This window comes from Primulina tabacum, chromosome 5 (assembly GCF_025594145.1).
Source record: "Primulina tabacum isolate GXHZ01 chromosome 5, ASM2559414v2, whole genome shotgun sequence".
In the NCBI taxonomy this organism is placed as follows: Eukaryota; Viridiplantae; Streptophyta; class Magnoliopsida; order Lamiales; family Gesneriaceae; genus Primulina; species Primulina tabacum.
Window position 1 is genome coordinate 33,127,270 of NC_134554.1, and position 72,089 is coordinate 33,199,358.

Consider the following 72,089-nt stretch of genomic DNA (forward strand, 5'->3'; position numbering starts at 1 on the left):
TTGGTTATAGATGATGTGTAGTGCTTTTGTAGCGGCGTTACGATTAAATTCATGATAAATTGTATATTGATCCAAATGAGGTGAGGCCTTTTCCATTAGAAAGATAAGACATAGAGGTGTAACTTTCTTATTTTGAGTTTTGTTCAAATCATTGTGGAAGGTAAGCCAAAAGTGCCCCGAAGTGTTTCGTGTGTTTCGACGTTCCTCCAGTGACACATGTTGGGAGAATGGGCATAACGTTTTACTCAGACGTCCAATTGATCTGAAATTTTGAGGGATTCAAGATAAGACATAGAGCGACAACTTTGTAGTTTACCACTTTTCCAAATTATGAAGGGAAGAGGCGTTTTAGAAGTGATCTTTGGAGTGGCAGTGCGCAGAGTGCGCGCCCGAGCGGGAATAAATGTCGCCCGGGCGGGCCTTGTTCGAAAATATTGTATTTTGGCCGTGAGTTCCGCGCTCGAGCGGAAAAATATGTTCGCCCGGGCGGCCAGCGATTTTTTTAAAAACGTGTTTTCGGATTTTAAGTGTTTTAATGCAAGAGTTGGTCTCATTTTTCCTCATTTCTACTCCACCTTTTCGTTTCTTCTTCTCTTGGGAGACTAGGGTTCCAATTTTTCTCCTTTCTTTTCTTTAATCCAAGCTTCTTGTTAGTTATTTGTGTTGAGAGCAAGATTATTTTGGGATCAAGGAAGCTAAGGTAAGCTTTTGGTTTAGTTTATTCTTGGTTTTTGAGTTGGGAGAAATCATGGGTTTGGTGATGTGTTGATTTTATGGATTAATTGATATGGGTTTATGATTATTGAGTTGTTGATGGTTCAATACATGGTTTATTGTTGTAGGTTTGTACCAAGATTATAGATTCAAGGTGTTCTTGTGGTTTGTAAGTGGAATTTCATTCTTGTGCTCACATGATTATATATGTATTGTGTTTCAAAGGTTTTATTGTGTTATTCCCTTCATTTGATTCACTATTATGTATTGATACCTTTGTTGTATATTGTGGAGGCAATTGATGTCCCAACTTTGAGAAGGGAATACAAAAGAGAAAGAATATCAAAGTGTTTGATGAAATGTCCCAAAGAAAGAGTTTAAATGTTTTATGGATTGATAGATACATAGTCAGAGATTGCATGCAATTAGTTGATCAACGACCATAGTCTTATATCCCTCAGAGTTGTCGATTTATATCGATGGGATAAGAGCACCACAGACAGAGCTACTATTGATATCAATCCACCATAGTAAAGAGAAATACCATCTCATTGTTATGCTATTGCTACGATATACATGTTTCAGAGTTGATGGTATTTTATGTTTTCAAAGCCATGTTTTACAGAATATACTATGTATCATTGCTACGTAAGAGTTCCACTTGCTGAGTTTTATACTCATTTCAGTTATTTCATGTGATGCAGATAAGAGCGACGGACCAGGACGTTGATTGTGGCCCGGAGTCATATGCATACGAAGTTGGAAGGAAGATGTTATTTTGCAAGTATTTTTGGATCATGATCATAGGAATGATATTTTGTATTTTGTTATATCATTTGAATGATCATTTATTTACTTTTAAACATTTTATGGTGATGTATTTTGAAACCTTCCTTCATTTTATAAGAAAATTTTAAATTCCGCTGCTATTTTTATTGTAAACGGGTCGAGGTGTCACACGGACGCTACTCATCTTCTTTATCATTTTTGGGATTCAATTATCAATTAAACTAAACAGGGTCTAAAAATTTTTCTTTTAATACACTAGTGCGGAGCGTAATGGAATGTAACTAATATACATCTCAGCATATAAGTACAATAATGTACAACAATTATTCAAACTATTCTAAGGTTCAACTACTAAATTTCAAGTATTAAACCAAGTCTACAATAAGTCCGGAATCACCACTCTAAACTCGTCTTCTCTCATCATCTTCTTGACCCCGATCATGTCCCACCTGTTGTCATGCACACATACAAAACAAGACAACAGCCGGATACTCCGGTGAGAATAAATCCCAGTATAAAACATGGTAGACATGCATGTACACAATATAAATCATAAAACATACTATCATGCATAAAATCAATAGCAATAGGTTTCATAGTCTATGAAACTAAATCAAAATAAGCATGCAGTAACAATAGGTTCCATAATCTCTGAAACCAAAATAACATAAGCACACAACTCAATTCAAGTCATATCTTGACTCAACTCAACTCTAACTCTAGGGATCCCGGTGTGTATAAGAAGTCACTGTCTGTCACCTACCCTCCCAATCGGGGTGACTGTACGTCTTATTCCTAGATTTCGGCCCTGTCAGTATCGAATATCTACAATCGGAGTGACTCTGATCCGAAGCGTCGATACCAGCGAACCATCTAGTAATTTGGCGAATCTACCAAATGACTTTCCTATCTCAAATGATTGAATATAAATCTATAAACAAAGCATAATCATATAAAAAGATAAACAACAATTCTAGTATGTGATTTTGTTGGGAAACTCAAATTGAATCTCATTTGAGTTGTGTCTTCCCCAAACAAAACATGAATTATACCTTTGTCTTCCCGGTCTGACGAAGACGTAGTCTTGTATTCCAATCTGTCCATACCCAGTCTAGCAATGACAATCGCATAAATACAATATCAGTATATAATTCGATTCAAAGCCTGTTCTGATCAATAATCAAATCAGTATATAATCTGATCCATATCTGAACAAGGTATAATCTAATTCATATCAACGATATCACGATACAATCAAAATCATTACTGAATCTGATCAATCTAAATCAACTGATGTTTCGACGGCATAACGATACAGTCTCGATAACCCCGTCAATCTCAACATCACAGATATAATATAAGAATTCATATCAGTATCAGTACAATTCATAATCTCAATATCTTTACACTTAAGATCAGTAACAACACAACTCTGATATCAAATCCCAATCAATATCTTTCGAAAATCATAACAATTGTATAAACAGTCTATTCTCTAATCTGACTTCAGTTATACAATGCCTACTGTAGCAGAAACACCATATCTGATTCATATTCAATTCTGACAATATCATAAATTCAACTCATGTCTAAACGTAACAAAACTTACGTCCAGTTGTAGCCTGCGTTGATAGGAACACAATACTGTAGTCGGATTCGAGTTCTGATAATCGGATTGAACAAAATCACAAGTCTAAGGTACGATGAGGCTTTGAGGAATTTCTGAAGCTTACCTCGTTTCTTGCTGAGGATTAAGGAAGGAAAGATGAATCATATATATATTGCATGTAAATTGTACGTTACTTCTCCAGAATTTGCCAAAAAACCTCTCGCGCATATGCGCGCTCAAGCCCCGCGCATATGCGCGAGATTTATTATCTCGGCGCTTGTGTCTCAATCGCTCGCGCATATGCGCGCCAATCGTCGCGCATATGCGCGAGACCTACTGTCTCGTGCATCCACTTACTCGCGCATATGCGCGCCTTCCGCCGCGCATGTGCACCGAACCCTCTGGACGTTCCGCGCATATGCTCGCATTCAAGCCGCGCTTGTGCGCCGAACTCTCTGGACGTTCCGCGCATGTGCGCGCATTCAAGCCGCGCATGTGCGCACATGGTTCTGTCTTCCTCGCGCATGTGCGCCCAACACGTCGCGCATGTGCGCGGGGACTCTTCCTTGCACCTCATGTCAAATCTTCTTTCGGCTCTCCCGGTCTGATCCGTTCCGTCTATAATCATCTCAATTAATAAATAAATCATTTCAGATTAATATCATATCACAATAATAAAATCTCGGGCCTTACAATGATATTCTGATATATTCGAAGAATATGATTGATCATGCTGAGCATTTGAGAACATTGTTGAGAATTCTGAGAAAAGAGAGACTGTATGCTAAGTTGTCTAAATGTGAACTCTGGCTGAGACAAGTTGTATTTCTGGGACATATTATATCTGTAAATGGTATTTCTGTTGATCCTAGCAAGGTTGAGGAAGTGATTAACTGGCCTAGACCGACATATGTGCCAGAGATACGCAGTTTTATGGGTTTAGCAGGCTATTATCGTAGATTTATTAAAGATTTCTCGAGTATTTCTAAACCTATTACTCAGTTGACGCAGAAGAATGCACCTTCGTTTGATCAGAGGAGTGTGAGTTCAGTTTTCTAGAGCTGAAGAAGAGATTGACCCAGTGCTCCGGTGTTGACTATCCCGTCAGGTACTGGTGATTTCGTTGTTTATTGTGATGCTTCTCACAGAGGATTGGGTTATGTTTTGATGCAGCGAGGACATGTTATTGCCTATGCCTCCAGACAACTGAAACCACATGAGTCTCGCTACCCAATTCATGATCTTGAATTGGCGGCCATCGTCTTTGCACTGAAGATTTGGCGACACTACCTATACGGTGAGAAGTTTGAGATTTATTCTAATCATAAAAGCTTGAAATATCTGTTTTCACAATCAGAATTGAATATGAGACAACGAAGATGGCTTGATTTGCTTAAAGATTTTGATTGTGAGATCAAGTACAATCTACAATCCGGGAAAATCCAATGCAGCAGCTGATGCACTGAGTCGTAAGGTATGTTCTTTATCCTTATCGACGATTGGTGTTTCAAATTTGCTTGAAGATTGCTGTTTGTCTGGATTAGTATTTGAGACAGATTGTAAACCTCTGAGATTATATGTTGTTCAAGTCGAACCAGAGCTGATTTTGAGAATTAAAGCGGCTCAAAAAGTTGATCAGAATGTGCAGAATTCGATATCGATGATCAGAGCAAGGTATCGATCAGAGTATCAGGTACGTTATCATGTATTGTATGTGAATAATCGTCTTGCTGTGCCAGATGTTTCGGATTTGAAGCGATAGATATTGTCAGAAGCGCGTAGTAGTCGATTCAGTATTCATCCTGGTGGCAGAAAGATGTATAATGATTTGAAAAGACAGTTTTGGTGGAACTAGATGAAAGCGGATATTGCAGAGTTTGTATCAAAATATTTGAATTGCCAACAGGTGAAAGCCGAAAGAAAGAAACCAAGAGGTTTATCACATAGCTTGTCTATTCCTGAATGGAAATGAGATCACATTTCTATGGATTTTGTGATGAAGCTACCACGTTCCTCCCGAGGTTGTGATGCAATTTGGGTCGTGTTTGACAGATTGACCAAATCCGCATGTTTTATTCCGTACAAGATGACGTACCGACATGACCAGATGGCAGAGATCTATGTCAGAGAAGTGGTCAGATTGCACGGAGTGCCTAATTCGATTGTATCGGACCATGATCCTCGGTTTACTTCGCACTTTTGGCACAGTTTGCAGCAAGCTCTAGGTACGAAGTTACATCTGAGTACCGTATATCATCCACAGACTGACAGACGTCAGTAAGGACGATCCAGACATTGGAAGATATGCTTAGAGCTGTAGTGCTAGATTTTGACACTAGTTGGCAAGAATCTTTGCCACTTTGTGAGTTTTCGTACAACAACAGCTATCAGACGAGTATAGAGATGGCTCCATTTGAAGCGTTGTACGGCAAGAAGTGCAGATCCCCTCTTTATTGGGATGATATCTCTGAGGTACCTGAGATTGGGCCTGACATGATTAGAAATATAACTGAGAAAGTGAAGCTGATTCAAAAGAGAATGAGAACAGCTCAAGACAGACAAGCTAAATATGCCAATGTTCGTCGTAGACCGTTGGTATTTGAGGCTGGAGACTGAATATTTCTGAAGATTTCTCCTTTCAGAGGCGTTTTCAGATTTGGCAAGAAAGGGAAGTTGTCTCCACGTTATATAGGGCCTTATGAGATTCTCGAGAAGGTAGGAGATCGTGCATATCGACTCGCCTTACCGTCTTCTTTATTTGGAATATATGATGTCTTTCATGTATCTTTATTGCTGAAATATCTTCCTGATGCATCTCATATTCTTCGGCCAGACGAGGCCGAACTTGATGAGACACTGAGTTATTTTGAGAAGCCAATTCAGATTCTCGATCGTAAAGAAAAGCAACTCAGAACGAAGACTATTCCGCTTGTGAAACTTCAGTGAAATCGTCATGGCATTAAAGAAGCTACCTGGGTGACTAAATCAGATATGAGACAGAAATTCCCAGCATTATTTCATTGATGTGAGTTTCTTATTTAGCTTCTGTTTATCTCCTTATATCTGATTTGATATCTGATTTGATTGCCTGTGATTTCAGGGACAAAATCAGATCTTAGAGGGGGAGAAATGTAATTCCCGAGAATTTTTTATTGTAATCTGAAATAATTTGTTGATAATTGATGTGATTATAGACGGAAGGATCGGACCGGAAAAGAAGAAAGAAGAATTGAAGTATGTGCGAGGAATGGGCCTCGCGCATATGCGCGACCCAGTCGGGCGCATATGCGCGAGATAGGCAGAGAACCTCGCGCATATGCGCGACCAGGACCCGCGCATATGCGCGAGTATGACAGAGAACCTCGCGCATATGCGCGATTATGACAGAGAACCTCGCGCATATGCGCCGGGTGAGGGCGCGCATGTACGCGAGCAGAGAATGTGTTATACGCGGAGACCAGTAGGTCTCGCGCATATGCGCCGAGGGAGGCCGCGCATATGCGCAAGACGTGTAGATTGAAGGAATGAGCCACCCGTCCTTTGGCATGCATAATATATGTATCAAAGATTCATTTGTCCATCAGATTTTGAGGGAAGAACCGAGAGACTCCCACGAAGAATTGTCAAATTCTTGATACTAGAATTCTGATTGTATAAGACCCGCCCGTCCAATCTTCGATCCGAAAATAATTCTGTGATCCTCTCGGCAAAGGCTTCAAATGGACGTAAGTTTTATTACTTTCTGAGATGATTTGAAAATCTGATATTGAAGAAATCATGATATGATTGTTATTATCTGTTCCTGAGATTGTTGTCATTGTATAATCGAACCGGATTGAAGAACGGATACTGTATGAAATTGTTATCATTTTCAGATTGAATTCGATTTAGATTATACAGATTTGATATCAGATTAAGTTTGTTATCGATTATGAGTTGAGATTGGTATTTGTTGATATTTGTATTGCTGGGTATATTGAGATTGTGCGGTTATGCAGTCTTAACAGAATTTGATTGAGTTCTGATTATATCCATTATTTATTGAGTTGTATATTGATATTATACTCTTTGATATTGTCTTTGCCAGATTGAGTATTGACAGGCTTCGAATTCGAGACTTCGACTTCGTTCGACCGAGAAAAAGAAGGTATAAATCAATGTTTAACCGGGAAGATATGACTCGAGTTTGAGTTGACTTGAGTTTCCCAAAACGACGTACTTTACTTTATTGCATTGATATTTGCAATTCATGAGATTGATATGCTTAGTCTATTGATTTATAGCAAAGCATGTATTGAGTTATGGGCAGATGTGCTGTAATGCCCGAGATTTTATACCGTGTTAAATTACGATTATTGATTTTTAATCGAGATAATTATGAAATGGCTAACCGAGACACGAAATGAGATCGCGTGTGAAAATTTATGTGCGAGGACAGTAGCATCGGCGCACATGCGCGATCGGATGCGCGCACATGCACCAAACAGGCAGAAGACCTCGCGCGCATATGCGCGGAAGATGTCGCGCATATGCGCGAAGCCTATGCGAGGAACTCTAGAGAGTCTCACGCATATGCGCGGAGATGAGTCGCGCATATGCGCGAGGCGATGTGTAGGATACGCGCGGAGACCGAGTGTCTCGTGCATATGCGCCGATTGGGGTCGCGCATATGCGCGAGACGTGTGCTACAAAGATTAAGCCACTTGGCTTATTGCATGAACGTGCATATATATATATATATATACATAAACGTTATAATCCTTCAGAAACGGGAAATCGAGAGAAACACTATCAAAATTTTCCTGGAAGCTTAGAATCGCGATTGTGTAAAATCCGTCTGTTAGATTTTAAATCCGACTTCGGTACTGTGTTCCTATCAACGCAGGCTACTACATGACGTAAGTTTTATTACGTTTTGACATGTTTTGAAATTATGATGTTGTAGGAATTGAATACACGTCATATATGTTGTTCTTGACATGTTTTACAGCGTAGAATCGAAGTCAGATTAAGAAACGGATATTATATGGAATTGTTATGAATTTCAGAGTTAATTGGGTTGAGATATGATATCAGATGTGTATCATTATGGCCCATGAGTTGCAAGAATTGATATATATCGATTGGTACTGCTGGGTATAGTGAGATTGTACAGTTATGCTGTTGAAACGTAGTTTGATTCAGTTCTAATTATATCCAGTATTGATTGAGGAAGGTATTGATATTGTATTCCTCGTTATTGTCAAGGCCAGATTGAACATTGACAGACTTTGAGTCGAGACTTCGATTGTATCAGAGCGACAGCAAGAAAGGTATAAATAAATGTTGATTCGGAATTGCACAACTCGAGTTAGGTTTGACTTGAGTTTCCCAAAATCACATACTTTATTTTATTGCATTGATATTTGCAGATTATCATATTGATATATTTAGCCTATTGAATTATAGCAGAGCCAGAGTTTGAGTCTAGGGCATATCAGCCTAGCTAGGGCAGAACCGCCGAGTCTTTGTCAGAACCGCGTAGACTCTAGACTTACGGTGTATCGATGAGCTTAGATGTAGATCGACGTCTATTGTAGACACTCGATACAGCATACCAAAGTCTAAATTAGATCGGGATCCCTAGGTTAGAAATAAGTTGAGATAAGATAATAAGTCATTGACTTAAATACAGATTCGTATTGGTGCATATAGTCAAATTGGATACATGTTTTAATGATTGTTTATGCTTTTATATATGTTTCATATGATTGCATTGATACATTGTTTATATTGGGATATTTATATCTCACCGGAGTTATCCGGCTGTTGTCTTGTTTGTATGTGTGCATGGCAACAGGTGGGACAGGTTCAGGGTCACAGAGGTGAAGAAAGATCGAGTTAGAGTGGAGACTACGGACTTGGACTAGAGTTATGGTTTAAACAATTGTGATATAGTTGTTAAACCTTAGTTGAAACTGATTGTATATAGTGCAAGATTTGTACTTTTAATACTGACATGTATGTTAAGATGTATGTCATTACGTTCCGCATTTAAAAAAAAAAAATTAGACCCTGTTTATTATAATTAATTAAATTAGTCTCAATGACGAATTAATAAGATGATTAGCGTCCGGGTCCCCACAACAGGTGGTATCAGAACGATAGATCCTTTAGATTGAGATAGAAGAGGCTAGTGAGCGGGGTAGATTAAGGATTTCTTTCCTGCTTTTGAATGCTAGCATGTCTTAATGCTTTAATACATGCTACTTGTTTATCTGATTTGATATAGTAATATGGTTTATTGAGAATGGATCAGCACCGATTCTAGATCAGCAGTAAGATGATCCGAGAACGACTGAAGTTGGTTGTTGTATTTGAGTTATTAATTCTGTTGATAACAAGATATGCCTCCGAGACGAGTACCAGAACAGGGAAGTACATCAAATCCTCCGATGGATGTAACACCGACTCCAATGGAAACGTTATTGAAACGATTTCAATCATTTCATCCGCCAACTTTGAAAGGAACAGAGAATGCTGTGGAATGCGAGAGTTGGCTTGATGATATTGAAATGCTTTTTGACTCATTGGAATATATAGATGAGAGGCGAGTTCGATTAATTGGACACCAGTTACACGATTTGCTAAGGACTGGTGGATTACTAGAAAGAGAGCCATGGAGCATAGAGGTACGACTATTACCTGGAATATATTTAGAACTGAATTTTACCAACGATTCTTTCCAGTGTCGTATCGAAAGGACAAGGGGGCGGAATTTGCCAATCTCAAGCAGGGACAGATGAACATAGAAGAGTACGTGTCAAAGTTCTCCACCTTGTTGAAATTTGCTCCACATGTGGCTGACAGCGAGGAAGCTACTGCTGACCAGTTCATCAATGGCTTGAACCCCGATATTTTCACATTGGTGAACACAGGGCGACCGAATAACTTTACTGACGCCCTGAACAGAGCCAAAGGAGCAGAAGCTGGTCTGATGAGACAGAAAGGGGCTTCATTTGTGCCTCTAGCACCGAGACCCCAGCAACCACCTCCCAGATTTGAGGGTGGCAGCAGCAGTGGAGGGAAGAAGGAATTTTTGAAAGCTAGAGGAAAGCAATTTAAGAAATCTGGAAGCAGTTCTCCCAGCTCCGGTGCTTCCAGACAGAGCCAGAGTTATACTGGAGTTTATTGCAAGACTTGCGGAGGAAGACATGCAACTGAGCAATGCCAGGAGTAACTGGTAGTTGCAATATCTTTAAACAGCCGGGACACTTTGCTAAAGTGTGTCCACAGAGAGGGTCCCAAAGATCTCAGGGAGCCGAGTCATCGGGAGCAGCAGCACAGACTGAGAGACGATCAGCTGCTGTTCATACATTCCAGCCAGCGCCAGCTCAGTCACAACAGAGGCCAGGAGGTAGCCAGACTGTTATTCAGCCTCCTAGACAGCAGGCCAGAATATTCGCTTTGACAGAGGAGCAGGCCCAGGAAGCACCAGATGACGTTGTGGCAGGTAACTGTTCTTTATGTGGTTACCCTGCTTATGTATTGATTGATACCGGTGTTTCACATACTTTTATTTCTAAACGATTTGCATTGAGTCATGCATTGCCTATAGAGTCTTTAGCTACTGTAGTGTCTGTCTCTTCTCCTTTAGGGACAGGTTTGATATCCGTAAATTCTGTAAAACATTGTGTACTACAGTATGACAGGAATGAGATTGAATTAGATTGCATCGTACTTGGGTTGTCATATTTTGATTGTATTATCGGTATTGATATGCTGACCAAGTACAGAGCGACTGTGGATTGTTTTCACAAGATAGTGAGATTCAGACCAGACATGGCTGAAGAGTGGAAATTTTACGGTAAGGGTTCTAGATCGAGAATTCCTTTAGTATCCGTATTATCTATGACTCGATTGTTACAGAAAGGAGCAGAGGGATTCCTTGTATATTCAGTAGATTTACTGAAGTCGAGTCCATCATTGGTCGATTTGCCAGTTGTACGTGAGTTTGCTGACGTTTTTCCAGATGAGATCCCGGGATTACCTCCAGTTAGAGAGATAGACTTCAGCATTGAATCGATGCCAAGTACAGTGCCAATTTCTGGAGCCCCGTACAGAATGGCACCGATAGAATTGAAAGAATTAAAGGATCAGCTGGAAGACTTACTGGCCAAGGGGTACATCAGATCAAGTATTTCTCCTTGGGGTGCTCCAGTACTATTTGTAAGAAAGAAAGACGGTTCGATGAGACTCTGCATCGACTATCGTCAACTGAACAAGGCAACGATAAAGAATAAATATCCTTTGCCTCGTATTGATGATTTGTTTGATCAGTCGCAGGGTTCTTCTATATATTCCAAGATCGATTTGAGATCTGGATATCATCAGCTGAGAGTCAGAGATTCTGATATTTCAAAGACAGCATTCAGAACCAGGTATGGACACTATGAATTTATTGTCATACCGTTTGGTCTGAAGAATGCTCCAGCTTTGTTTATGGGATTAATGAACCGTATATTCCAGAAATATCTCGATGATTTTGTAATTATTTTCATCGATGATATTTTGATTTATTCAAAGAATATGAGTGAGCATGCTGAGCATTTAAGAACTATGTTGTGAATTTTAAGGACTGAGAAATTATATGCTAAACTGTCGAAATACGAGTTTTGGTTGAGACAGGTAGTATTTCTGGGGCACATTATATCCGGAGATGGGATATCAGTGGATCCCAGCAAGGTTGAAGCCGTGATTTCTTGGCCAAGACCGACGTCAGTGCCCGAAATTCGCAGTTTTATGGGTTTAGCGGGATATTACCGTCGTTTCATTAAAGATTTCTCAAGTATTGCTAAACCAATTACTCAGCTGACTCAGAAGAATGCTCCATTTGTTTGGTCTGAAGAATGCGAGACCAGTTTTCTGGAGTTGAAAAAGAGATTGACCAGTGCTCCGGTGTTAACTATCCCATCCGGTACTGGTGATTTTGTGGTTTATTGTGACGCCTCTCACAGAGGATTGGGATGTGTTCTGATGCAGCGAAGGCATGTTATTGCTTATGCCTCAAGACAACTTAAACCACATGAGACCCGTTATCCAATCCATGATCTTGAATTGGCAGCCATTGTCTTCGCATTAAAGATATGGCGACACTATCTTTACGGTGAGAAATTCGAGATATATTCTGATCATAAAAGTTTGAAATATCTGTTTTCACAATCTGAATTGAATATGAGGCAACGAAGATGGCTTGATTTGCTTAAAGACTTTGATTGTGAAATCAAATACTATCCAGGAAAGTCTAATGCAGCAGCTGATGCACTAAGTCGAAAGGTATGTTCTTTATCCTTGTCGACGATCGATGTTTCAAATTTGATAAAAGACTGCTGTTTGTCTGGATTAGCATTTAAAACAGATTATAGACCGTTGAAACTTTATACGGTGCAAGTGGAACCCGAGCTGATCTTAAGAATTAAGACAGCTCAGAAAGTTGATCAGAATGTACAGAAATCAGTATCGATGATCAGAACAGGGCATCGATCGGAATATCAGGTACGTGATAACGTCTTGTATGTAAATAATCGTCTGGTTGTGCCGAATGTTTCAGATTTGAGACGACAGATATTGTCAGAAGCGCACAACAGTCGATTCAGTATTCATCCTCGTGGCAGAAAGATGTATAATGATTTGAAAAGACAGTTCTGGTGGAAACAAATGAAGACTGACATTGCCGAATTTGTTTCCAAATGTCTGAATTGCCAGCAGGTGAAAGCAGAAAGAAAGAAATCAGGAGGTTTATTACAGAGTTTGTCCATTCTTGAATGGAAATGGGATCACATTTCCATGGATTTGTGACACAGCTACCGCGTTCCTCCCGAGGTTGTGATGCGATTTGGGTCGTGATTGACTGATTGACCAAATCCGCATGTTTTATTCCGTACAAGATGACGTACAGATTTGACCAGATGGCAGAGATCTATGTCAGAGAAGTGGTCAGATTGCACGAAGTGCCGAAGTCAATTGTATCAGATTGTGATCCTCGATTTACTTCGCACTTCTGGCAGAGTTTGCAGCAGGCTCTCGGTACGAAGTTACATCTGAGTACTGCATATCATCCACAGACCGACGGACAGTCAGAGCGGACTATCCAGACACTGGAGGATATGCTGAGAGCAGTAGTGCTTGAGTTTAGCACTAATTGGCAAGATGCATTGCCACTTTGTGAGTTTTCGTACAACAACAGCTATCAGACGAGTATTGAGATGTCACCATTTGAAGCGTTGTACGGAAAGAAGTGTCGATCCCCTCTCTATTGGGATGATATCTCTGAAGTGCCTGAGATTGGACCTGATATGATCAGAGATATGACAGAAAAAGTGAAGCTAATTCGAAAGAAAATGAAGGCAGCACAAGACAGACAGGCCAAATATGCCAATGTTCGACGTAGACCGTTGGTATTTGAGACAGGAGACCGAGTATTTTTAAAGATTTCACCTTTCAGAGGAGTTGTCAGATTTGGCAAGAAAGGGAAACTGTCTCCACGATATATTGGGCCTTATGAGATTCTCGAAAAGATAGGAGATCGTGCATATCGACTCGCGTTACCGCCTTCATTATCCGGGATACATGATGTCCTTCATTTATCGTTATTAAGGAAATACCTTCCTGATGCTTCACATGCTATTCAGCCAGACGAGGCCGAAATGGATGAGACGTTGAGCTATATTGAAAAACCGATTCAGATTATTGATCGTAAAGAAAAACAGCTCAGAACGAAGACCATTCCACTTGTGAAAGTTCAATGGACTCGTCATGGCACTGAAGAAGCAACCTGGGAAACTGAATCAGATATGAGACAAGAATTCCCTGAGTTGTTTCGATAATGTAAACTTTTTAGACCGTTTCCGTATATACTCCCTATTGATATAATTGAATGCCTGTGATTTCGAGGACGAAATCGTATCTTAGGGGGGGAGAAATGTAATGCCCGCGACCGGATGCGCGCACATGCGCCAAACAGGCAGAAGACCTTGCGCATATGCGCGGAAGATGTCGCGCATATGCGCGAAGCCTATGCGAGGAACTCCAGAGAGTCTCACGCATATGCGCGGAGATGAGTCGCGCATATGCGCGAGGCGATGTGTAGGATACGCGCGGAGACCGAGTGTCTCGCGCATATGCGCCGATTAGGGTCGCGCATATGCGCGAGACGTGTGCTACAAAGATTAAGCCACTTGGCTTATTGCATGAACGTGCATATATATATATATACAAACGTTATAATCCTTCAGAAACGGGAAATCGAGAGAAACGCTGTCAAAATTTTCCTGGAAGCTTAGAATCGCGATTGTGTAAAATCCGTCCGTTAGATTTTAAATCCGACTTCGGTACTGTGTTCCTATCAACGCAGGCTACTACAGGACGTAAGTTTTATTATGTTTTGACATGTTTTGAAATTATGATGTTGTAGGAATTGAATACACCTCATATATGTTGTTCATGACATGTTAGACAGTGTAGAATCGAAGTCAGATTAAGAAACGGATATTATATGGAATTGTTATGAATTTCAGATGTAATTGGGTTGAGATATGATATCAGATGTGTATCATTATGGCCCATGAGTTGCAAGAATTGATATATATCGATTGGTACTGCTGGGTATAGTGAGATTGTACAGTTATGCTGTTGAAACATAGTTTGATTCAGTTCTAATTATATCCAGTATTGATTGAGGAAGGTATTGATATTGTATTCCTCGTTATTGTCATGGCCAGATTGAACATTGACAGACTTTGAGTCGAGACTTCGATTGTATCAGAGCGACAGCAAGAAAGGTATAAATAAATGTTGATTCGGAATTGCACAACTCGAGTTAGGTTTGACTTGAGTTTCCCAAAATCACACACTTTATTTTATTGCATTGATATTTGCAGATTATCAGATTGATATATTTAGCCTATTGAATTATAGCAGAGCCAGAGTTTGAGTCTAGGGCAGATCAGCCTAGCTAGGGCAGAACCGCCGAGTCTTTGTCAGAACCGCGTAGACTCTAGACTTACGGTGTATCGATGAGCTTAGATGTAGATCGACGTCTATTGTAGACACTCGATACAGCATACCAACGTCTAAATTAGATCGGGATCCCTAGGTTAGAAATAAGTTGAGATAAGATAATAAGTCATTGTGTGAAGGGCCTAAAACTCCTTTTCTTGAAAATTTGCGGAAAATTAAAAATTTTTCTTTCCTTCCTCCTTGACATCCAAACTGAATTTTCGAATCACATTTCTGCACTTATGGGGAACTTGCTGTCATTTCGGTTTTCCAGCAAGCATGGGGCTGGTTTGAATGGACCAACATGGTCCTAATGCATCCTACTACATGTATACAAGCCGCCTTGGGAGCCTGGAGTCGATCCAATACCTGAAACCATCAAAACTCAGAAAAACGTGAAGCTTGTCAAGGGAAGTCGAAAATTCTGCATGTGTGTTCCAAAATATTTTGACATGGATCTCGATTTTTGCTTGCTACAACATGATCATGTACTGAAAAATAAATGATAATATGACTTGATTGAGGTTTGAAAGAAATCTAGACATGTCTGGTTTCGTTTCGAAAGAAAACGAAAAGAAGAGACGAGACGGCGCGGAGGAGACGGAGTGGCTTGCTTCTCTACCTTTCTTGGCTCTCGATTTTTCTCCCTTTCTCCCTAGCTGTTATTCACGTTTTTTCTACTGAAAAGGGGTCTTATTTTCGGTGGAGGTGGAGGGGGAGTGATGGTTATGAAGGTGAGGAGAAGGGTGCACAAAAATAGGATCATATCAAGACCAAGTCTTCATGCATTTGAATTTTGAATTTTGAATTGCTATCAAATGATCTCTTGGGTGATTCTAGACTATAGTGGCCGATTTTATCATGCCAAACAAGGGTTAGGATAGTGGTCTAGTATTAATTAATTAAGGTGGAAAAATAGCTAAAAGAATTAGCATGCTAATCAACCAAGAATGGGTCAAAGGTGAGTTGGCAAGTCCTAGTTTGTTCTTCTAGGGGTGTGGCCGAAAATGCATGATAAATGGTAGGGGGAAAATTGATTATCTAGTAATTTAATAACCCTTAAAAGCCTTACTAATCCTTTAATTAATTTAGTGAACTAACCCCTTAATTAAGTAACTTAAATGAGCTCATTTCTTAATCACCTCCAATAATTAAAGTAAAATCCTCAACTAACTTAAATAATTCCTTAAACTTCTTTTTTAACTTAAATGAACTTACTTGCTAGCTAAATTAACTTCTGGAAATATTTCTCAAATCTTAAATTTTATCTCAAAACTCCAACTCCAGTCCGGCCTCACTGAAATAACTGAAATGCTAAAAATCAAACTACTGAACTGAAATAATGAATAATTAACTTCAAATAAATGCATTTAAAATAATCATGCAATGAAGTCAATTAAATTTAAAAATCTAGAATTATGCATGGCTTATACGTCTACTGACTTACGGGTTCTACACATTGACTTAAATACAGATTCGTATTGGTGCATGTAGTCAGATTGGATACATGTTTTAATGATTGTTTATGCTTTTATATATGTTTCATATGATTGCATTGATACATTTTTATACTGGGATATTTATATCTCACCGGAGTTATCCGGCTGTTGTCTTGTTTGTATGTGTGCATGGCAACAGGTGGGACAGGTTCAGGGTCACAGAGGTGAAGAAAGATCGAGTTAGAGTGGAGACTACGGACTTGGACTAGAGTTAGGGTTTAAATACTTGTGATATAGTTGTTAAACCTTAGTTGAGACTGATTGTATATAGTGCAAGATTTGTACTTTTAATACTGACATGTATGTTAAGATGTATGCCATTACGTTCCGCATTTAAAAAAAAAATTTAGACTCTGTTTATTATAATTAATTAAATTAGTCCCAATGACGATTAATAAGATGATTAGCATCCGGGTCCCACATGTGCCTAGTCATTGGCGGATGTGCCAAGACACTGGATGTTTGGTTTATATCGATGTTGCGTAGGAGCGGACTGACTGCTATTGCGGAGATTCGATATAGTATGCCAATGTCCAGGAACCGGGATCCCTAGATTAGAGATGAGTCGAGTCTGAGATGACGAGTCCAGAGTTTATTTATAGCTTTATATTGATTCATGTCTTTCAGATTATGATACATGTTATTGATATTTGTTTCATGCTTTTATATCTGTTTATATGATTGCATGTATACATTGTTTATACTGGGATGTATTTCTCACCGGAGTTATCCTGCTGTTGTTGTGTTTGTATCTGTGCATGACAACAGGTGGGACAGGATCACAGTCACGAAGAGGATGAGGGATTCAAGATTAGCGTGGAGATCCGGACATAGAGTAGATGGGTTTTCAGTACTTGATGTAGTGACTGAACATTAGTTTGAAATAAATATGTTGAAAGTGTTTCCAGAAAATTGACAGAAAAGTCGCAGTATTTAAAATGACAGCAAATTTCGAGTTTTCAGATCTAAAATCGTTTCAAAACCGATCCAACAAATTTTTGCTCAAACTTTTTACAACATACATGGATTTTTATGCATAATAAACATAAAAACATATAATATAACAAGATCGATGCAGAAATAAAAGATTATACATGCCTTTAATCTTTAAAGCTACCGAAACGACGACACCAAAGCGGGAAGGATACGAGGATTGATCCGGGACGAACGTGACATGATTTCTCTTAAAGAAAAGGACGAGAATTGCTAAAATCTTTGAAGGGAGGGGGCGGCTGCTGAGTTTTCTCTATGAACCCTAGGTTTTTTTTACCTCTCAAAATCTGAAATAGAAGTGTAAAGAATTGTGTGTGTGTTTTACGTGAGTGTGTGTGTGGGAAAAAAGGTGTGTGCGTGTGTTTGGGTAATTATGGGGAAATTATTGCTTAATTACACAAATAAGAATGTTAATTAAAATACTAATTAAAATATTAACCCACCTTTAACTTCTAATAAAATTCTCTAATTTAAAATAAAATGCACAAGTACTGAATCTTTAAAAGTTTAAAATCATAAAATCACCTAATAGTTAAATTAGGCTTTTAAAATGCTAAAAATTAAATAAATCTTTTAAAATGTCCCAACCCTAACTTAAAATAAATTACCACGTTTTAAAATTGCCAAAATCGTCGCCGGTCTCATTTTTCGATCCTGCATCGAATAATCGCCTGAAACATGAAACTCAAGAAAACAATTAACGTGCATCTTAAAAACATAAATAATGCAAATTAAAGAGATCATGCATCGCTATAAATAATTTTAAACTTAAATATATAATTTAACAATTAAATAAATGCATAGATTTTACGTGTACTGATTTTGGGCTCTACAGTTGTAGCTGCTAGTGTAGAAGGATCTCATTCTCTTGTTTGCAACTCAAACTCATAGGCCTTCAGATCAGCAAACAGATCATGTATTTAGACCTTATTCAGGTCCTTTGATTCTCTCATAGTCATTGTCTTAACATCCCATTCCTTGGGAAGACCTCTGACTACCTTCAGCGCTGCTTATTTATTTGAATACACCTCTCCAAGTGCATTCAATTCGTTTATTATGCCGCTGATTGTTTCATCATATTCGTGCATAGACTCTCCAGTCTTCATCTTGATTTTATCAAACTTTTGAACATCAACTGAGAGTTTATTTTCTTTGGTTTGCTCATTGCCTTCGCAAAGCTGAATTAACTTCTCCAAGATTTCTTTTGCAGTCTTGCACATCTTTATTTTGCTACAAGTAATCTTATCCAGCGTTTTGTACAAGATGTCTTTAGCCACATTGTCCAAATTGGCTTTTATTTTGTCTTCAGCTGTCCATTCATCTCTGGCTTTTCAATACGGTTTGGTGCACCATCAGTTATTGCAACAGCCACTACAACAAAAACGCTAAAAGACAACGGATCTTAGATAATTTAAAACTGTTGTAATTGGCAGTGTTGTTGAAAGTGTGTTCAACGACAACGGTTTTAATCTGTTGTTTTTGCGACGGGTTATGACTAAGCCATCGCTATTTAGCGATAGTTTGTGATAAATCATCGCTACAATTAGAAAAGATTTTTGACTAAACCGTCGCTAATGAGCGACGGATTATGTCTAAATCGTCGCTAGTTTTTTCAGTAAAATAAAAAAATTTACTTTTATAATTTAATAAATCTACCAAAAAAACTTACAATCTGACTAAGCTAACAATATTCATGATCTTAACTAACATTTAGAAATTTACCAAGAATTGGAGGGAAAAAACTTACCTTAAATCGAAACTAAAATGGTCTAAGAGAGAAAAAATTACTGTAGATGTGAAGAGGTGTGGAGGAAAATGGACTGAAAACGCGGGTATTTATAGACAATTTGCGATGGTTTTTGGCAAAACTGTTGCTAATAGCGACGGTTATTTAAGAAACTGTCGTTATTAGCGGCGGTTAAGAATTGTGACCGTTTAAATTAGCGACAGATCTAAAACCGTCGCTAATTTTTTACTAAACCGTCGCTATTGTAAAAATTGCAACCGTTTTGTTAAAACTGTCACTAAATATTCTCTATATCAGTCGCTACCTCACAACAGTTTATCGGTTCTCCAAATAAACACGCTAATCAACAATGGTTCCCTAAAATCGTTGTCGTTTCTCCAAAAAAACAAGCTATCAACAATAGATCCCTAAAACCGTTGTCGTTTCTCCAAAAAACACACTACCGTTATCGCTTTTTCCAAAAAAACACGCTAATCAACAACGGTTAGCTAAAATCATTGTTGTTTGTCCAAAAAATACGCTAATCCACAACGGTTTTCTAAAATCGTTGTCGTCGTCCAAAAAACACGCTAATCCACAAAGGTTTTAACCAAAACCGTTGTCGTTTGTCCAAAAAATACGCTAATTCAGGTTTTTGTTAAAACCATTGTTAAAAGTAAAACACAACGATTTTTGTAACGACCATGGGCTATCCCGATCTTGGGCTCCCTCGGGAGCCTTGTCCCATCTTGGGTTCCCTCTGGGGCCTTTTCCCTCACGGGCTTTCCCATACATCATTACTCATAGGACTCTCCACACCAGGTTGGTGGAGTGATACATCCCAAGTCTCGAACCCATGACCTCCTGGCATAAGTACATAGTTCAAAGAGACTTGGTACCAGTTGAACTTACTAGCTCAACTGGTCGTTACAATAAAAGGCGCCTTTTATTGTATTGACCCGATACCACTTGTAACGTCCCGAAAATCGAAAAGTCCACGTAAACCACATGCATGCAAATTATTAAATTCTTTTAAAGCATAAAATGTTTTTTTATTTTATTAAATTGTGTTTAATTATTTTTATGTATTTTATGCATTATTATTGCATGATATGATTTAATTCATGAAGTTTTAAAAGTTCATGCACTATGATTTTTAAGTTTCATTTCGCGCACGAACGAGGAACGGGGACCGGACCGGAGAATTTTCAAGAAAATTATTTTAATTACATGATTCATTTTTATTAATTAATATAAGATGTTTTAAAGGTATTTTTTTTTTCAAGAATTGGGATTTATTGGGTATTTTTACCCGTAGGATTTTAATTTTTAACGGTATGCAAATTTTATCGAATCGGAGAACTTTTTGATGGTTCGGTTAATATTTTCAAAAACTTTCCAAAACGAAATATTTTTCGGGAGTGTGTTTGGATTTAATGGGCCTACTTTCAAGATTATTGGACTTAAATATTTTTTTAAACCTTTAATGAACAATTTAAGGTCCATTATCTTATTAATTAATTAACTAATTAATATGTAGGCTCCACCAAACCTAACATTATCTTCCCCAAACAACCGACACCCTCCATTTCAGACACTTGCCCTTGGTTTTAGCAGCAACACTCTCGGTCTCAGCAAATCTCTTCAAGGAGGCCACGGCCAAGCTCATTTCTTGAAGGAAAAATAGTCTCCGACACTCGTTCTTCGATCCCCTCGCTTCTATAACATCTAAGGCACGCATGTATCATCCTTTTCTCTTCATACACGCTGATAGTATATTGAGTTTTATACAAATGCATGAAAGTTTATCGATCTACTCGGTGTCATGATTTTTATGCAAGAATTTGCCTTGAAATGCTTCCTTTTGTAGCACTCTCGTTTTTTTTAATGTTTGTGCAAGGGGCTGTCCATTTCGTGGTGCTAAGGGCTGGTTATGTCGGTTGAGTCATGGGTTTAAGTGCTGGAGGTTGAGGAAGATCTAAATCTAGCATAGGCCAATGGAAGTCCATGGTTGGTTGTGTGTCGAGATGGCTAGATCAGAAAGGTTGGGGTGTTTCAGCTATGCAAAGGACGTCCCTAGCTCTGAACCAGACCCAATTGGGTCTGAACCATGGCCTGGGGTGGCTAGAACATGGCTGGAACTAGCGTCGGGGCCGTTAGTGCAAATTGTGCTAGTGTTGGCTTCGGGTAGGCTTTGTGGTGAACTAGTGGTTGTGTGAGTGGTACGGGCTGCATGGGGCAGTGAATTTATGTTTGTGGGGTTCAGAGGGGCCCTAGGTTGGTCTTAGGAAGGAAGAGTCATAGCTGGTTCCATCAGATTTAGGCAAGAGTCGAAATGAGGAAAGATGGTGGCTAGGGTGTTTCGGGTTAGCACGTTCTGGAATTTCCAGCACCTTGCTGGCCCATGGTGCTAGTGACTAAGGTGCTGGTTTTGAGGTTTTTAGGACCTTTTAGATGTTTATAAGGTGTGGAAAAAAGTTGGGAATAATTTGGTTAAGTTTTGAGTCGGTTCGGATTAAAACCGGGACCCCGGTACAAATTTTAAAATAATTCGATTAAGCTATGAAATGGACTCGAGTTTACGTCTAAGGATGCTTTTAAATATTTTTTGGGACATTTTTAGGAGTTTGATAAGTTTCGGATCAAAATGATGAGTTTTGGATTTATCCGAGATTTAATCGTCGCACGAAACGTTAATTAAAGGATTAATGGAAACACATAGATTTAAGCTTAATAAAATTATGGAAAATTATATTTAAGATGAAATAATTATTAGAAGTCTAAGTTTTTAAATTGGCAATTTTATGCTAAGGTTTGGTTTAATTCGGGATTAAGACGCATTAATAGGTTATTTTTAAAGATTAATTTAAAAGTCATAGATTTAAGCCAAATAAAAATATGGGAAAGTTCATATAGGCTTAAATAATTATTTGGGACATGTTACAGTCAATGGAATTAAGAAAATATCAAAGACGTGAAATTTTACGTCTAGGGACAAAACGGTAATTTTTGGGTTTACAGGGGCAAAATGATCATTTTGCACCCGGGGTGAGATTTTGGTCAAGACAGCGCCCTGAGCACAAATTTTTGATATTTTAAATGTTCATGCATCATGATTACGATTTTAAGATTTTATGAAGTTATACGTCGCATGCTTGGATTTAAGAAAAATTGCATTTATTCAAGATTTTTATAAGTGATGAAAATGATATGTTTTGAATGATGGGAATTAGTTGTAGCTATCGAAGTATATGTAAATGGTTAAGACGTATATGTAAATGCTAATGATGAGGCCTAGGCACAGTGGATGGGTGATCATGTCACTGATGTCCGACAGCCGCCGGGTACCGCGGTTCTATGTATGATGGATCCATCGTAAATGATGTACGATAGTCACCTCTAATGAACTGAATTCACCAATGATAAATGATGAAAGTTGAATAATGAATGATGAATGACGAACGATGAACGATGAATGACGAACGATGAACGATAAATGATAAACGATTAAATGATGAATGATGATTAACGATGAGCTATTTTGACACGTCATGATTTTACACGACACGTTTATGTTACGTTTGTAAAAGTTTATGAAATGTATGTTGAGTATGAAATTTTTCACTGTTTTGTACTATGTATATGTATTTTCTATTAACGGTGCAGGTGTGTTGAGTCTTTAGACTCACTAGGCGTGTGTGATGCAGGTGAGCTTCATGATGAGGAGACTTGAGGTGCCGAACTCTGAGTAGGCAGACCTGGTGCGGTGACATGACCCGAGAACCACATATTTTTCGCATTACGATTTATGAGATTGAAATGGGAGGAATATTTTATTACGTGATGATTTTTAAAATTTTTATACGATTATGTTTACGTATGATTTAAAAAAAAAATATTTCCGCACTTTTAAAACGGGTAGACGTTTCAGTTTAAAAATCCGAAATTTTGAAAACGGTAGACGTTACAGTTAGTATCAGAGCCAGGGTCCTGTATAGGGTTGTGTCACCGCCAGTTTCTGCAGCTCAGTCTTCAAGCCTCGAGTCTGTAAGCTTTTAAGATTTAAATGTTTTAAATGATTTGCTCATATCACCTGCATGTTAACATGATTTACGCTTTATGATAATCTACAGTATATGTTTAACTGCTTTTATGATTTAAAGATTTACTGTTTAAATAAAAAAAACAGATTAAATTGCATGTTGGTTACGTTTGGATTTGAACGTGTCTAAGAATTTGAATATTGGGCTTTAGGAGAAGTTGATAATGATTTGATTATATTGATTTTTAGGTCAGTAGTACTGATGTCCTCATTATGGGTCATTAGTTAATTTTGAAAATTATGAATAATTTTGGAACTTGTAGAATTTCTAAGAAATTATTGATGGTTCGTGCTTGCTAGTTGAATTAATTTTTGAGGATTCCATGTAAGGATTAATGATTCGATGACTACGAAAATCTTTAGGATTATAAACGTACAATTTGAGGATTTTAAGTAGCTATGAAAATGTAAGACTGGTTTGAAAATTTATTTAGGATGCATGTTCTACTTAGTGGGAAGTAAGGATTGAATTCCATGGATTGAGAATTTTAAGGACCTAACTGTATTAACCAATAATTTGAGGACCTAATTGCAACAATAAAATTCTAAGGGACTATTTCGATTATACCAAACTTTGGGATTAAATTTTTAGTTTTGAGAATTTTAAGGTTTAATGAGGCCAAGTTGAAAATTTTATAAAAAAAATGCAAATTTCGAGTAGTTATCGGGCCAAAATTGTAATTTTCAAGAATTTTAAGATCCAAATTGAAAATTTTGAAATTTTGACGATTAAATTCAAACTTTTGAGAAACATTTGGGTAAAATCAGTAATTTTTGAGATTATGAAAATTGATCTTGGGTCTAATAATCTTAATATTATTGAACTTTATGTTACGATAAACCAATAAAATGGAATTAAGAACGCCAAGAAATTATGGGTAATTATGGAATTTCCTAAATTAAGGACAAATTGGATAATTTTTGAGGAAATTAAGAGTTAATTTTGTAATTTTAAAAAAAAATTCGGGGACTAGTTTAGCAGTAAGTGAGAATTGAATGATTTAAATGATATGAAATTTTGATGATTTAGATTTGAAGGATATTTGGAACCTTGAGATATCTGGGTTATGTAAGAAATGGTAATCAAAGACATTATAGGATGAATCAATCTTGAGCTTGAAAATTTAAGTGTTAGTGAAATAATGTTGTGGCAAATTAAGAATTTAAAGTGATGACAATTTAAGGTGAAGTTGATCAGTTAGTTAAGTTATAAGAATAGACATGGAACTAACAAAATTTTGGGTGAAAAAAATAAAAATAAAAATAAAAAGTAATTAGTGGTGTTCAACATAGGTTACCAATGAACGAATATTGAGATTTTTACGGAGTAAGAAATCTAAAATCTTGATATGGGAGCTCTAGAATTCTATGGGTTATAAGTAAAGTTGATTTATTAAGGTTAGTCTAATGCTACAATGAGATAACTTATTAAGTTTTATACGTTAATATTAATTAAGCATTAGGGATACGTAAGAATGCGATATTCGTTTCGAGGTTAAAATCTAAGAGTCTTAGACCTCAACTATATTGTAATTGGGAAGAGAATAATTTAAGCATGCAACTGATGCGAGAAGGGTTTTACTAATTAGGTAGAAGATCATTATTGTATAATTGGGTTTTATGGATTATCGTTATTCGAGGTTTAAGATTTTCAACAATTTTACATCTCGTATGTACTTGTAAATAGTAAGTTACATAAGTTGGTGCCGTAAGATAAAGATTCGATTCAAGGATCTTAGGTTAATAATATTATGGAGTTGAGATAAGGTTAACTTTTAAGTGTATTATCGAGGATAGAAGTCGATCAGTAATTTTTGGGTGCTAAGGTTTTTCAAGTTTAACTGCATAAATGCTAATATAATAGGTCAATGAATATCCTGAGTATAGTATAAAAAAGTAAGACGCAATAAAATTCAGACTGCCATTTCTAATATTGGGAAGTTTAAGAAAAGTTGAAATTTGAGATTTATAGAAAAATGAATCTAAGTTACCATGGGTCATTATAAGTTGAGTTTCACAAACGAGGATTTAGATGGTAGAGTTTATTAGAATTGAGGAGACGTAAGGACAACCTAACACTTATTTTATCAGAGTAGCGCAGCGGAAGCGTGAATTATTGAAATATTAGAATTAAGAGTCTAAAATTTCTGTTTATTGAGGATAATCAAATTTCGGGGACGAAATTCAATTTAAGGGGGGAGATTGTAATGTCCCGAAAATCGAAAAGTCCACGTAAACCACATGCATGCAAATTATTAAATTCTTTTAAAGCATAAAATGTATTTTTATTTTATTAAATTGTGTTTAATTATTTTTATGTATTTTATGCATTATTATTGCATGATATGATTTAATTCATGAAATTTTAAAAGTTCATGCACTATGATTTTTAAGTTTCATTTCGCGCACGAACGAGGAACGGGGACCGGACCGGAGAATTTTCAAGAAAATTATTTTAATTACATGATTCATTTTTATAAATTAATATAAGATGTTTTAAAGGTATTTTTTTTTCAAGAATTGGGTTTATTGGGTATTTTTACCCGCATGATTTTAATTTTTAACGGTGTGCAAATTTTATCGAATCGGAGGACTTTTTGATGGTTCAGTTAATATTTTCAAAAACTTTCCAAAACGAAATATTTTTCGGGAGTGTGTTTGGATTTAATGGGCCTACTTTCAAGATTATTAGACTTAAATATTTTTTTAAACCTTTAATTAACATTTTAAGGTCCATTATCTTATTAATTAATTTACTAATTAATATGTAGGCTGTAATGCCCGAGATTTAATATCGTGTTAAATTACGATTATTGATTTTAATCGAGACGATTATGAGAGGGGCTAACCCAGACACAAAAGGAGATTTTATGTGGGAATTGTTGGTGCGAGGACCGAAGGTCTCGCGCATATGCGCGAAGAGTAGGCGCGCATATGCGCGTGCTGTGCGGAAGCCATAATGAGAGACCGAGCATTGGGCGCACATGCGCGACCTCAATACGCGCACATGCGCGACATGTCCAGAGAGTTAGGCGCCCATGCGCGACTTAGATTCGCGCATATGCGCGAGGCGATGTGCATGATACGCGCGGAGACAGAGTGCCTCGCGCTTATGCGCCGAGTGATGTCGCGCATATGCGCGAGACGTGGGTTGCAAAGAAGCGAGCCACTTGCCTTAATGCATGTAACGTATATATATATATATATATACACACACACACACATGTCTTCTTAAGCCTCAAAAAAAGGAAATCGAAGGAAACGTTGTCAAAATTGTTTTTGAAATCGTGGAGTCGCGATTGTGTACAATCCGTCCGTCCGAATTGTAATCTGACTTCAGTACTGCAATCCTATCGACGTAGGCTACAACTGGACGTAAGTTTTGCTACGTTTTGACATTTTTTGAAATTATGCTATTGTCAGAATTGAATAGGATTCATATATGATGTTCTTGATATACTAGACATCGTAGAATAAAAGTCAGATTGAGAAACAGATCGATTATGGAATTGTTATAAATTTTTAGGGTATATTGATTTATATCAGATAGATTTGAATTGTGACTGGATTATAGATTGTATCGGATATGAGTTATGATTGGTAATTGATGTCTGTTGATATGGTATTGACGGAGATACTGAGATTGTGCCGTTATGCCGTGATTTGAATTAAATCCAGAGTAATCAGATTCAGTGTTGAATTGAGAATGGAATATTGATATTATGATTCTCAATATGTCGTTTTAGATTTACAGAGACAGTCTTGAGTTCAGAATTGATATTGCTTCAGACCGAGACTACAAACGAAAGGTATAAGTCAATGTGGTATTGGGAGATCGACTTGAGTCGGTTTAGACTTGAGTTTCTCTAAATCACATACTCTATTTTATTGCATTGATATTTGCATTGATTTGATTGATGTACTTGTTCTCTTGAATTATAGATAGCAGGTATTAGACGAGTAATCTTGTGACAGAAGTGCCTGATAGTAGTGGGATCGCCACGGGCACATTGCACGATGTCACAAGATAGTATAGAAATCTTGGGACAGATGTGCCTGATAGTGGCGGGATCGCCACTGGCACATTGCACGATGTCACAAGATAGGATATTGGTGATAGGGCCACAGTCCATGACGGTTAGGTCAGGACACTGGATGTTTGGTTATATCGACGTGGATAGAACTGGAGTCTTTTCTACTACTGTTGGTCGATATAGGAATACCCACATCTGGAAACCGGGATCCCTAGACTAGGATTGAGTCTAGTCTGAGTCGTGGAGTCAAGAGCATTGTCGACAGTTTGATATTGATTATGTTTCAGCTTTTGATATATATTGCTGTTATCTATCCATGCTTTTATGTGTATCATACGATTACATGTTTCGTTGATTTATACTGGGATTATATTCTCACCGGAATTATCCGGCTGTTGTCTTGTTTGTATGTGTACATGACAACAGATGGGACAGGATCAGGGTCCAGGAGATGAGGAGAGATCGTGATAGAGTGGAGACTTCGGACTTTGATGTATATAGGGTTTTGGCACTTGATAATTAGATGTTGAACCTTAGTCTTTACTGATTTGTAGACGGTACAGGACTTGTACTTTATTTTATATTGAGTTGTATATTAGTTTGATCTCACTACTTTCCGCATTAAAAAGAAAAAAATTTATGACCCTAATTACTTGATTAGTAAATTGATCCTGATGACGATTAAGAATTGATTCGCGTCCGGGTCCCCACAACAGGTGGTATCAGAGCTATAGATCCTTGAGACTGAGATAGGAGCTAGTGAGCGGGGTAGATTGAGGTTTTCTTTCCTGCTTTTGATTGCTAGCATGATTTATTGCTTTAATACATGTTTACCTGAAATATCTGATTTTGATATGGTATTGTGTATTATCTGGAATGGATCAGCTATAAGATGATCCGAGGAGGATTGAAACTGATCTGCTGTAATTGGGTTACTAATCCATTTAATTATCAGATATGCCTCCGAGAAGAGTACCAGAACAGGGTAGCACGTCCAATCCTCAATTGGACGTTACAGCTACTCCAATGGAGACATTGTTAAAAAGGTTTCAGTCTTTCCATCCACCGACTTTGAAGGGTACGGAGAATTCCGTGGAGTGTGAGAGTTGGTTGGACGATATTGAGATGATGTTCGAATCTTTAGAGTATACTGACGAGCGAAGGGTGAAATTGATAGGACACCAGTTACACGACGTTGCTAAAAACTGGTGGATTACAACAAAACGGGCATTGGAACACCGAGGTACGACCATTACCTGGAATGTGTTTAGAACTGAATTCTATCAGAGGTTCTTTCCAGTGTCTTACAGAAAGGACAAGGGAGCCGAATTTGCTAATTTGAGACAGGGCCAGCTTAACATTGAGGAATATGTAGCCAAGTTCTCTTCACTGTTGCGGTTTGCTCCACACGTTGCTGAACATGATGAGGCCGTTGCTGACCAATTTATAAATGGCCTAAATCCGGAAATATTTACGTTGGTAAACACTGGGAGACCGAACAATTTTACCGACGCCTTGAACAGAGCCAAGGGAGCCGAAGCCGGTCTGATGAGACAGAGAGGAGCTTCGTTTATGATTCCAGCACCGGGACCACAACAACCACCTCCTCGATTTGAAGGTGGCAGCAGCAGTATTAGGAAGAAGGATTTCTTTAAGGCTAGAGGGATGCAGTTCAAGAAGTCCGGAAGCAGTTCTTCTAGCTCTGGGAGTCCTCGACAGAGCCAGAGCTATACTGGACCTATTTGCAATACTTGTGGAGGGAAGCATCCCACTGAGCAGTGCCGAGGAGTGTTTGGCAGCTGCCGTATCTGCAAACAAAGGACACTTTGCCCGAATGTGCACACAGAGAAGTAACCACGGATCCCAGGAAGCTGAGTCATCTGGATCAGTGGCTCAGACAGGTAGACGACCATCTGCTGTTCATTCCTTTCAGCCAGCACCGTCTACTCAGTCACAGCAGAGGCCAGGAGGAAGCCAGACAGTGAGCCAGCCTCCTAGACAGCAGGCCCGAGTTTTTGCTTTGACCGAGGAGCAGGCACAGGATGCACCTGATGATGTTGTGGCAGGTAACTGTTTTATTTCTGGTTATCCTGCATACATATTAATTGATACTAGTGCATCGCATACTTTTATTTCTGAAAGGTTTGCATTGAGTCATACATTAACTATTGAGTCATTGCCTGCGGTAGTGTCTGTCTCTTCCCCGTTAGGGACAGGTTTGATATCAGTGAAGTCTGTGAAATCTTGTATACTGCAGTACGATGGGCATACAATTGAGTTAGACTGTATTGTGCTTGGTTTATCTGATTTTGATTGTATTATCGGTATCGATATGTTGACCAAGGACCGAGCTACAGTTGATTGTTTCCACAAGATAGTGAGATTCAGACCTGAAATGGCTGAGGAGTAAAAATTCTATGGTAAGGGTTCTCGTGCTAGAATTCCTTTGATATCTGCTATGAATATGACTCGATTGTTACAAAAAGGAGCGGATGGATTCCTGGTTTATTCAGTTGATTTACTGAAGTTGAGCCCATCATTGGCGGACTTGCCAGTGGTGTGTGAGTTTGCTGATGTCTTTCCAGATGAGATTCCTGGATTGCCTCCGATTCGAGAGATAGACTTCAGAATTGAGTTGATGCCAGGAACAGTTCCGATTTCGAGGACTCCGTACAAGATGGAACCGATCGAGTTAAAAGAGTTGAAAGAACAGTTGGAGGATTTACTGGCCAAGGGGTATATCAGACTGAGTGTATCTCCTTGGGGTGCTCCAGTACTGTTCGTGAGAAAGAAAGATGGGTCAATGAGACTTTGTATCGACTACCGGCAACTGACTAAGGCAACGGTAAAGAATAAATATCCATTGCCTCGTATTGATGATTTATTTGATTAGTTGCAAGGTTCTTCGGTGTATTCCAAGATCGATCTGAGATCTGGATACCATCAACTGAGAGTCAGGGATTTTGATATCTCAAAGACAGCATTCAGAACCAGGTATGGACACTATGAATTTATTGTCATGCCATTCGGTTTGACGAATGCACCAGCGGTATTTATGGGATTAATGAACCGTGTCTTTCAGAAATATCTCGATGATTTTGTGATTATTTTCATCGATGATATTTTGATTTATTCAAGGAATGTGATGGAGCATGCTGAGCATTTAAGAACTGTGTTGAGAATTTTAAGGGCAGAGAAACTATATGCTAAACTGTCGAAATGCGAGTTCTGGTTGAAACAGGTGGTATTTCTGGGGCATATTATATCCGGAGACGGGATATCCGTTGATCCCAGTAAGGTTGAGGCGGTGATCTCTTGGCCGAGACCGACATCTGTACCAGAGATACGCAGCTTTATGGGTTTGGCAGGATATTATCGCCGATTCATTAAAGATTTTTCGAGTATTGCCAAACCGATTACACAGTTGACTCAGAAGAATGCTCCATTTGTTTGGTCTGAGGAATGTGAGACCAGTTTTCTCGAATTGAAGAAGAGATTGACCAGTGCTCCAGTGCTGACTATCCCGTCAAGTACTGGTGATTTTGTTGTTTATTGTGATGCACCTCACCGCGGATTGGGTTGTGTTTTGATGCAGCGGGGGCATGTGATTGCGTATGCCTCGAGACAGCTGAAACCCCATGAATCTCGTTATCCAATTCATGATCTTGAATTGGCAGCCATCGTCTTTGCATTAAAGATATGGCGACATTATCTGTACGGTGAAAAGTTTGAAATCTATTCTGATCACAAAAGCTTGAAATATCTGTTTTCACCGTCCGAATTGAATATGAGGCAGCGAAGATGGCTTGATTTGCTTAAAGATTCCGAAACGCCTCTTACCGTCCTAATTAGAAAAATTGGTAAACATGAAAGTTATAGCCTTATGTCTTGGCTTTCATCTCCAATTGGCCTCATGTCATTTGAAGGTTTGAGAAAATAGTTATGCTCATTCTCCCAACATGTGTCATTGTAGGAACGACGATACGCACGACACACTTCGGGGCGCTTTTGGCTTGTCTTCCACAATGATTTGAACAAAACTCTAAACATGAAAGTTATAGCCTTATGTCTTATCTTTCTAATGAAAGAGACCTCACATTGATTGGATCAATAAACAAAACATTATGCTAAAAACCACAACTTCTGCCACAATTTCATACCGTTACAGCACTTCCATTACCTATTTAACTCAAAATCAACCTTCTATTCTACCCATCCATTATCTATTCCATTCTATAACATTCATTACCATTCATATCATAATGTAAAGCCATAAACCATCAAAATAAAAATACCGTAATTCTTAATAAAAGACATGAACGATCGGCTATTACAATTCTCCTCCCCTTACAAAAATTTCGTCCCTGAAATTTACCTAGTGACATAAACAAGTCAGTATAACTTTGCTTCATCTCTTCCTCAGATTCCCATGTTGCTTCTTCGATGATATGATTACTCCATAACACCTTCACGATCCCAATTTCTTTGTTTCTAAGCACTTTAACCTTTCGATCCAGTATTTGTACCGGTCGCTCATGATAGCTCAAATTTGGCGTTAAGTCTAGTGGTTCGTGACGAAGTACATTAGTTGGATTCGATGCATATTTACAAAGCATTGAGACATGAAATACATTATGCACTCTATCCAAATCCGGAGGCAAAGCCATTTGATAAGCTCGCTCGCCAATTCTGTCGAGAATCTCGAAAGGTCCAATAAAACGAGGACTCAACTTCCCCTTCTTTCCAAATCTCATAACTCCCTTGAGAGGAGCTATCTTAACAAACACGTGATCACCTATCTCGAATGCCAAAGGCCTTCTTCGAACATCTGCATAGGTTTTCTGTCGAGACTGGGCAGTTTTCATTCTTTCTCGAATCAATGCTACAACATCAACCATTTGTTGAACCAACTCTGGTCCTAACATCTTTCTTTCACCTACTTCATCCCAAAACAAAGGTGAATGACACCTTCTCCCATACAGAGCTTCATAAGGTGCCATGCCAATCGAGGACTGATAGCTATTATTATATGTGAATTCCACAAGAGGAAGCTTCAAATCCAAACTTCCAGGAAAATCAATAATGCAGGCTCTTAACATGTCCTCAAGAATCTGAATAACTCGTTCTGATTGTCAATCACTCTGAGGACGATAAGCTGTGCTGAAGGCCAACTTTGTACCCAGAGCTCTATGTAAACTCTTCTAGAATTCAGACGTAAATCTTGGATCACGATCAGAAACAATTGACACTGGTATCCCATGAAGTTAAACAATCTTTTGAACATAAGCCTCAGCATCATATTGATTCATCGAATAAGTTGTCTTGACAGGAAGAAAATGTGATGACTTGGTTAAACGATCAACAATAACCCAAATGGAATTATAACCTTTCTGCGTCTTCGGAAGTCCGACAACAAAGTCCATTGTGATGTGTTCCCATTTCCACCGAGGTATCGGCAATGACTGCAACAATCCTGCAGGTCTTTGATGCTCAATCTTAACCTGCTGACATGTTAGACATTCAGAAATATACAACGCAATATCCTTCTTCATACCTGGCCACCAGAAAAGTCGACGAAGATCTTGATACATCTTGGTATTACCTGGATGTATCGAATATGGTGAGGTATGAGCCTCAATCAAAACATCTCGTCGAATATCATCGTCAATAGGAACATAGATTCGACCTCTGAAGGTCATCAACCCATCACTGTTTAAACCAAACTCAGAATTTCCTTTCAGCTCAGCATTAGATCTCATTTCTAGTAATTTCTTATCATTCTGTTGTCATCTTTAATCCAGTCATTCAAAGTGTAATGCTCGAGATTTTATTACCGTAATCTGAATCTAATCTGAAATGAGTTAGTGATTAATTGATGTGATTATAGACGGAACGGATTAGACCGAGAAAGACGAGAAAATACGCAAAATTATGTGCGAGGGTGTGCCATTCACGCAGATGCGCGAGCCATGCGCGGATTTGGCAGAAGACCCCGCGCATATGCGCGGTGTGAGGGCGCGCATATGCCCGAGGTGTCCAGTAGCCAAGGGGCTGGAACAGAACATTGCGCGCACATGCGCGACGTGAGCCGCGCACATGCGCGAGGTAGGAAGAGAGTTGGGCGCACATGCGCGGGGTGAAGTCGCGCATATGCGCGAGCTACGGTAAAGGTTACGCGCGGAGACTGAAGGTCTCGCGCATATGCGCCTAGGAGTGTCGCGCATATGCGCGAGACGTGCTGCATGTACACCGAGCCACTTGCCTTACATGCACGAGATGTATATATATATATACATGCAAATCTTCATTCAGCAGCCGAGAGTTTACGGAAAAAAGGCTTCAAGTTGCTTCGGCGTGGGAAATTGAGATTTACGAGAAATCCGTCCGTCAGATTTTGAATCCGACTTCAGTACTAAGTTTCTATCGATGCAGGCTACAACTGGATGTAAGTTTTGTTACGTTTAGACATGATTTGGAATTATGATATTGTCAGAATTGAATATACATCATATATGGTGTTTCTGATATAGTAGATATTATATATTTGAAGTCCGATTGAAGAACAGACTGTTTATGTAATTGTTATGATTTTCAGAGTTGATTTGATGAAGATTCAATATCAGAGTTGTATTGTTATTCAGATTATAAGTTGTACTAATATTGATTATGAGTGCTGTTATTATAACTGGATGTTGAGACTGACAGGGTTAGCGAGAATGTATTGTTATACCGTCGAAACATCAGTGGGTTGATATTGATCAGATTCAGTAGTGATTTCGATTATATCGTGATATCGTCGATATGGATTAGATTGTATCTTGATTCGATATTTATCAGATTATGTTTGATTTGAGTATTGATCAGAATAGATTTTAAATTGAGTTGCATATTGAGATTGTGCATATGCGATATTGTATTTCAGATTGATATGGACATATTTGACTTCGAGACTTCGACTTCGTCAGATCGCGAAGACAAAGGTATAAATTTATGTTGATGTGGGATTGCACAACTCGAGTCCGATTGACTTGAGTTTTCCAAAATCACATACTTTACTTTATTGCATCGATATTTGCAATTGTATGAGATTGATATCTTTGATTTATTGATTTATGTATTGAGTCATTAAGCGGATACGCCTAATTGTGAATGAGTAATCTTGTGATAGTAATGCCGGATAGTGATGGAATCGTCACTGGCACATTGCACATTGTCACAGGATAGGATACTGGTGAAAATGCCAAAGTCTGTGACGGTTAGGTCAAGACACCGGACGTTTGGCTATATCGGAGTGGATAGAATTGGAGTTTCTTCTATTACTGGTGTTCGATATGGAAAGAGCCAAAGTTCATGAATAAGAACATACTACCACCCCGATCGGGAGTATAGGTGGGTGTATGTTCTTATTCTGATCGGGATCCCTAGATTAGGACTGAGTCGAGTCTCAGTCTGAGAATCACGGAGAGTGATTCATTACTTGATATGGAATTATATTCCTGATGATAGTATATGTTTAGAATATAATTTATTCTTGATATTGATTCATGTTTAGAATTATAATACATGTGATGAATATTTGATTCATGTTCTGATTTTGATACATGTTATGAATGTTTAATTCATGCTTTTATATTGTTTATATGAAATGCATGTATACATGGTTTATACTGGGAATATAATTCTCACCGGAGTTATCCGACTGTTGTCTTGTTTGTATGTGTGCATGACAACAGGTGGGACAGGATCAGGGTCAAGACAAGAAGAGAGAGAGATCATGATTAGAGTGGAGACTACGGACTCGGATTAAAGATAGGGTTGAACACTTGATAATTAGTTGTTAAACCTTAGTTTTTATTGAATGTAAATTGTACATGACTTGTACTTTATTTATACAAATCTGTATATTAGTTAGATTCCATTACGTTCCGCAATTAAAGAATTTTTTTTTATGACCCAAATTACTTGAATTAATAAATTGATCCTAATGATGATTAAGAATTGAATTAGCGTCCAGGTCCCCACAACAGGTGGTATCAGAGCAGTAGGTTCCAGAACTGTAGGTTACCTTAGACTAAGGTAGAGGCTAGTGAGCGGGGTAGAATGAATTTTCTTTCCTTGCGTGTGATTGCTTGCATGTGATTTATTATAATGTTGAATTACATTGTGTGTGCTAGCATGATATTATGTGTTATTGTTTTTAAATACATGTTACCTGAATATCTGAGTTGATTTGGTAATATGTCTGATTTAAAAATGAATCAGAACCAATTCTTGATCAGAGGTAAGCTGATCAGAAAGGGACTGAGATTGATTTATCTCATGTGATTGCTAACTCTGGTGATTATCAGATATACCTACTCGAAGAATTCCAGAAAGAGGTAGTACTTCGATTGATCAGATAGATGTGTCAGAAACTCCGATGGAAATACAGTTGAAACAGTTTCAGTCATTTCAACCGCCGATTCGGAGAGGTACTGAGACATCTGATGATTGGGAGAATTGGTTAGATGATATAGAGATATTGTTTGATTCACTTGAGTATCCAGACGAACGGAGAATTAAACTAGTGCCCAACCAGTTACACGACGTCGCAAGGAGTTGGTGGATTACAATCAAAAGAGTATTAAAACAGCGTGGTACGGTAATTACGTGGGAAATCTTTAGAGCGGAATTCTATCGAAGATTTTTCTCAGTTTCGTACCGAGAGGACAAGAAAGCAGAGTTTAAAAATTTGAAACAGGGCCAACTGAATATTGAAGAATATGTTGCTAAATTCTTTACTTTATTACATTTTACTCCTATTATAGCTGGGAATGATGAAGCTGTAACGGATCAGTTCATCAACGGATTGAATGTTGAGATCTTCTTTGGTATAGGTAGAGCGACCCCAGCATTTTGGTGACGCTTTGAATAAAGCAAAGAGAGCTGAGGTAAGTTTTAGTCGACAACGAGAGAGGTTGGATGTGATCCGACCCCAGACACAGCAGTCCCCTCTCAGATTTGATAGTGGCAGTACAAGTGGGAAGCCAGATTTGTTGAAAGCTCGAAAGAAACAGTTTAAGAAATTAGGGAGCGGACCGAGCGGTTCATCTAGCTCCAGTGGTTCTAGCCCGAGTTATACTGGAGTTTATTGCAGGACTTGCGGAGGAAGACATCCCACTGAGCAATGCCAAGGAGTATTTGGTAGTTGCCGTATCTGCCGATAGTTAGGACATTTTGCGAGAGTATGTCCACGGAGAGGTTCCCGAAGATTCCAGGGAGCAGAGGCGTCTGGTGGTAGTGACCGAGGAACAGATCCAGGATGCACTTGATGATGTAGTGACAGATATCTGTTCTTTTATGATTTTGTCCCATATGTATTGGGAGATTCTCGTACATCTTATACATGATTCTGTATGAATTGCATTGACATATGCTTTATTCTATTGGGTCTGTATATACTGTAGTATTGATTTCTTTATCTTTTGGGAGAAAGATTGATACCAGTGAATTCTGTAAATATCGTATACTGCAGTGAAGCGAGAATGAGATTGAGTTAGATTATGTTGTACTTGTATTGTCTGATTCTGGCAGCATTATTGATATGAATATATTGAACAAGTACAGAGCTATTGTAGATTCTTACCAAGAGATGGTAAGATTCGGACTTGAAATGGCCGAAGAATGAATAATGTACGGTAAGGATTTTCGATTTTGAATTCCTTTAATTTCTTTATTAATTAGGATTCGATGAGTATCGAAAGGAATGGAGTTATTCCTTATGCATTCAGTTGATTACTGAAAATGAATATACCATAAGCTGATTTGTCAGTAGCAGGAGAAATGCTAAAGTCTTTCTAGATGAAATTCCGGATTTGCCTTATATCAGGGAGAGTGATTTCCGCCTTGATTTGATACCAGGTACTGGTTTTATTTTAGAAGTCCGTACAGAATGATACTGATTGATTTGAAAGAATTGAAATATCAGTTAAAGGATTTACTGACCGAAAGTTACATCTGATTGTGTGTTTCTCTGTAAAATACTTCAGTTCTGATTATGGGTTGATGAATCCAGTATTCAGAGGTATTCTGATGATTTTATGCCGTTTATCTATGATATTTTGTGCGTGGCATATGACTGACTAAATCGAATATCTTGTATTGAAGGATCTGAGAAATGAAATTGTTGTATATAGAAATTGTTCAGATATGAATCTTGATTGAAACAGATTGTATTCCGAGTATGTGATATTCGAATATGGTATACCGATTGATATTAGCACAGCTGAGGCAGTGATCAGTGGCTGAGAATGATACCGATGTCAGAAACTTCTTTATTTTCTTGCCTGAGTTTAACAGATTATTGTATATGTGACTGTTGTGAAATTGCTTGAGAATTGTTATTGTTCTAAAACAGTATTAAAGACAGATTATATTGTTTGTGGGACATTACATCCGAAAATGATATAGCAGTTGATTTAAACAACGTCGAGGATGTGATACAGATTATTGGGAACCGTTGAGAGTATATACAGTTCAAGCCGAATCAGAGCTAAACTCGCGAATTAAAGCAGTCCAGAAGTTTAATAAGAATGTTCAGAACGCGGTTTCGATAATCAGAACAGGGTTTCGATCAGAATATCAGGTAGGTAATTGTGATGACCTGATATTAATTACTCAATTATTTGGCAAGAATTGATATTAATTATTTTAAAGTGCGAAATTAAAATAATTAAGCTAAATAAATTTAATCGTGTGTTAAAAATGTGTATTAGAAAATATCGGAAGTATAAACGATATTAAAATACATGTCGGAATTAAATAGCACACGGGAGTTGAAATAAATTGGACCGGGTCACAGTCTAGCATTTTGAGCAAACATTTAATAATTGCAAATGCATGTTAATATATTTGTGGGGTGTATATTTTTATGGGTTATTTTATAAGGAAACCCATTTCCCCTGCACCATTCCCATAAGTCTTCTCCTCAACCCTACCTCACGCCTCACCCTCTTCTCCAGCTACCTTCTTCGTGTCTTGTGGTTCAACCACCATAGCTGACAGTAATTTATCCAGCAACCATCAGCTGAAGCTCATGCACCTTGTTCCTTGTTTGAATCGAAGAAGACACGTGCTCTTCCATTGTGCAGCGAGCTGCGTGTTGCTGCTGCAACATTTTTCCAGCCCCTTGCTTGCCTTCTTATTTGTTCCTTGGAGGATTGTAGAGGCTAATTCTTGCTTCATTTCAGTTTATAGGAAGCTTTGGAAGGTAATCCCTAAGCCTAGAGTTGCAAATTTGTTCATGGGTTGAATTCATTCTTAGCTACTGTGATATTTCGAGATTTTGGTGTCTAGTTTTTTTGGATATTTGGGTATGTTTCACGAAGAATATCGACTTGTGGTTCAAATAAAACTTGTAGAACGTTGTGTTAGCTTTCTACAGCCACTGGAAAATTGAATTACAATAAGAAACGGATTTGATATGATTTTTCTACCATAATGTGTCAAAAATCGAACTCTGTACTGATGCGTGCAGAAGACATTCTGTAATTCAAGTTTGTGACCTGTTTTCACTCGGATTCTGTAATGCCCTAGATGGTCATATTTAAAATGCAAAGATGAAATGTTGCTTGAAGGGAGACCGTCCCCGCGCCTAGAGAAGCACCGCACCCGCGGTGCATGGACAGAAAGATGGCCATTTTACCGTAGGGTCACCGCACCCGCGGTCCAGAGAGAGTGCACCCGCGGTCGTCGAATTTCAGAAAATGAAAGGCATGCCGTGGGCACAGCGCACCCGCGGTGAAGAGTGACCGCACCCGCGGTGCTGCATGCGAGAAATCCACCTTTGTTCCTTGTTGTGACACATGGCATATATATATAGATATTGGACTGATTTAGTCTTTCTCATTTCACAATTCAAAACCGAGAGCATCGTCAAAAATTCCTCAAGTTCTCCCAAAGTTATAATTGTGATGGTGTGAGATTTATACATTAAAACTTGAATCTAAATATAGATTTGGATTCCTCTCTTTGAAGGCTACAAGGGAATGTACATATAACATCCTTTCAGCATGTTTTGAAGTTGAGTTGTATGAGGAAATCAGATATGAGTTACATTATATGTTCTTATGATTATGGTGAGTATGGAAATACAATCGGATCGATTTTCGGATACCGTTTGAGATGGTGTCGATTTTCCAGAATGTATATTGAGTTAAGATAGTGAAGAGTTTAGTATAATACATTATATTTTAATGAGGAGTATGAGTTGATTGTGATTGATTATGATGTTATTGAGTGATCGGTATCGCAGGATTATGCCGTTGTACCGTCGATTTGTATTGAGATTGATTTTCAATTCATATATGTGTTGAATTGAGTAGAAGTTTGATAGAATACACATTGATTATGCCATTTCAGATTTGTATTGGTAAATTTGGGAACAAGACTTCGACTACGACGACGATTATACTACGACGAAAGGTATAATGCATGTCTTGTTTGGGGAAGACACAACTCAAATAAGATTCAATTTGAGTTTCCCAACAAAATCACATACTAGATTAGTTGCTTGTCTTTTGATATGATTATGATTTGTTTATAGATTATATTCAAATCTTTTGATATGATTATGCATTTTATAGATTTATATTCATGCATTTGAGATAGGAGAGTCATTGGCAGATTTGCCAAACTTCTAGACATTCGGTGTATCGACGCATAGGAGCAGATATCCTCCGATTGTAGACATTCGATACAGACATGACCGAAGTCTAGGAATAAAACGTACAGTTACCCCGATTGGGAGGGTAGGTGACAGACAATGACATCTTATTCACACCGGGATCCCTAGAGTTAGAGTTGAGTCGAGTCAAGACATGATTTGATTTGAATTGTATGCTTATATAGATTGGTTTCATAGACTATGGAACCTATTGTTATTGTTTCCATTCATGATTATGATTATGTATCAGCATGCATACATGTTTTATACTGGGATTTGTTCTCACCGGAGTTTCTGGCTGTTGTTATGTCTGTATGTGTGCATAACAACAGGTGGGGCAGGATCAGGGTCGCGACAGAGATGAGAGATGGACATAGTGTGGTGATCACAGGCGTAGCAGAGGAACTAGTAGTTGTACTTTTGACATGTACTGTACTTAAATACTGGTTTGTAGAATATGAATAAAACGAGGCATGTATATTATGTTTGTTGTAATGAAATGAATATAGAATTATATTGTGCTTGAGTTGTAAACATTTGATTTAATATTAAAAGCAAAATTTTGACCCGTATTTTTGAACAAGGATCCGATTAATCCCGAGAAGAATTGAGTTAGAGCCCGGGTCCCCACATATTCTGGACTTGTGATCTAAATGAAAGTTGTAGAGCTATGTCTTGTCTTCGAAACCATAATTGACCCGTTAAATTCCATTAAGAATTGAGGGAGTTATGCTCATTTTACCGAAACTGCTCAGTCTGGGAATTCAGTCCGCGAGTTGGTGAGTAACAGCATGTTCTTGCTTAATTCTGGAATTATCTACTAAGATTTTGGGAATGATTTCTTCTAAGAAAACTTAAATATTTGAGTTTTCTTTCATTTAAAATTGGCGGATTTTAAATTGGGTCAATAATGAATTAGATATGAATTTTATGCTACAAGGTGTCGAACCAGAATCTGTACAGATTTATTGTTTTCAAAGTTTCTTGTTTTTGGTGTTTATCAGCATCTAGATGACCGATTTTTGTGTCGGTATCTTCTGATGAAATGTGGGATTTTGAGTTAGGATTTCAGCCATATATGATATCTTCTGATGAAATGTGGGATTTTGAGTTAGGATTTCAGCCATGTATGATAAGTGTAATTCGGTTAGGTTTTGATTGAGTTCTGACCTTAAAATCGATCCTAGGTACAAGCTGGAATTTGTAAATTGTAATTGGATAAGAGTTGAGTATTTAATTGATGAAAATAAATTAATTGCCACAGGTTTTGATAACCAGGAAGCGCCGAGGTCTTCGTAATTATTGTGGTAATTTAATTTGAAGGTTAAGGTACGGATTGATCGATTTCTTACAGCGTCTATGTCGACGTGTAATTTAATTGATGTGAGTTAATTGATTTTATGTGAATTATGTGATTATGTGCTCTTTGTGGAATTTGGATGCAAATTTAAGATTATTCCTCGTTTTCTTAAAATAAAACATGATTTTCAAATATATTGGAATAATCTATGGATTGATATACATTGTTGAGCACACAATCATATTGAGCCCTTCAGTTATTGATACCCGTTGATATTCGATTGAGATCTGTATATGATATTATATTGTGTCTTGTGGATTTTGGGCACCTTGACTCGGTCCGGCTTAGGTAGTTGCTGGCATCAAGTGTGAAGCCATATCCCCAGACACTGTCCGCTGAGTCGTGGACATGTCCACTGAGTCGTGGACCAGCTCGAGCATATATTATGATTGTTGATATCGATCCTTTGACTCCTGATATCCAGACATCTTGCACCCGTACATGCATTGCATTGATTTCATTACATGTCATTTATATATGCTGTAATTTATTTGATCTTCGTACTGGGGTTTGACCCCTGTCCTTTGGGACTGCTGTGGTTTGTTCTGTGTTTCCATAGCAGGTCATGCAGGTGGTTTGTCTTCGGCTGCTCAGGATGAAGCACCGAGGGGCGCTAGAGCTCTTTGAGTTTTGAGCTCAAGCCTTTATTGTTTTTCTCTGTGAGTTCAGTCATCGAGTCCCTAGATATTATATTTATGTATTATGGAGTCTATGTATTACCGGGGTATGCCCCGAGTAGTTGTATATTGTGTTTGTGGAGGATCGTTGTTGTGATTGTGCCAGGTTGGCATTGTTTCGTATTGGATGTTTGTTGAGAGTTTTGATTTAGTCGTTTTGGTTATTTTATATTTTTTCGGTATGTCCTATTTACAGGTTGGTCATGCCGAAATTTCTATTGGGCCAAAAAGCAAAATTTTAACTCGTTTTCGCTGTTTATACTAATTAATCCTGATTGTGTGTTAATAAAATATTAATTAGGAACAAGGCCCTCACAGTTTGGTATCAGAGCATAGACTGGGATACGCTCATATAGAGTTAGTGCACTCGAGTCTAGGGACAAATAAATTGTGCGCATGTGATTGATTATTTGGAATTCCTTGCTTTTGCCTGGTTTGAATTGCATGTTAGTATTTTAGAGATGAACATGTTTTGGCATTAGTAGGTAATGGATTCTTGAGCATTTTGGCATTTCCTTTTCGGTGCTTTGAATTATTTTGAAGTTAATGAATATTTTGGGAATTAACTTTGGTTTTGTAGAATGGCACCGAGAGGTAGGAAAGGTAAAGAAGTGGTTCAAGAGTCTGGTGCTCAGAATATGGATGGTATTGATGTGAATGCTCGAGGTAGACGTGGTCGACCTACTGGTGAAGTAGTACAGAATGTTAATGTGGAAGTTGAACAGATCACCCGTAGAGTGAATGATATGGAATTGGTGGTATCGAGATTTCAGAATCTGAATCCTCCTATCTTTGATGGCTCCAGAGGTAATGAAAAAGCTGAAAGTTGGTTAAGGGCCATGAATAATTTGTTTGATTTGGTGGAATATGATTCCAACCGAAGAGTAAAATTAGTAGTTCTTCAGCTGAGGGACAATGCTGAACGTTGGTGGGAGGCTACTGCCAGGGCTTTGCGTGATGCTGGCACAGTTATTACTTGGGATGTTTTCAGTACTCAATTCAGACAAGAGTATTCTCCGCCTTCTTATTATGCTGCCAAATCATCTGCATTTCATAAATTGGTTCAGGGTAATTTACCAGTTGCGGAATATGCTCGACAATTATCATCTTTATTGATTTACGTGCCGCATATCGCCGGTAATGATGGGGCAAAAATGGAGAAATTTCTGGAAGGATTGGGTTCTCATTTATATTCCTTGGTTCTGGCTAGTAATCCGGTTAGCTATGCCGATGCAGTCAACAAGGCAATAAGATTAGAAGCAGGATTTCAAAGAGATAATCAGCAGCAGACTTTACAGATACCCAGTGGAGGTATGCAATTACCAATGGGTACATCATCTTATGTACCTCAGCAGCCTTTCCAGCAGCAGCAGTTCTTCCAACACCGAAAACCTCAACGGTTTAAGCCCAGAGGAAAGAACTTCAAGAAGAAAGGTCAATCGAGTTCATCTAGCTCAAGTGGATCTAAAAGTGTATCGGGGACGCTTTTTCAGGGAATCAGTATTCAGTGGTGTATTGTGAGCGTTGTGGAGGTAGACATCATACATCTCAGTGTGGTGGTGTACATGGGACATGTCGTAATTGCGGTCAGAAAGGACACTTTGCTAGATCTTGTCCAAACCGTACTCAAGGGCAGATGAGACCACAATAGTTTCCTCAGAACCGAGGTGGTTTTTCGGGTGGTTCGTCTCAGAGACCCTTTACTCCTGCGCAGTCTTTTCAGCAGTCCAATTATCCACAGGTTCGGGGTAATGCACCTCAATCATTCCCAGGTCCACAACAGGCTAGAGTGTATGCTTTGACAGAGGATCAAGCCAGAGAGGCTCCAGGTGGTGTAATCGCAGGTACTTGTTTAATTAATGGTTACACTGCACGAGTTTTATTTGATACAGGAGCATCTCACTCTTTCCTCGCATCCAATTTTGTTGATGAATATGACTTTGTGACTACATCATTGCATGATTTTGCATCTGTGTCCACTCCAGCCGGTAAAGTGATTTTATCAGGGCAGATTGTGTTGACCTGTGTATTTCATTTCGGTGACAGTATTATGATTTCTAATTTGATTGTGTTAACCGATGTATGACTTTGATTGTATCAATGGTATGGATACCTTGAAAAATTATCGAGCTACTGTAGACTGTTTTCATGGTGTAGTACGTTTTCGACCTCATTTTGGTGACAAATGGAATTTTTATGGTCGAGGATCGTAAGCTAAAATACCTTTAGTTTCAGCGATGGAAATGTTTAAGCTATTATCCTTAGGAAATGAGGGATATATGATTTATGCTGCGGATGCTTTAAAGGAAGAGCCGAGATTGTCTGATATACCGGTGGTGAAAGAATTTTCTGATGTCTTTCTGGAGGAGATACCATGTTTTCCACCGCAGAGAGAGCTTGATTTTAACATTGAATTGATGCCAGGAACTGCTCCAATTTCAAAAGCTCCGTATAGAATGGCACCTGCAGAACTTAAAGAGTTGAAAGAGCAATTGCAGGATTTACTGGAAAAAGGATACATACGACCTAGTATGTCACCTTGGGGAGCCCCTGTTTTGTTTGTTAAAAAGAAAGATGGTTCCATGAGAATGTGCATTGATTATAGGCAATTGAATCGGGTCACCGTCAAGAATAAATACCCTTTGCCTAGAATCGATGATTTGTTTGATCAATTACAGGGAACTTCAGTATATTCGAAAATTGATCTTCGATCAGGATACCATCAACTTCGAGTTAGAGAAGAAGATGTTCCTAAGACAGCTTTTAGAACCAGATACGGGCATTATTAATTTTTGGTTATGCCATTTGGGTTGACTAATGCACCAGCAGTATTTATGGATTTAATGAACCGAGTGTTCAGGAATTTTCTGGACAAGTTTGTTATTGTTTTTATTGATGATATACTGGTGTATTCGAAGTCAAGAAAGGAACATAGAGAGCATTTGAGATTAGTTCTTCAAACACTTCGTGATGCTCAGTTGTATGCTAAATTGTCAAAGTGTGAATTTTGGTTGGATCAAATCATATTTTTGGGTCATGTGATATCAGCCAAAGGAATATCCGTCGATCCAAGTAAAATTGAAGCGGTCTTGAATTGGACTAGACCAACCAATGTACCAGAGGTTGGAAGTTTTATGGGATTGGCCGGGTATTACAGACGATTTCATTGAAGGGTTTTCTCAGATTTCCCGACCTATCACGCAACTGACCAAGAAGGATGCAAGATTTATTTGGTCAGAAGAGTGTGAGCAGAGTTTTCTGAAACTGAAAGAGAAATTGACGACAGCACCAGTGTTGGCGTTGCCGTCTGGATCAGGTGGATTTGTGGTTTGTACAGATGCATCAGCTAAAGGATTGGGATGTGTATTGATGCAACATGGAAAGGTTATTGCCTATGCTTCGAGGCAACTAAAGATACATGAATCCCGATATCCAGTTCATGATCTTGAACTTGCAGCCATTGTTTTTGCCTTGAAAATTTGGCGACACTATCTATATGGTGAACAGTTTATTATTTACTCAGATCATAAGAGTTTTGAAATATCTGTTTACTCAGTCAGAGCTGAATATGAGGCAGAGACGTTGGTTAGATCTATTGAAGGATTTTGACTGTGAAATACAGTATCAACCAGGGAAGATGAATCAGGTTGCAGATGCATTAAGCCGGAAGTATCAGGATGGCATGTTAGCATCCATTCATATTTGGCAGAATCATGATGAATTGTGTACTTCTGGATGGAATTTTCAGCCACAAGATAATTATTTTATTTTTTCTGCATTGCAGTTTTAGCCACAGATTATTGCTGAAATTAAAAAGGCTCAAAAGACAGATCCAAAAGTTCAGAAATCAAAAGAGTTGGTTTTGTCTGGTAATCCAGATAAGTATAATGTCTCATCAGATGGTTGTTTGCGAATGAATAACAGATTAGTGGTACCAAATGTTGCAGAATTGAGAGAAGCATTGCTTCAAGAGGCGCATTGTAGTCGTCATAGTGTTCATCCTGGTAATCGTAGGATGTACCAGATATTGAGACCTTATTTCTGGTGGGATGCGATGAAGAAAGACATTTCTGAATTTGTAGCAAGATGTTTGACATGCCAACAGGTGAAAGCTGAGAGAATGAAACCTGGAGGTATGTTACAGAGTTTAGAAATACCGCAATGGAAATGGGAACATATTGCAATGGACTTTGTAACTCACTTACCCAGGTCTATCAGAGGTTGTGATGCTATCTGGGTTATAGTTGATAGATTGTCCAATTCAGCACATTTTATTCCATATGATCGTACCTATCCTTACAAGAAAATGGCAAGGTTATATTTGGATAATGTGGTTCGGTTGCATGGAGTTCCAGTGTCTATTGTGTCTGATAGAGATCCAAGATTTGCATCTAAGTTTTGGAGCAGTCTTCAGAATGCTTTGAAAACTAAGTTGGCTATGAGCACAGCTTATCATCCCCAAACTGATGGTCAGACAGAAAGAACCATTCAGACTTTGGAATATATGCTTCGGTCAGTAGTTATGGATTTCGGAGGTAATTGGCAAGAAGAATCTCTATCATTGGTAGAATTCTCATACAACAACAGTTTCCAAACGACTATTGGAATGACACCATTTGAAGCTTTGTATGGTAGAAGGTGTCGATCGCCGATATGTTGGAATGAGATTGGAGAAAAACCATTGGCACAACCTGAATTTGATGAAGAGATGAGTGAAAAGATTGATTTGATCAGAAAAAGAATGAAAGCATCTCAGGATCGTCAAGCTAGCTATGCAATTAAAAGGCGTAGACCTTTGGAATTTCAAGTCGGTGATCAAGTTTTTCTAAAGGTGTCACCATTTCGCGGCACAACGAGATTTGGGAAAAAGGGAAAGTTAGCTCCACGTTATATTGGACCATATACTATCGTTGAGAGGATCGGTTTGTTGGCTTATAGATTGAACTTGCCGCAGAGTTTGTCTGCTATACATGATGTGTTTCATGTATCTATGCTGCGGAAGTATGAGCCAGATCCATCTCATGTTCTGAGACACGAGAATGTGGAGTTAGATAGTTCTCTTAGCTATGTTGAGTATCCTTTGCAAATTTTTGATCGCAAAGAAAAGCAGCTTCGTAATAAGACGATTCCTCTAGTCATGGTGCAGTGGAGTAAACATGGGACAGAAGAGGCAACATGGGAGCTCGAGGCTAGAATGCGTCAAGAATGGCCTCATTTGTTTGAGAATGTGACAAATTACTCCATGTACTCTGAGTTTCCTATGTACTAGCAGTAATGTAAATTTGAATTCCTTTTATCTTATTTGTATTGAATGTTCTGATTTCGAGGGCGAAATCTTTGTTAGCAGTAATGTAAATTTGAATTCCTTTTATCTTATTTGTATTGAATGTTCTGATTTCGAGGGCGAAATCTTTGTTAGAGGGGGAGAATGTGATGACCTGATATTAATTACTCAATTATTTGGCAAGAATTGATTTTTATTATTTTAAAGTGCGAAATTAAAATAATTAAGCTAAATAAATTTAATCGTGTGTTAAAAATGTGTATTAGAAAATATCGGAAGTATAAACGATATTAAAATACATGTCGGAATTAAATAGCACACGGGAGTTGAAATAAATTGGACCGGGTCACAGTCTAGCATTTTGAGCAAACATTTAATAATTGCAAATGCGTATTTATATATTTTTGGGGTGTATATTTTTATGGGTTATTTTATAAGGAAACCCATTTCCCCTTCACCATTCCCGTAAGTCTTCTCCTCAACCCTACCTCACGCCTCACCCTCTTCACTAGCTACCTTCTTCTTGTCTTGTGGTTCAACCACCATAGCTGACAGTAATTTATCCAGCAACCATCAGCTGAAGCTCGTGCACCTTGTTCCTTGTTTGAATCGAAGAAGAGACGAGCTCTTCCATTGTGCAGCGAGCTGCGTGTTGCTACTGCAACATTTTTCCAGCCCCTTGCTTGCCTTCTTATTTGTTCTTTGGAGGATTGTAGAGGCTAATTCTTGCTTCATTTCAGTTTATAGGAAGCTTTGGAAGGTAATCCCTAAGCCTAGAGTTGCAAATTTTTTCATGGGTTTCATTCTTAGCTACTGTGATATTTTGAGATTTTGGTGTCTAGTTTTTTTGGATATTTGGGTATGTTACACGAAGAATATCGACTTGTGGTTCAAATAAAACTTGTAGAACGTTGTGTTAGCTTCCTAAAGCAACTGGCAAATCGTAATTACAATAAGAAACTGATTTGATATGATTTTTCTACCATAATGTGTCAAAAACCGAACTCTGTACTGATGCGTGCAGAAGACATTTTGTAATTCGAGTTTGAGACCTGTTTTCACTCGGATTCCGGACTTGTGATCTAAATGAAAGTTGTAGAGCTATGTCTTGTCTTCGAAAAGATAATTGACCCGTTAAATTCCATTAAGAATTGATGGAGTTATGCTAATTTTACCGAAACTGCTCAGTCTGGGAATTCAGTCTGCGAGTTGGTGAGTAACAACATGTTCTTGCTTAATTCTGGAATTATCTACTAAGATTTTGGGAATGATTTCTTCTAAGAAAACTTAAATATTTGAGTTTTCTTTCATTTACAATTGGCGGATTTTGAATTGGGTCAATAATGAATTAGATATGAATTTTATGCTACAAGGTGTCGAACTAGAATCTGTACAGATTTATTGTTTTCAAAGTTTCTTGTTTTTGGTTTTTATCAGCATCTAGATGACCGATTTTTGTGTCGGTATATTCTGATGAATTGTGGGATTTTGAGTTTGGATTTCAGCCATATATGATAAGTGTAATTCGGTTAGGTTTTGATTGAGTTCTGACCTTAAAATCGATCCTAGGTACAAGCTGGAATTTGTAAATTGTAATTGGATAAGAGTTGAGTATTTAATTGATGAAAATAAATTAATTGCCACAGGTTTTGATAACCAGGAAGCGCCGAGGTCTTCGTAATTATTGTGGTAATTTAATTTGAAGGTTAAGGTACGGATTGATCGATTTCTTACAGCGTCTATGTCGACGTGTAATTTAATTGATGTGAGTTAATTGATTTTATGTGAATTATGTGATTATGTGCTCTTTGTGGAATTTGGATGCAAATTTAAGATTATTCCTCGTTTTCTTAAAATAAAACATGATTTTCAAATATATTGGAATAATCTATGGATTGATATACATTGTTGAGCACACAATCATATTGAGCCCTTCAGTTATTGATACCCGTTGATATTCGATTGAGATCTGTATATGATATTATATTGTGTCTTGTGGATTTTGGGCACCTTGACTCGGTCCGGCTTAGGTAGTTGCTGGCATCAAGTGTGAAGCCATATCCCCAGACACTGTCCGCTGAGTCGTGGACCAGCTCGAGCATATATTATGATTGTTGATATCGATCCTTTGACTCCTGATATCCAGACATCTTGCACCCGTACATGCATTGCATTGATTTCATTACATGTCATTTATATATGCTGTAATTTATTTGATCTTCGTACTGGGGTTTGACCCCTATCCTTTGGGACTGCTGTGGTTTGTTCTGTGTTTCCATAGCAGGTCATGCAGGTGGTTTGTCTTCGGCTGCTCAGGATGAAGCACCGAGGGGCGCTAGAGCTCTTTGAGTTTTGAGCTCAAGCCTTTATTGTTTTTCTCTGTGAGTTCAGTCATCGAGTCCCTAGATATTATATTTATGTATTATGGAGTCTATGTATTACCAGGGTATGCCCCGAGTAGTTGTATATTGTGTTTGTGGAGGATCGTTGTTGTGATTGTACCTGGTTGGCATTGTTTCGTATTGGATGTTTGTTGAGAATTTTGATTTAGTCGTTTTGGTTATTTTATATTTTTCCGGTATGTCCTATTTACGGGGAGGTCATGCCGAAATTTCTATTGGGCCAAAAAGCAAAATCTTAACTCGTTTTCGCTGTTTACACTAATTAATCCTGATTGTGTGTTAATAAAATATTAATCAGGAACAAGGCCCTCACAGTTTGGTATCAGAGCATAGACTGGGATACGCTCATATAGAGTTAGTCTCGAGTCTAGGCACAAATAAATTGTGCGCATGTGATTGATTATTTGGAATTACTTGCTTTTGCCTGGTTTGAATTGCATGTTAGTATTTTAGAGATGAACATGTTTTGGCATTAGTAGGTAATGGATTCTTGAGCATTTTGGCATTTCCTTTTCGGTGCTTTGAATTATTTTGAAGTTAATGAATATTTTGGGAATTAACTTTGGTTTTGTAGAATGGCACCGAGAGGTAGGAAAGGTAAAGAAGTGGTTCAAGAGTCTGGTGCTTAGAATATGGATGGTATTGATGTGAATGCTCGAGGTAGACGTGGTCGACCTACTGGTGAAGCAGTACAGAATGTTAATGTGGAAGTTGAACAGATCACCCGTAGAGTGAATGATATGGAATTGGTGGTATCGAGATTTCAGAATCTGAATCCTCCTATCTTTGATGGCTCCGGAGGTAATGAAAAAGCTGAAAGTTGGTTAAGGGCCATGAATAATTTGTTTGATTTGGTGGAATATGATTCCAACCGAAGAGTAAAATTAGTAGTTCTTCAGCTGAGGGACAATGCTGAACGTTGGTGGGAGGCTACTGCCAGGGCTTTGCGTGCTGCTGGCACAGTTATTACTTGGGATGTTTTCAGTACTCAGTTCAGACAAGAGTATTCTCCGCCTTCTTATTATGCTGCCAAATCATCTGCATTTCATAAATTGGTTCAGGGTAATTTACCAGTTGCGGAATATGCTCGACAATTATCATCTTTATTGATTTACGTGCCGCATATCGCCGGTAATGATGGGGCAAAAATGGAGAAATTTCTGGAAGGATTGGGTTCTCATTTATATTCCTTGGTTCTGGCTAGTAATCCGGTTAGCTATGCCGATGCAGTCAACAAGGCAATAAGATTAGAAGCAGGATTTCAAAGAGATAATCAACAGCAGACTTTACAGATACCCAGTGGAGGTATGCAATTACCAATGGGTACATCATCTTATGTACCTCAGCAGCCTTTCCAGCAGCAGCAGTTCTTCCAACACCAAAAACCTCAAAGGTTAAAGCCCAGAGGAAAGAACTTCAAGAAGAAAGGTCAGTCGAGTTCATCTAGCTCAAGTGGATCTAAAAGTGTATCAGGGACGCCTTTTTCAGGGAATCAATATTCATTGGTGTATTGTGAGCGTTGTGGAGGTAGACATCATACATCTCAGTGTGGTGGTGTACATGGTACATATCATAATTGCGGTCAGAAAGGACACTTTGCTAGATCTTGTCCAAACCGTACTCAAGGGCAGATGAGACCACAACAGTTTCCTCAGAACAGAGGTGGTTTTTCGGGTGGTTCGTCTCAGAGACCCTTTACTCCTGCGCAGTCTTTTCGGCAGTCCAATTATCCACAGGTTCGGGGTAATGCACCTCAATCATTCCCAGGTCCACAACAGGCTAGAGTGTATGCTTTGACAGAGGATCAAGCCAGAGAGGCTCCAGGTGGTGTAATCGCAGGTACTTGTTTAATTAATGGTTACACTGCACGAGTTTTATTTGATACAGGAGCATCTCACTCTTTCCTCGCATCCAATTTTGTTGATGAATATGACTTTGTGACTACATCATTGCATGAGTTTGCATCTGTGTCCACTCCAGCCGGTAAAGTGATTTTATCAGGGCAGATTGTGTTGAACTGTGTATTTCATTTCGGTGACGGTATTATGATTTCTAATTTGATTGTGTTAACCGATGTATGACTTTGATTGTATCAATGGTATGGATACCTTGACAAATTATCGAGCTACTGTAGACTGTTTTCATGGTGTAGTACGTTTTCGACCTCATTTTGGTGACAAATGGAATTTTTATGGTCGAGGATCGTAAGCTAAAATACCTTTAGTTTCAGCGATGGAAATGTTTAAGCTATTATCCTTAGGAAATGAGGGATATATGATTTATGCTGCGGATGCTTTAAAGGAAGAGCCGAGATTGTCTGATATACCAGTGGTGAAAGAATTTTCTGATGTCTTTCTGGAGGAGATACCATGTTTTCCACCGCAGAGAGAGCTTGATTTTAACAATTGATGCCAGGAACTGCTCCAATTTCAAAAGCTCCGTATAGAATGGCACCTGCAGAACTTAAAGAGTTGAAAGAGCAATTGCAGGATTTACTGGAAAAAGGGTACATACGACCTAGTATGTCACCTTGGGGAGCCCCTGTTTTGTTTGTTAAAAAGAAAGATGGTTCCATGAGAATGTGCATTGATTATAGGCAATTGAATCAGGTCACCGTCAAGAATAAATACCCTTTGCCTAGAATCGATGATTTGTTTGATCAATTACAGGGAACTTCAGTATATTCGAAAATTGATCTTCGATCAGGATACCATCAACTTCGAGTTAGAGAAGAAGATGTTCCTAAGACAGATTTTAGAACCAGATACGGGCATTATGAATTTTTGGTTATGCCATTTGAGTTGACTAATGCACCAGCAGTATTTATGGATTTAATGAACCGAGTGTTCAGGAATTTTCTGGGCAAGTTTGTTATTGTTTTTATTGATGATATACTGGTGTATTCGAAGTCAAGAAAGGAACATAGAGAGCATTTGAGATTAGTTCTTCAAACACTTCGTGATGCTCATTTGTATGTTAAATTGTCAAAGTGTGAATTCTGGTTGGATCAAATCATATTTTTGGGTCATGTGATATCAGCCAAAGGAATATCCGTCGATCCAAGTAAAATTGAAGCGGTCTTGAATTGGACTAGACCAACCAATGTACCAGAGGTTCGAAGTTTTTTGGGATTGGCCGGGTATTACAGACGATTCATTGAAGGGTTTTCTCATATTTCCCGACCTATCACGCAACTGACCAAGAAGGATGCAAGATTTATTTGGTCAGAAGAGTGTGAGCAGAGTTTTCTGAAACTGAAAGACAAATTGACGACAGCACCAGTGTTGGCGTTGCCGTTTGGATCAGGTGGATTTGTGGTTTGTACAGATGCATCAGCTAAAGGATTGGGATGTGTATTGATGCAACATGGAAAGGTTATTGCCTATGCTTCGAGGCAACTAAAGATACATGAATCCCGATATCCAGTTCATGATCTTGAACTTGCAGCCATTGTTTTTGCCTTGAAAATTTGGCGACACTATCTATATGGTGAACAGTTTATTATTTACTCAGATCATAAGAGTTTGAAATATCTGTTTACTCAATCAGATCTGAATATGAGGCAGAGACGTTGGTTAGATCTATTGAAGGATTTTGAATGTGAAATACAGTATCAACCAGGGAAGATGAATCAGGTTGCAGATGCATTAAGCCGGAAGTATCAGGATGGCATGTTAGCATCCATTCATATTTGGCAGAATCATGATGAATTGTGTACTTCTAGATGGAATTTTCAGCCACAAGATAATTATTTTATTTTTTCTGCATTGCAGTTTGAGCCACAGATTATTGCTGAAATTAAAAAGGCTCAAAAGACAGATCCAAAAGTTCAGAAATCAAAAGAGTTGGTTTTGTCTGGTAATCCAGATAAGTATAATGTCTCATCAGATGGTTGTTTGCGAATGAATAACAGATTAGTGGTACAAAATGTTGCAGAATTGAGAGAAGCATTGCTTCAAGAGGCGCATTGTAGTCGCCATAGTGTTCATCCTGGTAATCGTAGGATGTACCAGATATTGAGACCTTATTTTTGGTGGGATGCGATGAAGAAAGACATTTCTGAATTTGTAGCAAGATGTTTGACATGCCAACAGGTGAAAGCTGAGAGAATGAAACCTGGAGGTATGTTACAGAGTTTAGAAATACCGCAATGGAATTGGGAACATATTGCAATGGACTTTGTAACTCACTTACCCAGGTCTATCAGAGGTTGTGATGCTATCTGGGTTATAGTTGATAGATTGTCCAAGTCAGCACATTTCATTCCATATGATCGTACCTATCCTTACAAGAAAATGGCAAGGTTATATTTGGATAATGTGGTTCGGTTGCATGGAGTTCCAGTGTCTATTGTGTCTGATAGAGATCCAAGATTTGCATCTAAGTTTTGGAGCAGTCTTCAGAATGCTTTGGGAACTAAGTTGGCTATGAGCACAGCTTATGATCTCCAAAGTGATGGTCAGACAGAAAGAACCATTCAGACTTTGGAATATATGCTTCGGTCGGTAGTTATGGATTTCGGAGGTAATTGGCAAGAAGAATCTCTATCATTGGTAGAATTCTCATACAACAACAGTTTCCAAACGACTATTGGAATGGCACCATTTGAAGCTTTGTATGGTAGAAGGTGTCGATCGCCGATATGTTGGAATGAGATTGGAGAAAAACCATTGGCACAACCTGAATGTGGGGAACCGGGCTCTAACTCAATTCTTTTCGGGATTAATTGGATCTTTATTCAAAATGTGGGTCAAATTTTTGTTTTTTAACATTAATTCAAATGTAAATACTAAGCATAATATCTTTCTTTATTTCATTACAACACATATAATATACATGTCATGTTTTTACTACAAACACATCACTAGTGTTTAATACAAACCATAAACTAGAGTAGTACAAATCTAGTACAACATCACTAGTGATCTTCTGCGCCCGTAGTCACCACGCTATCTTTATCTCATCTCTGACGTGACCCAGATCCTGCCCCACCTGTTGTTATGCACACATACAAACATAACAACAGCCGGAAACTCCGGTGAGAACAAATCCCAGTATAAAACATGTATACATGCTGATACGAAATCATAAATCATGCAAGAAAGCAATAACAATGGTTCCATAGTCTATGAAACCGATCTATCTAAACATGCAATTCAAATCAAATCATGTCTTGACTCGAATCGACTCTATTCTAGGGATCCCGGTGTGAATAAGACGTCACTGTCTGTCACCTACCCTCCCAATCGGGGTAACTGTATGTCTTATTCCTAGACTTCGGTCATGTCTGTATCGAATGTCTACAATCGGAGTGAATCTAATCCGAAGCGTCGATACCACCGAACATCTAGTTTGGCAAGTCTGCCAATGACTCTCCTATCTCAAAGGCTTGAATATAAATCTATAAACAAGACATCATCATCATATCAAGAGATTTGAATATAAATCTATAAACAAATCACAATCATATAAAAAGATAAACAATAATTCTAGTATGTGATTTTGTTGGGAAACTCAAACTGAATCTCATTTGAGTGGTGTCTTCCCCAAACAAAACATGCATTATACCTTTCTTGTTGAACTTTTATCGATGTCGAGGTCTCGAAGTCGAAGTGAGGCACAATGAATCTGAAATGGTAATGTTCAATAGATACAAGATCAACATTCCATTCAATCCATACATGTACTTAACAATATTCATTCTCGGTACATTTTGGACGGCATAACGACGTATTATTTCGATACCGATCAACTCAATAACATATATATAATATCAACAATTCCCAATTCTCAATAATCTTTCACCACACTTCAAAATCTGCATAATCCCCTATACCCATTTTCTGAAAATACAAAATAATCACATACGATAATCTTTCTTCGATCCGTTTTGAAATATACGTTCAGAGACATCACAAGAATACATAATAACCATCAATATCTGATTTCTTCAACATCTTAACTTCAAAACATGTTGAAAGTTAACAATACTTACTTCCTTTTGTAGCCAATAGCAAGAGGAGTACGAATATCACCTCGGATCGAAAATCGGATAACTAAATGTGAGACAATCACAATTCTAAGCCAGGGAGAACTTGGAGCTTTTCTGAATCTCTTTCTCTCGGTTATTGCTGATGGAGATGAAGAAATATAAGTGTTACACATTATATAGCTCATGCCATGTGTCAACTTAGTGTGCATGCTGGACCTCTCGCGCATATGCGCGCCCTTAACTCGCGCATATGCGCGAGACATATTGTCTCGGCATCAATACCTCCCGCATATGCGCGCTTCATCTCGCGCATGTGCGCCAAAGTCTCTGGAGGTGTCGCGCATATGCGCGCCTTATCTCGCGCATGTGCGCCAATACTTCTGTACTTTTCGCGCATGTGCGCCGGTCTAGTGGCGCATATGCGCCGAGTTCATCTCATATCTATAATTTGCATCTACTTTCTCGTCTCTTCCGGTCCGATACAAGGCGTCTACAGTTACCTTAATTATCAACAAAACAAATCTGATTATGATAATCAAATTCTCGGGCCTTACATTTCTCCCCCTCTGATGCGATCCCGCCCACGAGATCTTTAATTTTTCCCGATCTTTGAAACAAGTAATTGATAGGTGTGAAAATCGCCTCTAGATCACGCGGTCTAGCAACAATTCATCAACGATAGAAACAATCTCGTTCAAGAGAACCTCCAAAGAACCCGTCCTTGGCAACCCTCGTGATATTCGATTGACAAACGCCACAAAAGATAAATCTTTTGATAAGTTTGATTTGATACAACGCAAAAGTTATAACGAAACTTAAGCTTGTTTTTGAGAGAATTCTCAAAAAAGTTTTTATAAACTCAATCAATAATGAACAAAAGTTGTTTTCAATCAATAAAATTCGTCTATATATTGATACCAAATCAAAAAGATATAAAATCTACTTGCCAAGATAATAAAAACTCTAAAATAGGAAAGTAGGATTCTTTCCGAAACTGACTCGCGCTCGGGCGGTAGAATATTACCGCTCGAGCGCCAAGGCTTCTGTACTACTCGCGCTCGGACAGTAAGTATGGCGCTCGGGCGTTAATATTGGACCGCTCGGGCGCCGATGCTGCTGGACTCAACTTCATCTATCACTTGAATAATGTTCTTGTGACTTCCAAACTCACTTCCATGCATCAAAAACCCTCCAGCACTTTGCACCTTGCTTGTAAGACCTTCTTCATTGCTCATAAGTTCGTGCAACGCTTCCTTGAACTTCTTCAATCGTCCCCTCGTGATTGGTCCCTCCGGCAACTCCAAAGGGTCCCATGCTTTCCTTGGCGCCTGACCATCCGTGTTCGCATCATCCTCCCCTTCTTGAAAAGGATTTGTCCTCAAATCTTTGATACCTACACAAAAACGAAGCAAGTTAGTAATAACAAGAATTGTATGACTAATATGCTTACCTTTAAACTCAAGTTTGTAGGTGCTATCGCTTGCTCACTCCATCAACACTGGACTTTCCAACATCACCATTGTCTTTCCTATAAACTCATCAACTTTTCCACATATCAAGTAACAAATGACACCAAATAATAACAACAAGATATCATTAAGTATCACAAAAATCAGATTTCTCCCCTCCTTAGACCTAGTCAACACCAAAATAATATCCACACACGTGTATGACCATAGTTCACTAGGAATAAGATATAACTGATGCCTGACATATGAATACACTCGACATGTCATTCTCCTGTATGTAATGCATATACCCCAATCACACTCAACATGTCGTTTCATGTGCAACCAACACATAAAATCATTCATTTTATCAAAGGTAAAAACACCACTATATGCATCACTAGTACGTAACTCATGCAATGAATGTAGAATGACGAATTTATTCTCCTTAAAATTGTACTCATTATGAACATAAAAATTCTTATGTTCGATGCATGATTCACAATTCCACCCAATAGACCTCCTCATATGCAACCATAGTAAAAATTCATGCATCCTATCAATGACCCTATTTACTTCATGGCTACCAATCAAACAAAGGTCATGCGCCTCAATATCAAGCAGAAACTCATGCAATAGGTGTGTGATGAAAATTTTATTCTCTTTAAACATGTATTCATCATAAACAAAGAAATAAGCATCTTCATCCCTGCACCTCTCAAAACCATAACCAAACAAATATAAATCATGCAAATAGGACACAGTAAATGAACTATCCATGCAATCATTTAACTCATCACATGAATTTAATTCTGATGCACACAAGTCATTGCCATGACAAAGCCTCATCAATTTGACAATCTTTGAACACTCAAAATAACTAACATTTGAATTTAATTCATGCATTATATCACCATCCTCAATGCTGTGACTCCCTGACAAAATCGTCATCTCATCGTTAGACCATTTGGACATCACACTTTCAACACTCACCCCAAATTCTTGAGCACAACACAGCAATGAACTAAGATAAGGACTAAAGTCATACCTCATGCTTGTTGCGTTGGCAACTATGCTTACCTCACGGTGATTGCTCTCAACGCCAAATGGATCATTCCATTGCATTTTTACACCTTCCACATTTGCTCGTCTCCTCATCACAACTTCATCATAACCCTGCAAATGAGAAATAACAATGCTCGGGATTGAACCGGCTATATCATCACAAGAATAATAAACCACTTTGTACAAAGATACTTTAAGGGGTTTATACAAAAGTAAACAACTCTCATCCTCACTCTTTTCACTCTTTTGGGCCTTAAAATTATTTTTCTTTTCTTTTTCTTTTTCTTTTTCTTTTTCTTTGGCCTCTTTTGCATTTTCTTTTTCTTTTCTTTCTATGGCCATCTTACTCTTTTGATCACTCATTTTTCGGCCATTTTAAATTCTTTTTCACTCTCACAATTAAATTGCAGTTGATCATCAGTAATTACAACTGAAATAGGTTGATCAAGAAAGGTACATGATGAATCATAACATGTGTGCAACAAATTATTACTACTTTATTCTTTCTCCTCCATAGCGCACACACATTAGAAGAAAATTCATCATCTAAGGATTCACCCTCCACAGCACAACATTCTATGCTCAAGTCAGAAATCAGTGGGGTACGAACCTCCTCAATTCTCTCAACCTCCACTTTAGGTTCAACAACAATGCTCACATCAACTCCACACTCGACTGCATTCTTAGATTCACATTCAACTCTAGACTCCAGTACATTCATCTCCTCCTTTGTACATTGGCTAATATCATGTCCAAACTCTAGACACCAAATAAATTGAATATCATAAGTACTAACATTTGAAATTTTAGATGTACCTTGATACCCATGCTTCAAAACCAACTTCGGTCTAGTTATGACCTTCTTCTCTTCACTCGACCTTCGTGCGGATGTCAAGAACTCCTTCCACGAGTCAATTCCCTGCCTAGCACTCGATTTGCACCTCCTATCATCACGATCCAAATGCGATGCTCTATCCCCACCAAATCTACTACCTCGTCTCTTCTCATTAGCTAGTCCCTCAAGCCTATCCAACCTTTCATGTAAAGGCTTAAGCTCCTTCTCCCATATTCTATCAATCCCCCTTAACATTGTTTGAAATTGAAGATCGTCAATCATTATACCTGCAAGAAAAGGTTAGTAGAAACAATAAAATAAATAAACTTCCTCACCACAAATCCTCACTAGTCACTCCAAGGAAAATTCACTCGCACTCGTATTTTTCCCTCACCACAAAACCTCACAAATCACTCCAATGAAAATTCACTCCACTCAAATATTTTTCACTCAAGTGAGAATCCTCAAGGGGGAGCTTAAGTCTCGTAGCTTCCACGTATCAAACTTATGAGATCAATCCTATGACGCTTGAAATTCGACTCACTTAGACCACACAAGAACAAGCAACTCTGGAAATTGACTAGAATGCGACTAAATGACAAGGACAAACTTAACGCTGAAATATAAGCGCTAAAATTCCAACAAACACCCGAGTCAAATATATATATATATATACTTTTTTTCTGCTTCTTTTTTTTTTCCGGGTGAACAGTACGCTACAGTAAATCCGGAGATGAACAGTTATGAATAATTTCGGCGGATGAACAGTAACTCTGCCAGATGAACAGTAATTTCGTAGACGATGAACAGTATCTCGGCGGATGAATAGTTCCGTGAACAGTAAATCTGGCAATGAACAGTAATTTCGGATATGAACAGTACTTTCGATGAACAGTAATTTCCGATATGAACAGTACTTCCGATGAACAGTAACTCCGGCGAATGAACAGTAATTCGCGATTTTTTATTTTTTTTTTGAATTCAACAAATCCGTAGAAATCGCTACACGAAAATCGGTATTGAAAATCCTACGAAGAATTGAACGGATACGCTTACTTGAATCAAAAACAAAAAGCTCTGATACCAAATGATGCGATCCCGTCCACGAGATCTTTAATTTTTCCCGATCTTTGAAACAAGTAATTGATAGGTGTGAAAATCGCCTCTAGATCACGCGGTCTAGCAACAATTCATCAACGATAGAAACAATCTCGTTCAAGAGAACCTCCAAAGAACCCGTCCTTGGCAACCCTCGTGATATTCGATTGACAAACGCCACCAAAGATAAATCTTTTGATAAGTTTGATTTGATACAACGCAAAAGTTATAACGAAACTTAAGCTTGTTTTTGAGAGAATTCTCAAAGAAATTTTTTATAAACTCAATCAATAATGAACAAAAGTTGTTTTCAATCAATAAAATTCGTCTATATATTGATACCAAATCAAAAAGATATGAAATCTACTTGCCAAGATAATAAAAACTCTAAAATAGGAAAGTAGGATTCTTCCCGAAACTGACTCGCGCTCGGACAGTAAGTATGGCGCTCGGGCGGTAATATTTGACCGCTCGGGCGCCGATGCTGCTGGACTCAACTTCATTTATCACTTGAATAATGTTCTTGTGACTTCCAAACTCACTTCCATGCATCAAAAACCCTCCAGCACTTTGCACCTTGCTTGTAAGACCTTCTTCATTGCTCATAAGTCCGTGCAACACTTCCTTGAACTTCTTCAATCGTCCCCTCGTGATTGGTCCCTCCGACAACTCCAAAGGGTCCCATGCTTTCCTTGGCGCCTGACCATCCGTGTTCGCATCACCCTCTAAGAAATGATTTCGTCCTCGAAATCGCAGACAATCAATTAAATCAAGTAGAAGAGGCAATGTAATCGAGAATGGAACGAACACTCACATCATAGAAATAACTCGGGATATCTCTGTCTCATCTCTGACTCTGTCTCCCAAGTTGCTTCTTCAGTGCCATGACGACTCCACTGGACTTTCACTAGTGGAATAATCTTCGTTCTGAGCTGTTTTTCTTTTCGATCAAGAATCTGTATCGGTTGTTCAACATAACTCAATGTCTGATCCAGCTCAGCTTCGTCACGTCGAATGACATGAGAATCATCAGGCATATACTTTCGCAACATTGATACATGAAAAACGTCATGTATTCCGTATAGAGAAGGAGGAAGAGCCAGTCGATATGCTCTATCGCCAATCTTTTCAAGAATCTCGTATGGACCGATGTATCTAGGAGACAACTTCCCGCGTTTGCCAAATCTGACAACGCCTCTGAAAGGAGAAATCTTCAAAAATACTCTGTCTCCTTGTTCAAATACTAGCGGTCTACGTCTGATATTTGCATACTTGGCTTGCCTATCCTGTGCCGTCTTCATTCGCTTCTGAATGATCTTCACCTTCTCAGTCATTTCCCGAATCATATCAGGCCCAAGTTCTGGTACTTCAGATATATCATCCCAATATAGAGGAGATCTGGACTTCTTGCCATATAACGCCTCAAACGGTGCCATCCCTATGCTCGTTTGATAGCTGTTGTTGTAAAAGAATTCACACAACGGTAGTGAATCTTGTCGACTAGTGCCAAAGTCTAGCACTACAGCTCTCAGCATATCCTCTAAAGTCTGGATAGTCCGCTCTGACTATCCGTCTATCTGGGGATGATAAGCAGTACTCAGGTGTAATGTCGTACCTAGAGCCTGCTGCAAACTGTGCCAAAAGTGTGAAGTGAATCGTGGATCACGATCTGATACGATAGACTTCGGCACACCATGTAATCTGACAACTTCTCTGACATACAACTCTGCCATCTGATCGTGTCGGTATGTCATTCTGTATGGGATAAAACAAGAAGATTTGGTCAATCTATCAATAATGACCCAAATCGCATCACAGCCCCGGGATGATCGAGGTAACTTCGTCACGAAATCCATGGAGATGTGATCCCATTTCCATTCAGGAATAGACAAACTCTGAAGTAAACCTCCGGGCTTCTTTCTTTCGGCCTTCACCTGTTGGCAATTTAAGCACTTAGACACATATTCGACAATATTTGATTTCATCTGTTTCCACCAGAACTGTGCCTTCAAGTCGTTGTACATCTTTCTGCCACCAGGGTGAATACTGAACCGACTACAGTGCGCTGCTAACAATATCAGTTGTTTCAACTCTGAAACATCTGGCACTACAATACGGTTATTCTCATACAGGACAAAATCATGTACCTGATATTCAGACTGATGTCCTGATCTGACCATCTGAATTGACTTCTGTATATCCTGATCTGTTCTTTGAGCTTCTTTGATTTTCATGATCAAATCTGGCTCAACTTGAATCGAAGCAAGTCGTAGAGGTCTACTAGCTGTATCAAATGTTAAACCAAACAAACAACAATCTTCAACTAAATTCGAAACACCTATCGTCGATAAGGATAGGGCACAAACCTTTGGACTCAAGGCATCTGCTGCTGCATTTGACTTCCCTGGATAGTACTTGATCTCACAATCAAAATCTTTCAGTAGATCAAGCCATCTACGCTGCCTCATGTTCAACTCTGACTGAGAAAACAGATACTTCAGGCTTTTATGGTCAGAGTAAATCTCAAATTTCTCACCATAAAGATAATGACGCCAAATCTTTAAGGCAAATACGATAGCCGCCAATTCAAGATCATGGATGGGGTATCGAATCTCGTGTGGCTTCAGCTGTCTAGAGGCATATGCGATCACATGACCCCCCTGCATAAGAACACATCCCAGCCCTCTGTGAGATGCATCACAATATACAACGAAATCGTCAGTACCTGAAGGAATCATCAAGACAGGTGCACTAGTCAGCCTCTTCTTCAACTCTAAGAAGCTAGACTCGCGATCCTCCGACCACACAAAGGGTGTATTCTTTTGCGTCAACTGGGTAATCGGCTTCGCAATACTGGAGAAATCTTTGATGAATCGTCTATAGTACCCTGCTAGACCCATGAAACTGCGTATCTCAGGCACCGAAGTCGGTCTCGGCCAACTGATCACAGCTTCCACTTTACTCGGATCCACGGAAATACCATCTCCAGATATGATATGACCCAAGAAGACAACCTGTCTCAGCCAAAACTCACACTTTGACAGTTTCGCATATAATCTTTCATTTCTTAGTGTTTGCAACACAATTCTCAAATGATTGGCATGCTCATTTAAATTCTTGGAATACACCAAAATATCATCAATAAAAACAATAACAAACTCATTTAAATATCTCTGAAAGACACGGTTCATCAACCCTATGAACACCGCTGGAGCATTTGTTAAACCAAAAGGCATGACAATAAATTCGTAATGTCCATACCTGGTTCGGAATGCTGTCTTTGGTATATCAATATCTCGTACTCGCAGCTGGTGATATCCAGATCTCAGATCGATCTTGGAATAGATAGATGATCCCTGCAACTGATCAAATAAGTCGTCGATACGAGGCAAAGGATATTTGTTCTTTATCGTTGCCTTGTTCAGTTGCCTGTAATCTATACACAATCTCATAGATCCGTCTTTCTTTCGCACAAATAGCACTGGTGCGCCCCAAGAAGACACACTAGGTCTGATATATCCCTTGGCTAGAAGATCTTCTAATTGTGCTTTCAATTCTTTCAATTCTATTGGAGCCATCCTATATGGAGCTCTCGAAATAGGAACGGTACCTGGAATAAGATCAATGCTGAAATCTACCTCTCGGGCTGGAGGTAACCCTGGAATCTCGTCAGGAAATACATCTGCAAACTCCCGTACTACTGGCAAATCTGCCAATGTTGGGCTCGATTTCAGTAAATCTACTGAATAAATAAGGAACCCTTCTGCTCCTTGTTGCAACAATCTACTCATAGTCAGAGCAGATACTAAGGGAATCCGAGATCTGGAACCCTTACCATAGAATTTCCACTCCTCTGTCATTTCAGGTCTGAATCTGACAATCTTGTGAAAACAGTCTACGGTGGCTCTGTACTTAGTTAACATATCAATCCCGACAATACAATCAAAATCAGATAAACCAAGTACAACACATTCTAAATCGATCTCATGCCCTTCAAACTGTAGTAAGCAATGTCTAATTGAAGTCACAGATATCAGACCACTTCCCAACGGAGAAGAAATAGACACTACAGTAGACAATGACTCGACAGGCAATGCATGTGTCAATGCAAAACGTTCTGATATGAATGTATGTGATGCACCTGTATTTATCAATACATATGCAGGATAACCGCAAAGAAAATAGTTACCTGCAATAACATCGTCTGGCGCATCCTGGGCTTGCTCCTCGGTCAGTGCAAACACCCTAGCCTGTTGTCTGGGAGGTTGGCTCACTGTCTGGCCACCTCTGGCTCTAGGTTGAGACTGTGTAGGCGTGGGCAGGAAGGAATGGACAGGCGAAGCTTGCCTTCCGGGCTGAGTCACTGATGCTGATGACCCTGTACTCTGAAATCTCTGTGCACCTCTCTGGGGACAGACTCTGGCGAAATGTCCCTGTTGCTTACATATGTTACATCTGCCCATCACCCCCTGACACTGCTCTGTGGGATGTCGGCCTCCACAAGTAGTACAATATACACCTGTCACATCTGTACTCTGGACAGGACCTCTCTGTCTTGATCCACTGGAGCTCGATGAACTGCTCCCTGCTCTCTTGAACTGCTTACCCTTAGCTTTCAAAGAATCTTTCTTCCCACTACTACTGATTCCACTATCAAATCGAGAAGGAGGTGGTGGAAACTGTGTGGCGAACGGTGGCGGTCTCTGACCCTGAACACTATAGGAAGCTCCTCGCTGTCTAATCAAGCCAGCCTCTGCTCCCTTCGCTCGATTCCAACGCCTCAGAAAAAGTGTTGGGTCGCCCCGTGTTCACTAGGGTGAAGATATCCGGATTCAAACCATTTATCTGATCGGCAACTGCCTCATCATTCCCTTCTACATGAGGTGCAAATCGAAGCAAGGACGAGAATTTGGCAACATACTCCTCTATGTTCCATTGGCCCTGTCTCAAGTTTGCAAATTCGGCCCCTTTGTCTTTTCGATAGCAGACTGGAAAGAAACGTTGATAAAATTCATCTTTAAAGACTTTCCAAGTAATATCAATACCTCGATGTTCTAAGGCTCGTTTCGCCGTTAGCCACCCACTCTTGGCCACTTCTTGCAATTGATGCCCAATCAGCTTCACCCTACGTTCATCTGTATAGGCAAGTGATTCAAATAACATCTCTATATCATCCAACCAGCTTTCGCAATCCGCTGCATTCTCAGTGCCTTTCAAAGTCGGGGGTCGGAATGACTGAAACCGCTTCAACAGAGTCTCCATCGGGGTAGCGGTTACATCCATCTGGGTACCTGACGTACTACCTTGTTCTAGCACTTGACCTGCATCTGGTTGTGGTATTTTTCTAAGCGGCATATTTGATTATCAAACAGATTAGGATACAATCTATACAATCTGTCTCAGCCCTTCCTCTGATCATATACCTCTGATCCAGAATCGATTCTGATTCAGTCTTTACAAGTATATGCTGTAAATCAACTCAGATACAATACACATATAATAGGGAAAGCATTAAATCATGCTAGCACATCAAAAGCAAGGAAGAAGACTCGATCTACCCCGCTCATTATATTCTATCTCAGTCTACAGAACCTACTGCTCTGATACCACCTGTTGTGGGGATTCGGGCTCTAACTCAATTCTTTTCGGGATTAATTGGATCTTTATTCAAAATGTGGGTCAAATTTTCGCTTTTTAACATTAATTCAAATGTAAATACTAAGCATAATATCTTTCTTTATTTCATTACAACACATATAATATACATGTCATGTTTTTACTACAAACACATCACTAGTGTTTAATACAAACCATAAACTACGAGTGGTACAAATCTAGTACAACATCACTAGTGATCTTCTGCGCCCGTAGTCACCACGCTATCTTTATCTCATCTCTGACGTGACCCAGATCCTGCCCCACCTGTTGTTATGCACACATATAGACATAACAACAGCCGGAAACCCCGGTGAGAACAAATCCCAATATAAAACATGTATACATGCTGATACGAAATCATAAATCATGCATGAAAGCAATAACAATGGCTCCATAGTCTATAAAACCGATCTATCTAAACATGCAATTCAAATCAAATCATGTCTTGACTCGAATCGACTCTATTCTAGGGATCCCGGTGTGAATAAGACGTCACTGTCTGTCACCTACCCTCCCAATCGGGGTAACTGTACGTCTTATTCCTAGACTTCGGTCATGTCTGTGTCGAATGTCTACAATCGGAGTGAATCTAATCCGAAGCGTCGATACCACCGAACATCTAGTTTGGCAAGTCTGCCAATGACTCTCCTATCTCAAAGGCTTGAATATAAATCTATAAACAAGACATCATCATATCAAGAGATTTGAATATAAATCTATAAACAAATCACAATCATATCAAAAGATAAACAATAATTCTAGTATGTGATTTTGTTGGGAAACTCAAACGGAATCTCATTTGAGTGGTGTCTTCCCCAAACAAAACATGCATTATACCTTTCTTGTTGAACTTTTATCGATGTCGAGGTCTCGAAGTCGAAGCGAGGCACAATGAATCTGAAATGGTAATGTTCAATAGATACAAGATCAACATTCCATTCAATCCATACATGTACTTAACAATATTCATTCTCGGTACATTTTGGACGGCATAACGACGTATTATTTCGATACCGATCAACTCAATAACATATATATAATATCAACAATTCCCAATTCTCAATAATCATTCACCACACTTCAAAATCTGCATAATCCCCTATACCCATTTTCTGAAAATACAAAATAATCACATACGATAATCTTTCTTCGATCCGTTTTGAAATATACGTTCAGAGACATCACAAGAATACATAATAACCATCAATATCTGATTTCTTCAACATCTTAACTTACAAACATGTAGAAAGTTAACAATACTTACTTCCTTTTGTAGCCAATAGCAAGAGGAGTACGAATATCACCTCGGATCGAAAATCGGATAACTAAATGTGAGACAATCACAATTCTAAGCTAGGGAGAATTTGGAGCTTTTTTTAATCTCTTTCTCTCGGTTATTGCTGATGGAGATGAAGAAATGAAAGTGTTACACATTATATAGCTCATGCCATGTGTCAACTTAGTGTGCATGCTGGACCTCTCGCGCATATGCGCGCCCTTAACTCGCGCATATGCGCGAGACATATTGTCTCGGCATCAATACCTCGCGCATATGCGCGCTTCATCTCGCGCATGTGCGCCAAAGTCTCTGGAGGTGTCGCGCATATGCGCGCCTTATCTCGCGCATGTGCGCCAATACTTCTGTACTTTTCGCGCATGTGCGCCGGTCTAGTGGCGCATATGCGCCGAGTTCATCTCATATCTATAATTTGCATCTACTTTCTCGTCTCTTTCGGTCCGATACAAGACGTCTACAGTTACCTTAATTATCAACAAAAAAAAATCTGATTATGATAATCAAATTCTCGGGCCTTACACTGAATTTGTTGAAGAGATGAATGAAAAGATTGATTTGATCAGAAAAAGAATGAAAGCATCTCAGGATCGTCAAGCTAGCTATGCAAATACAAGGCGTAGACCTTTGGAATTTCAAGTCGGTGATCAAGTTTTTCTAAAGGTGTCACCATTTCGCGGCACAATGAGATTTGGGAAAAAGGGAAAGTTAGCTCCACGTTATATTGGACCATATACTATCGTTGAGAGGATCGGTTTGTTGGCTTATAGATTGAACTTGCCGCAGAGTTTGTCTACTATACATAATGTGTTTCATGTATCTATGCTGCGGAAGTATGAGCCAGATCCATCTCATGTTCTGAGACACGAGAATGTGGAGTTAGATAGTTCTCTTAGCTATGTTGAGTATCCTTTGCAAATTCTTGATCGCAAAGAAAAGCAGCTTCGTAATAAGACGATTCCTCTAGTCATGGTGCAGTGGAGAAAACATGGGACAGAAGAGGCAACATGGGAGCTCGAGGCTAGAATGCGTCAAGAATGGCCTCATTTGTTTGAGAATGTGACAAATTACTCCATGTACTCTGAGTTTCCTATGTACTAGCAGTAATGTAAATTTGAATTCCTTTTATCTTATTTGTATTGAATATTCTGATTTCGAGGGCGAAATCTTTGTTAGAGGGGGAGAATGTGATGACTTGATATTAATAACTCAATTATTTGGCAAGAATTGATATTAATTATTTTAAAGTGCGAAATTAAAATAATTAAGCTAAATAAATTTAATAGTGTGTTAAAAATGTGTATTAGAAAATATCGGAAGTATAAACGATATTAAAATACATGTCGGAATTAAATAGCACATGGAGATGAAATAAATTGGACCAGGTCACAGTCTAGCATTTTGAGCAAACATTTAATAATTGCAAATGCATATTTATATATTTGTGGGTTGTATATTTTTATGGGTTATTTTATAAGGAAACCCATTTCCCCTTCACCATTCCCGTAAGTCTTCTCCTCAACCCTACCTCACGCCTCACCCTCTTCACCAGCTACCTTCTTCGTGTCTTGTGGTTCAACCACCATAGCTGACAGTAATTTATCCAGCAACCATCAGCTGAAGCTCGTGCACCTTGTTCCTTGTTTGAATCGAAGAAGAGACGAGCTCTTCCATTGTGCAGCGAGCTGCGTGTTGCTGCTGCAACATTTTTCCAGCCCTTTGCTTGCCTTCTTATTTGTTCCTTGGAGGATTGTAGAGGCTAATTCTTGCTTCATTTCAGTTTATAGGAAGCTTTGGAAGGTAATCCCTAAGCCTAGAGTTGCAAATTTGTTCATGGGTTTCATTCTTAGCTACTGCGATATTTCGAGATTTTGGTGTCTAGTTTTTTTGGATATTTGGGTATGTTACACGAAGAATATCGACTTGTGGTTCAAATAAAACTTGTAGAACGTTGTGTTAGCTTTCTACAGCCACTGGAAAATCGTAATTACAATAAGAAAGGATTTGATATGATTTTTCTACCATAATGTGTCAAAAACCGAACTCTGTACTGATGCGTGCAGAAGACATTCTGTAATTCGAGTTTGAGACATGTTTTCACTCGGATTCTGGACTTGTGATCTAAATGAAAGTTGTAGAGCTATGTCTTGTCTTCGAAACGATAATTGACCCGTTAAATTCCATTAAGAATTGACGGAGTTATGCTCATTTTACCGAATCTGCTCAGTCTGGGAATTCAGTCCGCGAGTTGGTGAGTAATAGCATGTTCTTGCTTAATTCTGGAATTATCTACTAAGATTTTGGGAATGATTTCTTCTAAGAAAACTTAAATATTTGAGTTTTCTTTCATTTACAATTGGCGGATTTTGAATTGGGTCAATAATGAATTAGATATGAATTTTATGCTACAAAGTGTCGAACCAGAATCTGTACAGATTTATTGTTTTTAAAGTTTCTTGTTTTTGGTGTTTATCAGCATCTAGATGACCGATTTTTGTGTCGGTATCTTCTGATGAAATGTGGGATTTTAGTTAGGATTTCAGCCATATATGATAAGTGTAATTCAGTTAGGTTTTGATTGAGTTATGACCTTAAAATCGATCCTAGGTACAAGCTGGAATTTGTAAATTGTAATTGGATAAGAGTTGAGTATTTAATTGATGAAAATAAATTAATTGCCACAGGTTTTGATAACCAGGAAGCGCCGAGGTCTTCGTAATTATTGTGGTAATTAATTTGAAGGTTAAGGTACGGATTGATCGATTTCTTACAGCGTCTATGTCGACGTGTAATTTAATTGATGTGAGTTAATTGATTTTATGTGAATTATGTGATTATGTGCTCTTTGTGGAATTTGGATGCAAATTTAAGATTATTTCTCGTTTTCTTAAAATAAAACATGATTTTCAAATATATTGGAATAATCTATGGATTGATATACATTGTTGAGCACACATTCATATTGAGCCCTTCAGTTATTGATACCCGTTGATATTCGATTGAGATCTGTATATGATATTATATTGTGTCTTGTGGATTTTGGGCACCTTGACTCGGTCCGGCTTAGGTAGTTACTGACATCAAGTGTGAAGCCATATCCCCAGACACTGTCCGCTGAGTCGTGGACCAGCTCGAGCATATATTATGATTGTTGATATCGATCCTTTGACTCCTGATATCCAGACATCTTGCACCCGTACATGCATTGCATTGATTTCATTACATGTCATTTATATATGCTGTAATTTATTTGATCTTTGTACTGGGGTTTGACCCCTGTCCTTTGGGACTGCTGTGGTTTGTTCTGTGTTTCCATAGCAGGTCATGTAGGTGGTTTGTCTTCGGCTGCTCAGGATGAAGCACCGAGGGGCGCTAGAGCTCTTTGAGTTTTGAGCTCAAGCCTTTATTGTTTTTCTCTGTGAGTTCAGTCACCGAGTCCCTAGATATTATATTTATCTATTATGGAGTCTATGTATTACCGGGGTATGCCCCGAGTAGTTGTATATTGTGTTTGTGGAGGGTCGTTGTTGTGATTGTGCCTGGTTGGCATTGTTTCGTATTGAATGTTTGTTGAGAGTTTTGATTTAGTCGTTTTGGTTATTTTATATTTTTCCGGTATATCCTATTTACGGGGAGGTCATGCCGAAATTTTTTTGGGCCAAAAAGCAAAATTTTTAACTCGTTTTCGCTGTTTATACTAATTAATCCTGATTGTGTGTTAATAAAATATTAATCAGGAACAAGGCCCTCACAATAATACTGTATTATATGTGAATAATCAACTTGTTTATGTCGAATATTTCGAATCTGAAACGACAGATATAGTCAGAAGCGCACGATAGTCGATTCAGTATTTATTCTGGTGACAGAAAATGTATGATTATTCAAAAAGACAGTTTTGATATAAACAGAGGAGATCTGTTGTAGCAGAGTTTGTACTGAAATGTATGCATCGTCGACAGATGAAGACAGAAAAATAGAAACCAGGAGGTTGGTTATATAGATTATCGATTCTTGAATAGAAATGGGAGTACATTTCTATGGATTGTGTGACGACACTACTGAAATCTGGATAAGATTGTGCTATGATGTAATTATGATTGACATATTGCTTGAATATGCTTATATGATGTTGTACAGGATGACATACAGATATGGCCAGACAAATGAGATGTATGTCAAAAAAGTAGGCAAATTGCACTGAATGCCAAATTTGATTTTATCATATCCCTGATTTTCGGATTATTTTGTACTTTTGGCATAATATACAACAAGATCTTTCACCTATCGTTTATAGATCAACGGATAGTCGGAGCGAACTATCCTGATTCTGAAGAATATCCAGGAACTATAGTGCTGGATGTTAGCACTAGTTGACATGATTTATTGTCACTTGTAAATTATCGTATAACGATAGTTATCAAATGGGTATCGAGATAGCATCATTCGAGGCATTGTACAGTGAAAACTGCAGATTTTCTTCGTATGAGGATTATATATCGTGATATCTGAGATTGGATTTGATAGGATCACAGAAAAAAAGAAAGAAATTGAAACTGATTCGGAAGAAAATAAAGACAGCTCAGAATAAATAGACTGAATATGTCAACGTGGGATGATGACTGTTGATATTCGAGGTTGAAGATGGAATATAACCTTGATTGAAAATTATCAGATTGATAGGAGATGATAGTATTGATTTATTATGAACTGTTAATTGGTATATACGGATATAGTATAGCCAGTATTGTGAGATTGATTCTATCATCAG

The 72,089-nt window shown here is 38.5% G+C and overlaps 2 protein-coding genes across 8 annotated transcripts; both read left to right on the forward strand.

The window, feature by feature from the left end:
• The first annotated feature begins 38,435 nt into the window (after positions 1 to 38,435).
• Positions 38,436 to 52,310, forward strand: LOC142547431 (uncharacterized). 7 transcript variants are annotated; one of them, XR_012820671.1, is made up of 4 exons: positions 38,436 to 38,750; positions 41,470 to 41,534; positions 42,823 to 44,086; positions 49,173 to 49,798. XR_012820671.1 is itself a non-coding variant. In XM_075655726.1 (3 exons), exon 3 carries the CDS (start codon positions 50,561 to 50,563, stop codon positions 52,007 to 52,009), a length of 1,449 nt encoding a protein of 482 aa, XP_075511841.1. In that variant the 5' UTR covers positions 41,311 to 41,534; positions 42,823 to 44,086; positions 50,503 to 50,560; the 3' UTR covers positions 52,010 to 52,310. The 7 variants fall into 7 exon arrangements, 2 of the variants coding, with proteins under 2 accessions (XP_075511841.1, XP_075511840.1); XR_012820672.1 differs by lacking the exon at positions 38,436 to 38,750 and adding an exon at positions 49,811 to 49,925 and having other exon boundaries at positions 41,311 to 41,534; positions 49,173 to 49,237; XR_012820675.1 differs by lacking the exons at positions 42,823 to 44,086; positions 49,173 to 49,798 and adding an exon at positions 42,128 to 42,393 and having other exon boundaries at positions 38,443 to 38,750.
• Positions 52,311 to 67,858: 15,548 nt separating this feature from the next.
• On the forward strand, positions 67,859 to 68,419 carry LOC142544336 (uncharacterized). The gene has a single exon (XM_075651396.1). The coding sequence runs from the start codon at positions 67,859 to 67,861 to the stop codon at positions 68,417 to 68,419; it is 561 nt and encodes a 186-aa protein (XP_075507511.1).
• The last annotated feature ends 3,670 nt before the right edge of the window (positions 68,420 to 72,089 follow it).

What these genes read in the sequence shown, in the direction of transcription:
- LOC142547431 (XM_075655726.1), top strand. Translation starts at nt 50,561, where the DNA reads ATGGATGGTATTGATGTGAATGCTCGAGGTAGACGTGGTCGACCTACT.
- LOC142544336 (XM_075651396.1), top strand. Translation starts at nt 67,859, where the DNA reads ATGAATGAAAAGATTGATTTGATCAGAAAAAGAATGAAAGCATCTCAG.